Source organism: Cupressus sempervirens, chromosome 9, assembly GCF_028749045.1.
Source record: "Cupressus sempervirens isolate cs-2001-9-10 chromosome 9, ASM2874904v1, whole genome shotgun sequence".
Lineage (NCBI taxonomy): Eukaryota > Viridiplantae > Streptophyta > Pinopsida > Cupressales > Cupressaceae > Cupressus > Cupressus sempervirens.
Window position 1 is genome coordinate 516,127,915 of NC_143126.1, and position 72,089 is coordinate 516,200,003.

Here is a 72,089-nt window from a genome sequence, read left to right on the forward strand (position 1 = left end):
TATATTTTTCAACAAAAACCAAGAACAACTTTATTTTCACCCAGGGTTTGACCCTCTTAATCTTATCCATTTTTAAAAGACCTTAGTAGTTTAGAATTAGATTTAGATTGCTACAAATTTTGTGTTTTACACATTTTTTCATCTTGAGTGGATGCCCCTCAAATGGATCTTCCAAGACCAGGTTTACCTAATTTCAGAAAAAAGGTGTCCATTTATATCCCCCTTTTTTCACACCATCTTGGTGCACTTACCCTCTCACAAAGTAATTATTTCATTATAATTTAAATGAAGTAAGTCTCTAAAATGGTTCCAAAAATATTTTAATGGATTTACATAATTCTATTTAGGGAGATTAATCAAATCCCATTCTACTAAAACTTATGGACATTTAAAAGAAATTTTTATTGATCATAGGGGATCTAATCAAAGAAGTGAAGTATGTTGAATACAATTTTTTATTTGTATATTTTATTTTATGTTAAACAAATTTCAAGTCTTTACCGAGATATCAGTGTCAATTGAGCTCACTCAGGCATTAAAGAAAGTTTGCTGTAGATTTTGAGCATTCTAGGAAAGTTTACAAGTAAATAGTATTAACCGAGTTTACTCGATTACCAAAGAAAAGTTGGCATGGAACCAGTGTTACCTGAGCTCACTCAGTTACCCAAGGAAGTCTGAAGGAAAGTCTTTTTTGAGTTAGTGTTGACCGAGTTGGGTTGGCTAACAAAGAATTTTCCTATATCAACATATTGGATCTGACAGTTTTGTTGGTTAGTTCTAGCTGACTCAAGGGATGAATATTATTTTTTTGAAAGTGTATTCAAGCTCAATTGACAAGGTAAATCATATAAATATAAGGTTAAGTTGAGGATTGAATACAAAAGCATGGAAGAGAAGAAGATGAATAAAGAAAGCGAATTTGAATTGGGATAACAAGGTATCCAGAGTTTATCGAGCTATAAAGATAAATCTAATCAAGGAGGATCAAGTATTCAAGCTAGAACAAAGATCTAAAATCAGCAAAGATAGTTGCATTAGCAATTAGGTCAAGTCATTGTTACTCTCTAATAATTGTAGCAGTGAATCAAATATCTTAACATAGTTATCCCAACAACTATTTTCCAAATCCTCTAATAAGGTGGTATTTCTAGATTGAAGTGTCTGAAGACCTCTAACAAGGCCACTCCTAACAAGATAAACTAAATCCATTAATAGGGTCACACCTAATAGTGTGTTTTGTAACCTTTAACAGGGTTATCTCCTAATGGGGCTCACTTCAAAAGAGTGAAAAATAGTAACTAGTTGCAATTGGTAGTTTTTCCAAATTGGGTTTCCACGTTAAATCTTGGTATCTCTTATGTTCATGTTATTTTTTTAATGTTTCTGTAGCTAAGTTAATTAAGGTTAAACACACTAAACATCTTAAGAAGTGATTATATTAGTGTTTATCGAGTGATAATAATTCTTAGTGTAAATTGAGTCTTCCCGTGTTACTTGAGTTACAACAGTATTTCAGTTTCAATAGAGTTTTGGTTTTGTATTGTATTGACATCTTAAGAGATCTTTGATTTATTTTTGTGGTAGCTGATTCAACCTTCCCCTCTTAGTTACTCTTCTTATATTTCCAACAAAGTATTGACTCACATATGAAAGATGAGACTCAATCTTTAATTTCCACTCATATTGTTCTACAATTAGAACTTTTTATTTGTAACTATCAAATATAATTTTCAAGTTCCACTAAAATCTTATAAATCAACAATCCAAGTCTTGTTAATACACTATAATGTATTCTTCAAAAGTATCCTTAGATTTTAAAATCAAAATTTACTTATTTAGGAGAACTCGAGAAAAAAACTTTGGTTTTTAATACATGAAACAAAGATTCTACATATATCAAAACAAAGTTTACCTAGGTTCCAATAAAGTAGACAAATCTAAAAATCTACCTCTAACCCTCGATAATAATATTTTATTCAAAATGCATCAAATTCAATATTTTGCATGATATCAAAAATTAAAAGCCTATATTTGAACAAAGACACTTTTACTGTGATTTATTTATACTCCAAATACATTTCACAAATGTGACAATATCAAGGGAAAGTTGAATTTTCTCCTAAGCCTTATTCCTAACCTAACAATGAGAACTAGCAAAGAACATTTTGAATTTTCTCCTAACATTTTGTTCCAAACCTCCTAAGTGTAAGCTCAACAAAGAACATAGTTAATTTTCTCCTAATATATAATACCAAACCAAAGAGTAAATGCCTTATCAATTTTTTTATCTTCTCCAAACCTTTGAACCATTTAACCCCTCTAACCCCATGAGTCAAACCTAGTTGTACTATTCTTTTAGGACAATTCTATAACATGTTTTGGATTAAGGTAAAAATAGGTTTCAAGGGGACCTAAAACCACTTACATCAAGATCAAAATATTTTCACAACATACCAATGCAACCAAAAAAAGATGAAGACATGTGAGTTTTAAGGGGACTTGAAATCCCACACACCATCTCGACATCTGATAAGCATTAAAGAGTTTATCCCCACAAGGGTAAAAAATACCAAAAACATGAATGGAAAGAACAAAATATGATAAGGAACAACCAACGACTAGTGCACAAGAACAAAAAGAAACCTTAACAAAATAAAAAGACATCAATAGAGGAGGAACAATAAACTAGCTCGTTAATGGCAATAGCTAGACTCAAAATGTAAATCTAATATTAATGATGCCCATTAAATCCACAATCTATAAGACACTTTGAATGACAAGGGAGAGAAAGAATATAATGTAGTCACCATACATTATGCTTATAATAACATTTTTAGATCTCTATATATTACTTTATAGATACATCAAACCTTTATATTATTAAATATCTTTTTTTGAGTGATTATACCTAATAATTAGCACCATGCATACACAAATGACATTTTTAACACATCAAATAAAGAAATGGGATGTAAATTGTAGAACCAATGAACATAAAAGAGTGCATCTAGACAATTTTTAATTAATAGATTTATCGGACTTATATATTTCTATATTATTCAACTCTATTTTCTCTATTCAATGAAGACAATCATAATCAGGTAAGTTGTATGATTACCATCTTTCCTATTAATTTGAGATGTATGGTTCTCTCTTAGGATTAGTTTTATCTTTCTAACAAAACTAATTTATGATATGCTTTTTTTAATATTAAAATCGTTTACAAATATTGTGCTCATTCAAGAAACAACATGAGAATTACAAACTTATTCAAGCTCCTTTCGAGCAACCAAACTAGAAACAACATTTGGAAACCAAGAGTCACAACTTAGAATCCACCTTTTACAATGAAAAAAATACAACCAATAGAAGACCAAGAGTCGCAACTTAGAATTCCACAAAGATGTCCCTCTTGGGATTTGAACTAGGGTCTCCAAAATGAGAAATCGTTGCTTCAACCAACTCAGCTAAACCCCTTGGAAAATTGATGATATGCTTTTAACACTGAGATGCTAAAAAAATATTTTGATGCTATTTTTGTGAATATTAAAATGGAAGAATAAATCTAGCAACATGTGGATAGTCACTTAAAAGAAATATTAGAACTTGAATTGGGAAAGCTAGTGGGACAAACTACCTTATAAGATACAAATGATACCAAATGTATCATGTAGAGGAAAATAATTGAATGGAAGTCCACCTTAAATTAGAACCTCATAGAGAAGAACAAGTTGATAAAGAATGAAACCATATCAATAGTAATATCTAAAAGGAGATATCAAGCATTAAAAGTCATTCCAAGACATAAGATTAAATACTAGAACCATTGAAGGATTATTTAAGTGGTGATTGAAGAATTATTAAATGAGCAATCTCATAAGAGCCAATGTGCAAGAATATGAATCTCATAAGATAAACCTTAGAACACTAAATGATATATTAACTTGAAAATGAAAATTATTTTTAAAAAATATCAATTTAAAATGATAATAAGTATCCAAAAGAAATTATCAAACTCACATAAAGATAACATCAAGAATCTATTATTGCACACACAAAAAAGTATATCCAAAATTCTAAACATTTGATTTTGTTACAAGCTAGAGTTGTCATTGCACCAAAAGATCAACCTATCAATGCTCAATATATACAACTACTAGACTTATAGAACACAAGAGGCAATTAAGCCATGCCACAAATCTCAAAGGGGAACGTTGTTAGTTAGTCCAAAAATCCCCCCCTTAGTGTTACCCAAGGAGATTAAAAGTTGTGACCAAGCTTTGATACCACTTGTTACAAGCTAGAGTTGCCATTGCACCAAAAGATCAACCTATTAGTGCTTGATAAGACCACTAAACTTATAAAACATAGGAGGCGATTGAGCCATATCACGAATCTCAAATGAGAACATTGGCAGTTAGTCCAATAAATTTATTTGAGATGATACTTAATTTAAAAAAAAAATATTTGCCTTTAGTTGGATATCAAAATCATAATAGTCCTCCCTTCACAAAGTCACGTAAATACATATTTAAAACTTCAAAATGGTATTGAATAACTCAATCTTTTAAAAGAGTCATTTTAGAGAATTTAAGAAATTTACATTTCATAAATTTAAAATTTTTTTTATATTAATTGATTGAGAAAATAAATAAATTGCTTAGGTTGAGTGTTCATTTAATCGATATTGTTTCCTTGTCATTATAGTGGTTGGGTCAATGTAGTCTCTCAATGGCAAGGTCATTGTTGGTAACTCATTGTAATTTTCAAGGAATGATATACATTCTAGTCCCTTAATTTTTGGAGAGACCTTTTTTCTTTAATATGATTTGCATGTTGTTTTAGAATTTGATTGTGATTTTATTATTATTAATATTTCAAATGATTTTATGTGATCAAGATGATAGATGGAGAAAATTTGTATTTTACTTTTGGATCTTTTTCTTATGCTTTCTTTCATCTTGACAATGAATATCAAAATGCTAACCATAATAGTGAAGCAGAAAAAATTCTCACACAATTAAATATAAAAGCAACATAAAGATTTTAAAAATATTCTTATTTTAGACAATTCTATTTTTTTGTTGTTAAATCTTCAAGATAGTCATTACACTATATTAGATAAGAGTCAATTATAACTGTCTCAATGATGCTCTCTATCCAAACTGATTTCTTATTGAATAATTCCTCTATCTCCAGTGTAATCATTCTTCAATGGTTTTAGTGTTTCATCTTATGTATTGGAATGATTTTCAATGCTTGATATATCCTTTTGAATATTGTATCTGATTTGGCTACATTCTTTATCATTTTTTTCCTTCTCTACAAGGTTCAATTATAAGGTGGACTTCCATTCAATTATTTTCCTCCACATGATAGGTTTGATATTATTGGTACCTTATAAGGTATTCAATCCCACTAGCTTTCCCATTTTGAGTTCAAATATTTCTTTGAAATGACTCTCTGCATGTTGCTACAATGATTCTTCCATTTTAGTATTCACAAACTTAGCATTAAAATATTTACTTAGCATCTCAGTGTTATTAGCCAATGTGTTATTTATGAGGAGTTTCTTATGATGGGAAAGAGGGTGGGGGGGTGGGGTGTAAATCAATTATCCAACTATTAAATTAATTATCAACCTTATTAAACCTTAACCATATGAGCAATAATCAGCAACCATAAAAAGATACTCATACATAATAACACTAGATATGTTAACTAAGGAAACCCTTGATCAGAGGAAAAACCTTGGTGGGGATGGTACCTACAAGATGATGCACTAATATAAATATTCCTTGTTAGAGAATGGACCTTATTAAGAGTCTGCAAAAAAATTCAATACATATTAGTCCTTGTTAGGACACTTTGAATTCTAACCTTGTTATGAGTTGTGCCAACCCTATTAGGAGTTGTAGAAGGTAGATGGACCCATTGTCCAAACAACTTCAGGGGAAAGACCAATGAACCTACTATCTAACTAATCTCTATATTATTCCTTGTAGAATAATAGAAATGAATTGTACTTTTTTTTCCTCTTCCTTTGTCTTGTCAACCAAACTTCTACTCCTTTTGATCTCGATACCAAATCACCAACTTTGCATCCAGTAATCCCTTGGGTTGCTCATTAACATTTACAAAATACATTGGTCCTTGTTCACACACTTCACACTTAATTCACATCACAATCACACTTTACAATCAAGGAAAATACTTTCCTTTATACCAAGTCCTCAAAAAAATTCCTTGAGTTGGTCTTGAGGCTTTCCCAATTAATTATAATAGGACCATATTAAGATAAATAAATATTTTGCAATCACATAACACTCTTGGCTCACATTCTTAACAAATTATCACGTGTGTGACTTTGGGACTTGCGCACTCATTGACATCATCCTCAAACTGTCCTCTATCACTTTATAACTTCGTGTACCCTAATTATATAGCATACAATCCAATCATCCAAAACTACTTCTCAAGTACTCTGTCTCTATACTACTCTTTGTAAGTCATGTATATCTTTCACATTTCACTGACTTATGTTACATGTACTTAATCTCATCATTAGAAAATAGTGTGGAACATGTCCTTAACCATGCATCATCTAAACATGTCAAAACTCTATCCATACAATCATGATTTATGTCTATTACTTTATTAGTCTTTACATAAATCATACCATGTTGTCATCAATGACAAACACAGTCATGAATGCAATATGTCAATCATGTCACATGCTAATCAATGGTTAGGATACTCCCCCAAAGGAATACCGTCAAAATTCATGCTAAAGATCTCCCCCTTTAGCATTGATGGCAACATAGATGGAAAACATCTAGGTTCCAAGACAACAAAATAGTACTCTACTGTAACTATTGATGTTCTCATATTTTCAATTCTCTTCATCAATCAATTCTAAAATCCTTTGGAAGACTTCACTATTCTGCATCAATTAGGATTGGCATTAGGTGTTCACATGGTAAACAACTCTCAAATTCTCTCCCATACATCATAACTCTTCATGTTGTATATCTCCCTCATAGAGATATTCCTTCTCCTTACTCATATGAATCTTTCTAAATCTCCCTAATAAAGTTATGTTCATCTATCTCTCTTCCATTCATCTAGAGGATGTTTCTCATACGCACCACTCCCTCATTCATATTTAGGAGATGTCACACTTCTCTCCCCCCTATTGAGGAATTTTTTTCATGCATTCTCCCCCAATTGACATCAATGACAAAGGTTTCATTATGTTGATTTCTTGCTCCAAGTCTTCAACCAGCTCAAGTGTCCAAATATATTGTTTAAGACCAATCACCAAGAGTCCTTAGTGACTCTTCTCATAAAAGATACTCCCCCATATAGGAAGCATTAGCATTTAGTCTAGTCAAATAATAGTTCTTTGTACCATTGGACTGATGAAATATCTGCATCATCTACTCTGAAGTAGGCAGGGACATAACCCCAAGCATACCTCTCAAGTACTCAAATATATCTTTAGGAAAGGGCTCTGTAAAGATATCTACAATTTGATCTTTAGTACTGACATACTCTAATCTAATTTCTTTCTCTGCTACCTTCTCTCTCTCACAACATGACACTCAATAGATATATTCTTAGTCTTAGAATGCAATACTAGATTCTTATATATACTCACAGTACTTTTGTAATCACAATATACGTTAGTAGGTTCTAAAAATTCTATCCCAATATCCTTCAACATCTACTTCATCCACATGAACCAACTACAATTATTTTTTTTTGCTACATACTCTAGCTTATTTGTACTCTATGAAATACAATCTTGTTTCTTTCTTAGCTAAGAAACCAATCTTCCTCCAAGAAAAAATGCTCCACCATTGGTGCTTTTTCTGTCATCCATATTGTCATCCCAATTCGCATCAATATAAGAACATAAAATGAAATCACTCAATCTATCATACCATATCCCATAATCATATATTCCCTTCAAATATCTTAATATCCTCTTTACTATTGTATAATGGTACTCCTTAGGATTAGCTTGAAATCTAGCTACATTTCCAATTGCATTTTCTATATCTAGTATGGTTGGAGTCAGATATTGCAAACCTCCAATAATTGATCTATACTTCTTCTCAACTACAGGTGTCTCATCTTTGCTAGATAATGTGTGACCAGTTATCATTGGTGTACCAAAAAGCTTACAATTTTCTAGTAGAATCCTTTTGAACAAGTCTTTCAAATACTTAGCTTGTGAAATGAAAATGTCATCACTGTTTTGCACAATTTTTAAATCTAGAAAGAAATTCATCTCTCTTGTCATACTCATATCAAACTCATTTTTTATTTCTTCAGCAAACCTATCACTTGCTTAATCATTTCCTCCAAAAATTATGTCATCAACAAATATTATTATTATCAACAAACCGTTCTCAATTTCTTTCAAGTACAAATTACTATCTATCATACCTTTAGAAAATCTAAGTTTTGCCAAATACTTGTCCAACCTTGCATACCAAGTTCTAGATGCTTTCTTTAGACCATATAGATATTTCTTCAATCTTCATACAATATCCTTGTCTTCTGTTAGAGAGAAACCTTCAGGCTGTTCAATATAAATTTCTTCTTCAAGTTCTCCATTCAGAAAGGTTGATTTGACATCTATTTGATACACTTTAAACTTCTTATTTGATGCATAAGCCAAGAACATTATCATTTCTTCCATTCTGGCTATAGGGGCATATTTTTCCTCATAATCTTTCCCTTCTTTTTGTGAATAACCTTTACATACCAATCTAGCTTTTTTTCTTACAACTTCACCTTTTTCATTCATCTTATTTCTCGACACCCATGTAGTTCGTATAACATTCTTGTCTTTAGGCCTAGAAACCAATTCCCATGTGTCATTCTTCACAATATGGTCTAGTTATTCCTTCATTTCTTGAATCCAATGATAATCTATTCATGCCTCATCTACATTCTTTGGTTCAACTTGAGAAATCAAACACAATTCCTCATTTACTCTATTTCTTGTCATCACTCCTTTGTCTTTTCTTCTAATTATTTTCTTTGGAGGGTGATTCTTTGTCAAGTTGCTAGTAGAAGTAGGAGTTGCTAACTCAACTCTTATCTCACCTCTTGGTTCAAATCTTTGTTCTCCTCTTTTCTCAACAATTTGCACATCATTCTGCAAGGCATTGTTAGTCTTAAAGAAAACTTCCACATTCTCTCTAACAATTCCATTATTTTCCTCTTCTTCATCAAAATTGTAATCCACCATCTTTTCCTTAGTTCCAAACTTCTCATCAACTTTTACATTTTCTTAGTCAACTATCATCTTTATTCTATGGTTAAAACATTTGTAAGCTTTTCTTTTTAATGAATAACCAAGAAACATACCTTCATCACTTCTTGGATCGAACTTACCAACATCATCATCTCTCTTTATATAACACTTGCTTCCAAAGATTTTGAAATACTTTACTGAAGGTGTATGACCAAACCACAATTCATAAGGAGTCTTATTTGTATCTTTTCTGATATGTACTATGTTCATGGTGTACACTATTTTATTGACTGCTTCTCTCCAAAATGCCTTGGATACATCATTCTCAAACATCATTAATCTTGTTGTCTCTGATGATGATCTATTTCTTCTTTTTGCTATCTCATTTTGCTTAGGGGTCTTAGGTGATGATAACTCTCTTAATTTGATTCTTTTCACAAAACATGCTAAATCTCTAGAAGTAAACTCTCCTCCTCTATATGATCTCAAACATTTAATCTTAACACCAGATTCATTCTCAACTCTATTTTTAAATATCTTGAACTTCTCAAATGCTTCAGATTTCTCTTTGAGAAATACTACCCACATCAATCTAGTGAAATCATCAACAAAAATTATAAAATACCTTTCTCCATAGTATCCTTTTGTCCTGGTAGGGCCACTTAAATCTGTATGAACAATATCCAATTTCTTTGTAGTAGTGAGCCTTTTTCTCTGAAATTACACCTTCTTGTACTTAGCCATGGTATGCTCTTTGCAAACAACATTAGCAGGCTTCATTATCTTAGGAAAATCTCTAACTGAAAATGTGCTACTAACCTTTACCATGTTATCAAAGTTTATATGACAAAAACCTTCTATGCCATAACCAAATTTTATGCACTTTTGCAACCAAACATGTCATCTCAATAGGATTCAACTAAAATACATTACCTCTGGATCTTGTACCTATTCCAATCATCTTACAATCTTTATCTTTGATAATGAAAGTTTTTTTGTGAATTGCAACTAGTAAAATTTATCCATGAACTATCCAACACTCAACAAGCTATGTTGTAAACGATCGACAAAGTAAACATCATCAGTGTTAGTTTTTCCATTAAGAGTAATATATCCTATCCCTGTTATGTGATAGGCTTCATTGTTAATAACCCTAAAAATACCTCCATCATGATTCCTAAATTTAACAAATTTGTTCATATCACCAATCATGCGATGTAAACATCCACTATATACTATCTGATTAGATTTATTTTCTACCTACGAAACTAGAGCCTTCACTTCTCTAATTTCTATGTCAAGATCATCTTCTTTTATGGCAAAAAATCCTAGCTCATTATCACTTGCACTTTGAACTCTTTCCTCATATTCCTCATCTTTATTTGCATACAAACAATTTCTAGGTCTTTTAGGCTTAAAATTTCCTTTATACTTTTCTCTCGTTTAGGACACTTAGATGCCTAATGACCAAATTCATTACAAGTCCAACATTTAAATATTCTCTTACCATTTGGTTCTTTTCTTACAAGTAGGGGTATACCTTCTTCAATCTTTTTATCTTCTTTCGATCTGGTTCTGCTATTGCTAGCAAAATCTCCATGAGTGCTTGCACTTCTAGATAAGCATGGATGAATACTTAAGGCACTAAAAGTTGTCTCCACTCTTGTCAATTCTCTAGACTATCTCAAACTAGCCTCTGGTGGTTTCAATCTTCCAAGAAAAGTTTCCTTGGTGAACTTCTTAGTATAGGGTATTAATAATTCAATCACCTGAGCTACTAGTTTGAATGGTGGTGTCAAATTTTTCAAGATCTTCCATGCAATCTCATCTTCTTCCTTAGATCCATCATATGACTTGAATCCTAAAAAATTCTTAGATATCCTACCAACATAAATTCTTACAACTTTATCTTCCATCATTTTAGCATCTTGAAACAAGCATATCCAATTATGTAATCTTTATCATTTTTGTATGTGTGTCCCCTTCAAAAATAGATTCTAAATCTTTCCAAATCTTATGAGATGTTACAAGTGACTTTACTTTATTGTATTCATTCTCAAGAAGAATTGTTAGTAAGGTTTCTTTGGCTCTCATATTGCACATGAACAAATCTCTTTTTGCTTCACAACATTTGTCAAGATTTCTTTCTCCCATAATTATTTTCTCATCTTTTATCAAGAGCCAATATCCTGGACCCATACATAGTGGATGAGTCTTCATCTTTTCTTTCCAGCTATCATAGTTAACCCCACCAAACTTAGAACTATCTTTTCTAAAGTGACTCGCCATTGATCTCCCAAAGATGTTAAGCTTTCTCTTCAAGGACCTAAGGCTCTGATGTCAATTGTTAGAATATATAGTCCACCAATATAATTGAGAGGAGGGGGGGGATCAAACAATTATCAACCTTATTAAACCTTAACCATATGAACAATATAATAAACAACCATAACAAGATACTTATACACAATATAAAATTTATGTTAACTAATGAAACCCTTGATCAGAGGGAAAACCCTGGTGGATATGATACCCACAAGATGATGTGCTAATATAAATATTACTTGTTAAGGGATGGACCATGTTAGGAGTCTATGAAAAAATTTAGTACAGATCAGTCCCTGTTAGGAGATTCCAACCCTAGTAGGAGTTGTAGAAGGAAAATGGACTTATTGTCCAAATAACTTTAGGGGAAAGTGTTAGAAATAGGAATTATTGGGGGGGGGTGGGGGTGAATCCGTAATCTACAAAATTTTGTTGCCAACTAGATATTGTTTATTACTTTAAACCATACATAGCAAAGTAAACAAGTAATGTTGAATAGTAATAATAAGCATGCACAAAGATAACTCATAACATCATATTTTGTTAACTAGGGAAAACTCTAGTGGGGATGATACCCACTAGATATTATATATTGATATATAAGTTCCTTGTTAGAGGATGGACCCTGTTAGGAGTTAATGAGAAAATTTAGTAAAGAGAGTCCTTATTAGGAGACTTTGAATCCCTGTTAGGAGATTCCAACCCTATTAGGAGTTGTGCCAACCCTTTTAGGATTTGTAGTACAGTAGATGCAAGATGAGCCCACTGCCCAAACATTCACTTCCAATTAGAAGAAGAGCTCACTACCCAAACTAGTAATCAGACTTCTAGAATATAGTTACTATAACTTCTTTCTTAACTGATCTCTAATCTTCAGCTCGATCTCGGATCACAAAAATAGCTTCTCAAACTTCACATATATAACTTTCATAGAAAGTTTACATATCATAATACTTGCATAACTTACACATTACACGCTTTGAATTCGCAAGATGTCCTTTGCATAAATACCATGCCTTTTCACAAATTGTTGTTAGATCAGTTAAGACCACAATATACTTTTCCAACTTTGAGTAAACATCTAGGATGTTGGCCCTAATTGGTTAAGTAATTATTTTGTAAATAAAATAATTCCTTTCCTTTAATTCCACTATCCCGTTTCACTAGTAAAACATGAATATCTCTTTTCTTTATAGTTTGTACTAATTTCCAAGGTTATATACATCATCATAAACATGTATACAATCTCCATCTAACTTCGCTAGTCTTAATATGATGTCAATAGCAAGTTACATACAAAACAATACACTGTTGTAACCAAATTCATAGTTAGACAACTTTTTGAGTACTAAAAGCTCAGTATCTTTATTTCCAAGGTTTCCTATAAGCATGTACATCATGTGTTGCCACAAATGACAACAATTACATATCTTCATTAGCCAATTGTTAACAAGAAAGACCAATGAACCTACTATCCAAATGATCTCTATATTATTCCTTTCAAAATAATAGAATAGAATTGAGTTGTACTTTGTTTCCTCTTCCTTTGTCTAGTCAATCAGACTTTTGCTCCTTTTGATCTCGAAACTAGATCACCGACTTTGCATCCAATAATCCCTTGGATTTCTTAGTCGCATTTACCAAATACTTTGCTCCTTATTTGCACATTTCACACTTAATTCACATCACAATCACACTTTACAATCAAGGAAAATACTTTCCTTTATAACAAGTCCTCAAAAAAATTCCTTGAGTTAGCCTTGAGGCTTTCCCAATTCATTATAATAGGGCCATATTAAGAAAATAAATATTTCACAATCACATAACCTTTTTAGCTCACAATCTTAACAAATTATCACACGTGCGACTCCAGGACTTGTGCACTTGTTGACATCATCCTCAAACTATCCTCTATCACTTTATAACTTTGTGTACCTTGATTATAATAGCTCTATTAGGAGATACAATTCAATCATTAGAAATTACTTCTCAGGTACTCTATCTCTACACTGCTCTTTGTAACTCATGTATATATTCAATTTATGTTATACATACTTAACCTCATCATTATGAAATAGTTTGGAGCATGTTCTTAATTGCGTATCATCTAAACATCAAAACTATGTCCGTACAATTACAATTTATGTTTGATACTCTGCCAGTCTTTACAAAAACCATACTATGTTGTCATCAATGAAAAACATAGTCATGAATGCAACATGTCAATCATGCCACATGCTAACTAATGCTTAGGATAATCCCCCAAAGGAATACCATTAGCATTCATGCTAACAATTATTTTATTATAAATTATTTAGTGATAAGTTTGGAAAATATTCTTCTAAATATAAGCATCTCCTTGTAGTTCACAATTACTAGGGGGATCATTTGTGCATAAAGATTACTTTTATTTGATACCTCGTGGATCATTTTGTAACCTCTTTATGAATGGGTATTCTATGTGTACCAAAGGCTAGGATTTTATAGGTTTCTATTCTGTATATATTTTTGACATGTCAATTTGACGTGTTATTATGTTGTGATCCTAATAATGAAAGTGATGTCACACGAAGGTCCTATTTTTATGATTACTTTTATGTTGAATTTTTGATGAGTGTGGTTCTCGTGATATTCTTTAATTGATTATGTTTCTTACAGTGTTTTTAGAGCTAAAATATGCATTTGTAGTTAAAATGTGCATTTGTTAAATCAATGTTATTTTAGGCTTATGATGGGAAGGATCCATAAGGGGAATTAAGGATAAGATATGTCATATTAGAAATTATGTCTCTATTATGTATCCTAGAAAGACCCTATGTGATTCTTATTGTGAGGTTTATACATTTTTGATGATCTCTTGTTATACTTGTAGTGTGGATCATATTATTAATGTTGGGTAATATTCCAAGTTCTTATCTTGTATTTATTTTATTATGAATATTTATGAATATTTTCTTGTGGTTATTTCTTTGAGATTGAGTTTAGATCATAGGAGGGTTTTCTAGGGGCATTTCTAGGAGATTTGCTTGCAATGGGGCATGGGGCCCAAAGTGGTCAATCCTAGATAACCCATTGTGGAGTTTTAATCAAGTGGAAACATAATAAAATAAATTAGGTTGGAATGCACATTAAAAAAAAGATAATTGTGAAGTCTCTCCCATGGCCTTGTGTGCTTGCATAGACTAAGGATGGGTTGGAGAAGTACCAAGTGCTAGTTTGGATCCCTGTGTGATATAGAGTTTCCAGATCGACTTCCTTGTCTTCATGAAAGAAAAGTTGGTTCCACATGAGTCCTCGCCTAAGGGTTGGGGGTCTAGAGAGGGTGACCATTCCAGGATAACCCAAGATAGTGAGAGGACTATGTGATGGCACTCTCCTATTTGTGCCTTAGGATTCCCTTTATTGATCCTTATAGGTTGCCTATGGTATATGATGTATATTTTGTGATTATTCTTGGTATTGTGTCTACCCTTGTATTTTACTATGTCAATTCTTGGATGAGATTTCCTACCTTTTAGCTATCGATTAGTTTTCTAGAGTTGTTCGAGATCCTTGGATGGACCTACTTCATGCATGTATCCTTCTTGCAACTTCGTGTCTGAGTGGCCAGATGTATTCATTTGTTCTTCTTATCTCATTGTGCAACTTCATGTTGTTGTATTGGATGATTATGTTATCATATTGACATTGTATCCATTTTGATATTGATATCTCCTTGGAGGAACAAATGTAAAAATGCATATGTGAACATGGCATGTTGTATAGTACTTATTATTTATAAATGTTGACATGTAATATTCTTATGAAAGGATATAACTATAAAAGATTATGGTCTTGGATTATGAGATCATGTGATCTTTATGTTACTTGATTTTAATATTTTATTTAGATATTCCTAATGCAATCATGTTCACATATGTATGGCGGTCTTCATATATTTTTATGTATGTATGTGTTGCTAGAAGTGATGTTAGGGAACCTATGAGTATTTGGTTATCACTTAATGTTAAGCATTCATATTTCCATTTATTGAAATATATCAAATGATATTATTGCTAGAAGAATCAATAATGAAATGTATGTGTTGTAGTTTTATGTTTAAAAAAATATACTATGCTTTTTCCCTTAATAGTTATGTTATTCTCTTGGGTTCCTTGACAAGGCATTACACTCTCTCTCTCTCACTCACACACACACACTCTCTCTCTCTCATGATATTTTAAGATTACCTTTCCATCCTTAATTCCTTTCTCTAGCAATGGGTATGCATTTTCTCTTGCTCCTATCAATATTTCTCTCTATTTTTCAGCTTTTATGATTTTTAATGCCTTCATCCCCAAGTGAAAAACTGTACTCAGTATTCCAAACCATTCGCTATTTTTAATCCCTCTTTGTATACAGAAATATGAATTTCTAATATTAAACTTGTAAAATATTTTGTACTCCTAGACACTACTTAAACAGAGAAATCAGAAATAAAAGTCACTTCTAAGATTTTTTCCTCTAATTAATCAACATATATAGAAAATACAATTTACCATAACCCAATTTTATTTTTAACTTTCAATCAATTTTATAATTTATTGACTACTTACAATTTTCCCAAAACATAGAATTATCACAAAAGACACAAAAGGACACTTGAATAACGACAATTTCATAAGTATTCATTTGATTGCATGCAATAGCTAGATATTGTAAAAGATAAAATTAAACTCCTAATAAAATGCCCAATTGTTTATGCTCCACATCACTAAATTAATTAATAACATATTGTAGTCTACCTTAAACAACAAAGAGCCTTGACCATGCTACGATATTTTATTAATGTATTTTTCATTTCTTTTTTTATCCTCCCGAGTTGAACGTTGTATAGACACTGAGAACAATGTGAATAAATATCTTTGTTGCAATCATGCAAATTGGCTATTTGAGCTTTTGTTTTGTACTTAAAGAAAAGGCCAAAATGTTAGTGGGTAATAAATATATTAAACAAATAAGAAGCTTACAAGATTTATGGAACAAATGCTTAGCATTCCACTGACATCACGTCTGAGGGGACACATAGAATATATCATGCACGCATATTTTCCTACCAAATATTCTACCTCTACTCAAACTCCCTTCCTTTGCCCTTCAAAAGAAATACAATAATTATTATGTAAACTTCACATTTCCTTTCTAAAAGCTTCTACTTTTCCTCACTCTCCTTGGCTATTACATTGAAAATAATAATATGTATATTGTGTGCAACTATTTCACTTACTTCCATATTTTTCGAAGTTTATATAATAGACCGCACTAAGAAAGTTTATGCTCTATTTAACTTCTACGAATATGGACGTTGATGTTTTGAAAATTGGTCAACTATACAATTTGGATGGAGGATAGCCGTGTCTCTTTTTAAGAGTTAAAACTAATGTAGATACTTTCTTTCATTAGATTGTATAAGAAGGAACTGTTTAAACAATATATACATGTTTGATTCTTAGGTTGAAAGTATTAAATAATCAAAGTTGACTTACTTTTTGTAGGCTTATTTTTTTCCTTAGTATGTAATGTTTAAGGGTGACCGTATAAGAACACAAAGCAAACATTTAAGGGTGATATGATAAGATTTGATGTCAATGGTTGAGTGCTTTTCAACATATGATTAGGTCGTGGTCAAGGAATCTGAAAAACTTTAATTAATATTTATAATTTCTCGGGGCTAATTTGTTTATGTAAGGTTGCTAGTTGAGATGAAAAATGATAAAGCCACTTCCAAAAGGATAGTAGACACTTTTTGTTTGTTTGAGAAAAAAGGATATAGTGTTTTATCAAGATGACTTGATGTTCTATTTTAAGAATAGGAATGACTATTGCAAATAGCTTAAATTGATTTGCAAAATGTATTTTGTACATAGATTTTTCTTAAATTCAGTGTTTGGTATCGAGGAAGATATTTTTTGGGGGTATAGAATGTGAAAGGATGAGTGAATGGTAGATCTAGAAAGATTGAAGATAATATTCAGATATCATCCCTCATTTTAGAATAGTTAAAATATTTTAGTGCTTTAGAAATCAAACCCTTGAGATAGTTATTACTAACTTTGTTATGAAAACAAAGGTCATTTCAAAGGCACTCAAGAAGGGATTGAGCCTATTAGAATAAGAAGTCCACGAGTTCTTTCATAGAAATTAAAGAGACACTTAAAATATAATTGATAATGGAAAGCCTTGACTACTTAAAGTCTTTCGCTTGCTTTGTTTCATTTCATTTCTTTCTACATCATTCCTATTTTTTTCTATAGAAAAAAGGTGATGGATTGAGCCTATTAGAAAATAGGGATTGGGCCTTTTTTTCATTTATAGAAAATAGGGATTGAGCCTATTACAATAAGAAGTCCACGAGTTCTTTCATGCAAATCAAAGAGACACTTAAAATATAATTGATAATGGAAAGCCTTGACTACTTAAAGTCCTTTGCTTGCTTTTTTTCATTTCATTTCTTTCTACATCATTCCTATTTTTTTCTTATTTAGGAAGTTATTGCAAATATTGAGTTTGTTAAATTAACTATCTTTCACTTGTTTAATATAATTTCTTTCTACACCATTCCACTTTTTTATATACAAAAATGTTGATGGGTATACAAAACTTGATTCATTATTTAGAAGGTATGCATATATTGAGTTAAATGAATTTACTATCTACAAAATAGGATTATGCTCTTGTTAAGCCTATGAATTTTTTATACTATTCATTGGAGCTAGAATCATTTTCGCTCAATAAGAATCTTTTCAAAAAATGGTTTTAATTTTTCTTAAATTTGATATTTTTTAGTGGTCCTAGGTTTTCTTTTTATTTATTTTGGTTTCAACCTCAAATATAGATTGGTTCTTATTGTTCTTGTAAAAGACACATGTCTTTAATTAGAGTTAATGTTGGATTTTACTACACCATTTTATTTTATTTTATTTTGTTTATTTTGGTATTTCTTTTATTGTTTTAACTTATGCTATGCCATCATTGATCAATATTGTGAGAATTCTTGAATGGTCCCATTGGCCAAATCTTTTCTTGGTGTGAATTATGTTTCCCCTAATACTTCATTTATATGCCAAAATAATTTTTTATTTCTTCTAAACGTGACATTTGTCTTTATTGTTATTATTTTAAAGGTTTTTGAGTATATATCTAATAGCCCGGTCTTAGTCCATTCCCCATATCTTTGCATTTCTATATTTCTTCCAACTCCTTTATCCTTTCAAGGATTTAAACTTTCATATTATGACATCCCTTCCCTCCTTTCCATATGCCTATGAGATTAGTTCGCATCCATTGAGGAAATTTAGACTTCTTTTTTAATGGATGTTATTTCTTTATTTTCTTAATTTCTCTTTGTCTTGGGGCTTTAGTGTTTTTCATCATGTTTAAAAATCATAGAATATCTCATATTCTCACCATGCATAATTGATTATCTATTCTTAATCCTTCTTTGTATATCAATGTGTGAATATTTGATATTGGACTTGCACGCCATTTCTACTCTTGAACATTATTCAAATATGAGAAATGGAAAGTATGAGTCACTTTTATGATTTTTACATCTAACTAATTGACTTACATACAAACTACTATTTACTATAACCCAATTTTATTTTCGATTTTCAATAAGTTCAACAATGTAAGAAATACTTGACTAAAAATTAATCTAATTGAATGCATTAACTAGATATTATAAAAGTTAAAATTAAACTCTTAATAAAATTTATGATTGTTTATTCTTTTTATTGCTAAATTGATAGCTCATATTATATTCTACCTTAAAAATCTAAGAGTCTTGACTGTGTAATGATGGGGTTATTAATGCCTTTTTAGTTCTTTATTTGTCCTCCCGAGTTGAACGTTCTATAGACACTCGCCAATGTGAATATTCATCTTTATTATTATTGCAATAATGCATTTGTGCTATTAGAGTTTTTGTTTTGTACCTAAGAAAAGGCCAAAATATTAGTGGGCAATTGAGATTAGACAAATAGAAAGCTTACAAGATTTAAGGAACAATATAGAAAACAATACTAAACATTCCACTCACATCTTGTCAAAAGGACGTATAGATTCAATCATGCATACACGTTTCCCTAACAAATGTTCTCAGTGTTCTCACACTCACTCCCTTTGTTATTCATAAATATTAAAATTATATTTTAAAACTGCATATTCTCTTCAAATGACAAGGTTCTACATTTCCTCACTCTCCTTGGTCCTTACACTAAAAACAATAATACCTATCTTGTCTACAACTTTTTTACTTGCTTCCATAGTTTTCAAGTTTGTTTGGGAGCTTGACTTGCTTGTTAGTTTGATGTCATGAAGAACTAGACAAAGCTTAGAGAAACCCCCTTGCCAACTTAGATTATATGGGAAAAAAGGGACCCTCCTCTCACAAATTGCGCTCTAGTTAACACCATGTTTATTCTAATAATAATAGTATAAAGGTTTGGTTTAAACAATATTTCATAAGTACTCTGTTGATTTGTTTGAGTGGTTCATTTGAAATAATATTGGTAGATGGGTTCTATTTAAAAAGTGAAGGTGATTTCAAATGATTCACATAAATATATTTAAGTAAATGTGGTTAATGATGAATCACTTAAACAAATCAAAGTTTAAAGATTGCTGTTTAAATCTAATTTAAAATAAGAAAATAGAAACTTACAAAGTAGACTATAGTAGACATGTATATTAGCAATATTGATTGTTACAAAGATGGGTGTTGTTCAATAGTTAGTATAATTGAAGTTGACTATAATGTGCCTTGGATGCATAGTAAGGTAGCAAACAAAAGTTGGTTGAATACATATTAAGATCTAAAGCTTGTATGGATACATTCACTTGATTGTATTAGGAAATAATGGAAAGATTGAGAAAATTGAACATCAAATTCCTAAAAGATTACTAATTGCTACTAAATATAGATCATTGATATTAATGATTGATTTCTTTTTTAGATATAATTAGGCTATGGTCAAAGAGTCTAAGAAACATAAGATAAGAGTCATACCTTCTTGGATCCATTTGTTTCTTTAAGGTTGTTGGTTGAGCTAAAGATTGATGGAGCCACCTTCCAAAAGACAATGGACATTGCCTTTGTTGGTTTGAAAATACAAATAGTGGTGGTTTACCAAGATGACTGATGGCTTACTCTAACGATAGAAATTACTCTTGCAAATAATTGGAATTGATTTTCAAGAGGTATTTTGGGTATGAAATTAAATCAAATACTACATAGTGTGTTTAATGTCACAGAAGCTAATATTTTAAAGCATATCATATTAAAGGATGGGTAGCTGATAGATCTAGAAAGAATACAGGTGATAGATCTCACCCTTTATTCCAAAATACCTAAAGTATTGCAATCCACCTTTGGAAGAATCACCTTTTTAATGTAGTTATTACGAACTTCATTAATAAAACAAGGTCATTTGAAATGTGGTCATGAAGAAAGGATAACCAACCAATTGGAATAAGGAGTCAACTAACTCAATCATGGAACATTATGAGAGACTTAAATTGGAATTGGTATTGAATATTCATAGGACTATTTAATACCCTTCACTTGTTTTATTATATCTCACTTTCTTCTACATTATTTATATTATTTTCCTCTAGAGAAATATGAATGGATATTAAAAAATTCCTATTTCCTTCATTAGAAAATTATTACAAAATATTGAGTTGAATTACTTTATTATATAAATGTTTAGATAAAAAGAGTTAGAGAGTATTCACCTATTGCAATATTGGCTACAAGAAAGCCAATAACAACATCTCAAAACAAAATTCCCCCAGACCTATACACTATAAGACACCACATTTATAGCTCCAATGACGCATCTGAATAATGAAAACAAAATTCCCTGAGACAACCAAAAAATAAAGACCAACACATGCACATCATTCCTCCATGTCAATCTATTTAGAGTGCCACTGTTTACACCCTAAATGGGAGGAAGAATCATTATAAATGTAACCAACACTGTTGTGAGATATATCTTAGTTCAACATGAAGCCTTTAGAAAGAGATATTAGTTTTTCCTAGAGCCTTGTTTACATTATATTTATTTGGATTCTTGCCTCAAAGATATTTAGGATCTTGTTGTTCTTGTAAGAGACACATGTCTCTAATTAGAGTGATTGTTGGAATTCACTTCAACAATCCTTTTTTTTGTAAAGTTTGGTATTTCCTTTTTTGTTTTAGCCTAACCTATCCCACCACTTATTATCAATGTGAAAATTCTTCAATCATCTCCCTTGCCTAGATTTGTGCTCAATCAATTTGTGTCTTCCCTTTTATATATATAAAATACGTGATATTTTTTACTCCATTTTTATCCTTCAAACACACTTTTGAGTATCCATCTTGTAGCATTCTCTCACTCTGTAACCTAGATCTTTGCACTTCTATATTTCTTCCACCCCTTTTTATCCTTAAATAGATATAAACTCTCACATATGGTATCCCTTCCTTCCTTTCACAATGCCTCTAAGATTACTTTTTGTTTGTTGAGGAATTTTTGTTTCTTTTTCAATGGATGCCATTTCTTTATTTCCTCAATCTCTAATACACATATTTCTCCTTTCCTTTGGGCCTAAAATTTTGAGATTCTTATTATCATAATTGTTAAAAATAGTACATCTCACATTATTGATCCACACTTCCTTGGCTCTCATTTGCCTTTATGTTATTAGTCTAGGCCTTTAGAGATATTGATAACTTTGTATCCCATAAGTGAAAAAAGAGAGCTTTAAACCTTAAATGATTTCTTGCATGCTTTAATCTTCTTTATGGGTTTGAAGATAATCTCAAGCTTTGGTCCATCAAATAAATTCTTTTTTTCCTAGACTTTCTTCCATTTGTACTTTCACTATCCACTTTGTTAGATTGTTGACCCCACTTACAGGTCTAAAATCTCCCTTAACCATGCAAAATTTGACTCCTTGAATTCTTGTTCAAAGACGCAATGTATCTTGTATAATAATGAAATTCTATTGACTTCAGCACATGATTGAAATTCCCCCACTTCCTCACACTCTTTCATTATTGCATGTTCCAATTTCTTATTAAAATATAGAGGTCCCTTGTACTTTCAAAACTTAGTATATTCCTACATTTCCCCTCCTCCATCATCATTTATGGAGTTGAAAACTTTTTGTAGACTTCTACAATTTTCTTACTTCCTCTCAATCCTATAATTGTTTATTCTTCTCTTTTCCTTATGGAAATTTAGGTTTCTTACAGACTTCTACTATTTTGAGTTTTGCAAGTCCATGTATTCCCAACATTTGTAGCTTTCTCCTAAACTCAATTTCGGTATTTCTTAACTTCATCTTTATGGACTTTCTTTTTGGCAAGAACTTCTCATGTCCTTCTAGTTCCATTTTTCCACATATCTTGGATTCCTTTTAACTTATTCAATATGCAATTTCTTATTTCTCGTATGTCATACATAAACTCATGAACCCTAAACCTTGACATTTTCTCTATTTCATTTCTTCACTTACTTTTTCTCCAGTATTGAGTTTTCTTGAATTATTTTGATTCCCAACTATTTTCACTCCATTTGTGAGGTTTTATATTTCCCAATACCTTCCTCCAAAAGTGCATTTGACACTTGAATATTCAAAAAAATTGAGCCTGATAATTGTATTCATGCTTTCTTCAAGCATTTCTAGGGTTTTTCTTTCCATCATTCTCTTTCACATGTAGTATATAAGTATGATACCATTCTAATTCTTGATCCATACCATCTTACTCACACACTCTTCAGCCTTCATGATTCCCCTTCCCCTCACTTCTTTACTTCTTGTAGTACTACATATGTATTCTATATTAGGAAATAACACTGAGAGGGTGGGGGGAAGGGCGAAGGAGGGGGGGGTGCGGGGTGGGGGGGGGTGGGGGGTTGTGAATCAACATTCTTGCTCTTTTACTAACCTTAAAGTGATTTCACAAATATCATATAAAGCAAAACTAAATTGCAACACAACACAAAAGCAATCCAAGAACTCATAACAACATATGTGGGAGTTGTGACCCACATAATTAATCTACAGAAAGCTAATTATCCTAATTAAAGGATTTAGTACAATAGTGAGCCATGTTAAACATTTATGAAAATGAATAAAGCATTAGGCACTTGCCTAGAGCACACTAGTCTATTAAAATATTTTAGGCATACAACCCAAACTAATACAACAACAAGTGGGGAATAACCCAATAATGAATTACACAATAGCATCACCTATGCTTGATCAATTCTCATGAAGACTTGCTCTATATTTTGTTCTTTACATCAAAATATGATATGATCATCACACACATCTCATTTCATATCATATCATCAATCATATCTCACACCTCTCGCTTCACATGACAAAGATCAATCATATACATGTATCCATTCAAAACATTTCTTAGTCAGTTAGCTATGTCCCAAGCAAACATGTAAAGCAATCCTCTTTACTTGATCAAATTATCAATCCATGATATGCTAAACAAAAGATAAACACTCTATAGTTGACTCAAACACAATCATTGACCAAAATAATTCCTCTAGCCAAAATTCAAGTGTAATTGATGAAATCTTTTCATTTTTGTTATGTTCGCGACCACAACTGTAACTCCAACATTCACATGAATATCTTCTGGATTTCAAAACTCTAAGGCTTGCAATCATAGAATTAAATCCTTATAGTTGTCTAAAATTGATATGTTTAGAATCACACTACATAAATCGATTCCATTTTCTCGTATTGATTCATTCACTATACCTATATACTTCTATGTATTCTATACTTCGTTGACTTTAATCAACTTAGTATCAGTAAATCAAAATATATTGACATGACTATGAAAAATGTATGTAGTTTCCATTAATGACAACATACCATTCATTATAAGTGATCTCTTGCCAACATATTCCCATTTTCTCTCCTCTTATAGACTCCAAATGCTTTCCCTACCACCTTTCCTCTTGCAGAGCCTGGTAACTAGTGGGTTATGTATTTTTTCTTGATCCCCACTCCTCTTCATGTCTCTCTATTCTAGCTTTCAAGAAATATTGGTGCTTTTATTGCCATTTTCAAAATCGATACTCAACATTTCAAAACCTACATTCTTCATATCTTATTTGAATCCTTGATTTTAAACTTACAAGACATTTTCTACTCTAAGAAACTATAAAACCAAGAGAAATTGAACATGTAAGTCACTTCTATAATATATCTATCTAATTAATTGACTTTTACACAGAAAATGTGTCTTGCAATGATCCAATTTGATTTTTCACTTTTTATTGATTTTACAATGTATTAACCACATAAACTATAGATAAAAACAGCTACTTAACATAATTCTATTTAGAATTAATTAAATAAATACATTAACTTATATATATATCCCATGATCCTTAATAGATTACTAAATTAACAACAATTATTTTAGGAAGGAGCTTTGACCATGCAAAGATATGACATTAATGCTACTCTTTAAATTATCCTCATGAGCTAGACGCTCTATAGGCGCATAGAACAATGCGAATACATTTCTTTATTCTTGCAATCATGCAATTGGGCTATTTGAGTTTTTGTTCTGTCCTTGAAGAAAAGGCCAAAATGTAAGTGGGCAATTGAGATTAAACCAATTGGAAGCTTACAAAAGCATTCATTTGATTCATGGAAGAATATAAAAACAGCTACTTAACATTCCACTCACATCATGTCGAGTGGACGTAGAGAATCAATCATGCATGCGTGTCCCCCGCAACAAATATTCTAACTCGACCACGCTCACACTCTTCAAAATTATAAAACTATAATTTAAACCTGCAAATTCTTTCTTCACAGGCAACTACTTTTCCCCACTCTGCTTGGTCTCTACATTGAAAACAGAAACATCTATCTTGTTTGAAGCTGTTTCAGTTGCTTCCATGTTTTGAAGCTTGTTGTGTACTGCCTTGGTGGGAAGTATGAACTCTGAGGAGGCAGGGGCTGTGCTTTGGGAGATCTTGGCATCCTTCACTTTGCCCCACAGAACTGAGTAGAGCCCCACAACTATCATTACTCCTCCCAACACACTGCATTGCATCAAATGATCTTATTCAGACCTTCACTTGATTACAAGTTTCATGCCTCAAAAAACACTAAGAAACAGGTAGTGGCTATCCAACCACGAATTTCGTTTTGAAGAAAAATCTTTTATAACTTTTAAGAAAAAAAAAAGTTAACTGTCCCCTTTGTAAGACCAACGAAATCCATGGCTGCATAGCTGCTAACAAGAAAAAAGTTAAGAGAAACACACCTTCCAAGATAGATGCTCTGAGAAAGAATGGCAGAGTCCATGATTGCTACAATTATCATCATCAGTGGACTGAATGCAGTGGCAAATACAGGACCCTTCTCTCTCATGCATAGTCCTTGCACATAATAGGCTATTCCTGAAGCCACTATTCCCTGCAGATTACTCTCTTGTTAGCACCATGCCTCGAGTACTATTCGGAAAAAAAAGAAGAAGTTTGGCTTAAACAGCATACTCTTGGCATTGATTTGTTTGTTTGGGTCATCTTAAATCATACTAATAGATGGGTTCTATTGAAGAAGTGAGAGTGATGTCAGATAAGCCACGTAATAAGTCGCACCTTAGAGTACTGCTTAGGTGGCTTATCTGAAATCATACCAATAGATGGGGTTTTACTAGAGAAGCAGATTTGAGTAAAGATAAATTGCCAAAACAAGTAGCAAAGAGTGTGCTTATGTAGCTCATCTTAAGTGATAACAATAAGTGGGTTGTACTAGAGAAATTGAATGTGATTCTAGGTAAGCCGCTTAAACAAGTCAAATCATAAAGTATGCTTATGTGACTCATCCTAAATCACACTTTAGGTAAGCTTTAATGAATGAGATTTCAGATGAATCACCTAAGTAAGTCAGAACTAAGGGTGTGATGTTTAAGCCTGACTGAAAAAAAGAAAAAGCAAATCTATCTTACAGAGTAGACTGCGGTAAGCAGGTTCATGTCGAATCCAATTTGCCAAGCAGATGGGCGTCGTTCAACAGCCAGGGTGATTGCAGTTGATTGTAATGTGCCCAGGAAGCATATTAAGGTAGCAAGTGAAAGTTGTGCTGAATACTTCTTAAGAACAGAAGCCTGTACACCCATTAGAATTGCATTAGAACATAAGGCAACAATATGTACGGATAGATTTATATGGGGATGCATCATTGAACATTCAAGTGAACAATAGCTGTATCTGTTTCTTGTTTGTAGCATCCGAATAACAATTAATCAACCAGTTATTCTATTTTATCAACAAGGGGAATTTAGATATGCTTTTGATTACGTGAAAACAGATTTTGAAGGGACCCTGAAACCCTAATACAAAATATAGCTATAGCTAAAGATGTTGACAAAATGGAAGGATGTTTGTTACCTGAAGAACGAATAAACCTGCCCAAGCAAGGGTGGCAGCAATTAAACAGAAGCAACCTTTGAGCCAGTCACTATCATTGTCATGAGAGGCAGCAGAAGTTGAAGAGTGGCCATGCTGATGTGAAGTCCAAAGCATGGGAACAATGGGACCTTTATACAAAGTCATTAACATTGCTCCCCCAACGCACACCACAGTTCCTATAATCTTTGCTTGACTACGTATCTCTCGAATCTTTACCTTTTCCATCCTATAAAAATACAGTCATCCAATCATAAGCTGCACTATTGAAAACAGGGGAAATTTAGAGGAGTCCTAATTTGGTACTATGATATTACCTGAAGATGAGAGCTAATACAAAAGTCATAGCAGGGAGCAAGTTACTCATTGCACACCCAAATGTAGGGGAAGTATACTTCAGACCCAGGTAGTAAAAATTCTGATCAATTACAGGCCTGCCATTACATTACAAGCTCTAGGTTAAATACTTTTTATAAGCATCAATCTGTTCAAGCGTCACCGCATCGATTTTATTGTTAGCAAAACTCGGCTGATCTTAAACAGCATACTTAAAGCTTTGACTTGTTTAGGTGGTTCATCTGAAATAACATTTGCTTGTCCAATATCATTTACTTATTAATATGATTTACGATGAACCACCTAAACAAATCAAAGCGAGTGCATCATTATTAGCTGAAATGCGAAATCCTACTTTTTCCAAAATAGACTAATTACAGAGACAAGAGAATGAGAAAAATGTACACACCCCAATAAACCCAGTGCAAATATTTGACAAAATATGGAAAATGTGAGCTTTGGTCGCACCTTCCTGCAATTAAATACAATATGGTGAAACACAATTGAGTTACAGAAAATACCTTCTGAAACGTCAATATAAAAAACATACACAACGAATTCCAAGACAATTTTATCATATTCCAATATGGACCGTGAAAAGTCAATATCAAAACACAAATACCTTTGAAAATGTCAATATAAATATATACACAAAGAATTTCAAAACAAAAATATCATATTTCAACAAGAGACTCTGACAGACTAACACCAACTACACAAATACCTTCAAAAACATCAATCTAAAACACATAGAAAGTGAATCCAAAGTTCAAACACAATCTTTTCATATTTCAAGATGAAAAGTGGAAAGCTTATACAAAGTGAATCCAAAGACAATCTTATCATTTCAAGATTCAACATTGGAAAGCTTATACAAATTGAATCCACAGACAATCTTATCATTTTAAGATCAAAAGTGAAAAGCTTATACAAAGTGGATACAAAGACAATCTTATCACTTCAAGATGAACATTGGAAAGCTTATACAAAGTGAATCCAAAGACAATCTTATCATTTCAAGATTTTATAGCAACTATACAAATACCTTTCAAGGAAGTATGCAAATGGAGCAAGAACAACTGTGGCGACAGCATGCCTATAAACTACAAGGACAAAGTGGCTCATCCCATGATTGAGAGAAACCTTAGTTATTATATTCATCCCGGCATACCCAAATTGAAGGGAAGTCATTGCAATATAGGGCTTTGCTTTCTGAAACAACTCCATCCCCATTGATATTGCAAGAAACTAAGCAATTTGCAAAAGCTTCAGTTTTGGGATGCTCCCATTGATTCACAATTCCCCATTTTTTATAGACTCTGAAGATGAAGAGGAGGTAGACCCACCAATGCATACCAGACAACACGGCCACATATGAACTCCAATAGGATTTCTGAAAGGTGGTTAGCTTTTCTTGATTTAACATCACACAAGTTGAGTCACAGTGAAAAGGCAAAGGCCCCCCTCCCCTTACATTTCATAATTGATTTGGCAGTGATTTTATTCTTGGGCCCTGATTAACAAGGCAGGAATGTATACCCATTCGAACAAGATCAAAGCAAAACCAAGATTTATGCTATCTGACGATGGTAGTGGATATGAAAGATGTACACAAACAAGTTTAGATGAGTCAGGAAGCATTTGGGAGGTGGTGGGGAACAATTTTTTCATACGCGGAAAATTGCTGAAGCAATAAACCTCTCCGTTTGGTGCGTATAGCGGTGAAAATGACTCTGAATATTTTCTTGAATCTTCATGAATGACTCCCTCTGACAGGGACAAGACGAGGAAGCACTAAGTGCTCCACTCCCTTAAATTTCTATTCCCTTTTGCGCACTCAAATTCGATTTTGTTTGCTAATAATACACCAACACTTGTAAAAAATGTACGATTTTGTGCATAAAAGTTTGATTTTCATCCATCAAATTATGATCTTGTGCATAAATTTATCATCTTTATGCATAAAATTACGATCTTTATGCATAAAAATATGATTTTTATATGCCGGAGAATCAACAAACACTGAAATTTCACCGTGCGGATCGATTACGCCATGAAATTATTCCGTAATGGAAAGGGACCCCGAGTTTGTCTTTACCCAACAATGGCAGAAGCAGTGGTGATTGTAATCAATAATTCAGGGCTTAAAGTTTTGTGGGTGCCTGTGATTTTCAATCAAACAACCATTCATGTCCTTATTAGTACACAGTTTTGTTGATTATAAACGACCGATTGCGTGAATTTTGTGTGGTTTTTTAATTGGAAAGCTGGAAGAAATCCTGTTATTCCTGCTTAAAGAAATATATTCGGTTGTACAATTAGAAAGTGGTAATCATGTTGTAGGTGCCTGTCACAGAGAGGCAACTATGAGAACAGAGTTTTTTCATGGCTGAATTTTATATTTGTTGTTTATTATTTACGTGAACTGTTTTTAACTTCCAAACTATATATGTTTGTTTATTATTGTAGAACTTTTTGCATTCAACGGTCTCAGTTCTGATGAAAAAAATAAAAATAAAAAATAAAAAACAAAACACTGGAAGGGTTTGAAAGTGCTCCACAATACAAAACATAAACTATTAGGGTTTGGAAGCGTTCTAAAATACAAAACACAAACTATTAAGAATTGAAAGTGCTCTAAAATATCTTTATGGACTGTTAAAAATTTACATTGGGAATTATTAATTTTTTTAAAAATAGAAAATTATTAATTAAATCTTCAATTACGAATTATTAATTAAATATGATGTTAATTTTGTTATTTTGTGTATATGAGAAAATTTGACAATTAATTAAATATTATAAATTTAGATTTACAATATTTTTGAGACCTTCATTAATGAGATGAATCTTTTGAATTTATTTTTATTGGAGTAAAAGAAAAAAGAATTTTTTTTTTTATAATACCAAGCGATTAATATATGAGTCTATAGATGATTTCTAGTAATAAGTGACTACCTTGTACTCCTCTAGTAGGATGGTACAAATACAAACAAAACATAGAAGCACTATAAAGTTAAATGCGACATTAATGTTAGATTCTGTGTAGAATATTAATTCACATAGATAAGAAGTTACAAGTAAAAGCTTACACTAAAAAGTATTAGTCAAATGTGGCATTAATGTTATGATTTTGCATTCAATAAATTTTAAAAATTGATTGCATGTCATGAATAGTTATAATGTCTTCTCCCACCATCAAAATATCCTTCTACAATTATCTTTACATGAGTAAAGGATGTCTCATGAAGATTATAGTGGTGAGTGTAAGTATTCTAGTTTATGTGTCCTACATATTACTAATATAAATTTCTCAAATGCATAAGCTTAAAAGACTTAGAAAAATAATGAGCAAACATTTATAGGTCAACAAATGACTTAAAGTAAAATGAGACTATTGTGTACTTCTTGTAGAAGACACCTAATTTAGCTATGAACAAGAACTATATACCTTAGCTCTTGTGAAGGTAGTTTATATAGATGAAATTTTCCTCCACAAAATTGGGTAACATTATTGGACATAAATATGAGATTACATTTTGTATAAGCTTAAGGAACTTTGCAAAGAAAAAAACCAGCAAACACTACAAAAAAGAGAGATAAAAAAAAAGATATGACACTAGTGCCAAGGAAGCCAAAAAATGCTTTCAAAGGAAAAACAACACACTAAGAAAGGGAAGATAGCCTAACAAACAAAAAATGATTAAGAAAAATAGAGAAGTGAGAACAAAGGATCACGAAAGGTTATGCAAAGAGAGTGTTTTTTCCCCCCAAATATGAGTCCTCTACACATTCCATGATTCCTCATATATCCATAGTCAAATGTAGTCCTTCTGTTGAAAGAGTGTTTGCCACCATATTATGCTCTTTAGAAACATGACGAAAAGATGTTTGGACAAAATAAAAGCATGCCCCACCAATCATGTATCTTTAATAGGTGAGAAAAAAAGGTTTTCTAGCTGATAGATCCCCTTTATCCATTTGATGATGATTTTGAATCGCTGAAAACTTGATTTTTTCTAAAACAATTCCACAAACAAAGCCAATAAAAGCCTCAAAGCTATAATAGTCTATTGGTATTTCTTTATCTTGATGATGGGCCATGTAGTATGATTTGAATTGTTGACAATAAAAATTGTACACAATTTAATCCATATATGCAACAATCTAACATAATAATCTCAAAAAAGTTATTTGTACCACTACCCAAACCTGCACAAATATATATATATATATATATATATATAGGGATTGAAAAATAAGATACATGTTGCTCCACAACAACCAGGATTACCTTGGCAAACCCCATAAAAAAAAATCACATAGATCTATCAAGCATAAAAGGGGTCAAGGATCTATATTTTCACCGAGGGATAATTTGAAAATGGGCAAAGATAGATAGGATTTAAGAGGAGCATTGGAAGGAAAGAATCAATTTATTTTAGAAAGTTGTAGCATTTTTGGCCAATCGAATACCCCAAGAAACAAGAAGAGGTAGAGTCATGTAGTTGTTTAGAAGCTCATTATGATACCTTTTCTCAAGACTTAACAATAGTGTACCTCTATCCCAAACATTCCTCTAGCCAATCAATTGTTACATACTAGACTCAACCTTTCCAGTATATGGGAAAGTGACTAAAATGTGATCAATAGATTCTAAATCCATCAAACATATAAAGTGAAACATCTAGGGCCTTGATAACCTCATTTATGTAGCACACACCAAGTCAAGAGTTTATTATGGAGTGCAATCCACATAAATTGTTTAGTCTTATGGGGAGCATGGATCACCCGTATTTTCTTCCACCACCAAACTACAATCCTATTGGTCCATAAAAGGAAATAAGGTCTTATATCCCAAATAGATAGTGTACATTATTACAAGCTAGGGTTGTCGTTGCACCAAAAGATCGACCTATCAATGTTTGATACAACCACTAGACTTATAAAATATGGGAGGTGATTACACCATGTCACAAATCCTAAAGGGGAACATTTGGTAATTAGTCCAACAGTTTCCCCTCAGTGTTACCTAAGAAGATTCAAACCTATGACCAAGCTTTGATACCACTTGTCACAAGCTAGGGTTGCCATTGCACCAAAATATCAACATAAAAAAAATCAACCTATCAATGCCTAGTACAACCACTAGAACTATAGAACATAGGAAGTGGTTAAGCCATGTCAGAAATCCTGAAGGTGAATGCTAACAGTTAGTCCAATGTATACAACTTTTCTCTTATTCTTTGACCAAATCAAAATATCTTCCTCATTTTTGACTCTCACATGAATCCACTTTCGTCTATTGATAGTCTTGTCAAATATCACTATTTATTCCAATCAAAACAATCTTTTCCATAGTTCTTCAACCTTGCTTCCATATATTGCTTATATTTGGACCAGCAACATGGACAAGAGTAATAATACATTACTCAGAAAAAGTTTTATAAAATTCACGGGGAGAAGATGGCTATCCCCATTATTAGTTAAATCTTACATTATAAATTATTTGTTAAATATGGCATTGATGTGAAGAATTTGCGTAGAATACTTTTAACAATTGCTTAAATGCAATGATTGGTTTTAATGTCTTCACCCTCGACCAAACTATCCTTCTAAATCTATCTTCACACGAGGGAAGGATAACTCATGAAAGTTATAGTAGTGAGTGTTAAGATTCTATTTGTAGATTCTCTATATTACTAATATAGATTTCTTAGATACATGTCTAGCAGATATAAAAAAACATTTTAAAATTAAATATCTTCAAATTAAAAATATTTTAAGATATATAACTAAATATATTTTAAAATATATAATTTTAAAAAGATCTATACCTAAAAGTTGTGCTTGCATATAAAATAATTGATTAATTTCTTTTAGACAATTTAAAAAATATATTAATACATTAAATGTAATTAAATCAAAATTAAAATATGTTTATTTAACTTTAACATAATAAAATAATAAATAAAATATTAAAGAAAATTTATAAATTTAAGTCTAAATACATTTAATTTAATTCAAAAGGAGATGCATGATTACTAAGAGATGCACGCTCATAAGTTCTAATTAATTATCAAGATATTTATAAAGTGACACCTTTATTAATAAAGACAAATCCTTGTTAAGGTGATAACTTCTTTAGTAAGAAAGACAAAAACATAATGCACACACGAAACAAAGAATATAATGAATTATAAGACCGTGGAATAACATTTATTAACAATTCTATGATTAATTTAAAATTTATATTAGTCAACATCAAAGGTGCTATTAAGAATAAGTAATTTAACATAATGGATTCATCTCTTTATGAATGTTAAGATATTAATCTTGAGATGTATATAACATATATTGTGACATTTTGAGTTAGACATATTCAAGATCTATATCCTTGTTTAAAAAAATCATATCTAAAGAGTTGTACTTCAACTAGTTGAGTACAATCAGTGAGGGTGATGGTATATTTCTTTATTACACAGCCTACCAAGTTTCAAACCTATTGAAATGTAGAAATGTGATAAAAGAGATGAGGCTACAATGTGGTAGAGTCAAAAATAGAGGGATCTTAAAGAGATTTGTTTAAGCATGCATCAAGAGAAAACACAATAGAAACAACAAGGAATTAGAGAGAACAATGTGAGATTAACCTTTATTCAATTAGAAATTCAATGTACATTGAGTTCACAACATGCCTTCTTACTTCTTAGGATTAAAGATGCTTGCTTAATTAGGAATATTCAGTCTAAGACCTCTAGATCACTATCTAGTTCTAACTCCTAGATTGTACAAGTGACAAAAAAGAAAAAATTGGGAACAAATTAGTTTTGGTGATGCAAGATTTATCTAAACCCAAGATGCTCCTACATCTGACACCTGAGGTTATTAATAAAGAGAGTCTCCAATTTTGGTACTTGAGAAGAATAAAAATGTTCCAACTAAACTTAATAAATTTGTGAAGAATCCTCAATTGGCATATCTCTTAATTTCACTAAATACTCCATATAATCCCTAACTCAGATAATTTTTGCAACTCTACTTTCCAAGATCCTTTGTATTCCTTCCAATTTCTTCGATGGTATTATTCCTTCATAATCAAACCATCCTCTAAAATCAAATTAGTTTCATGATACTCATACAAATCTACAACATTGATCATGGTGATATGTCCATGTGTTGATAAATGATTGAAAAGATCATTTAAGTAGAAAGATTGTTGAAGAAGTGTTTCAATCATTGTTTTGTCACTGATCTCAAACATGCTACATGCTGGTAAGACAATTGCTTATATGTTTCAAGCACTATCACTTAGTTGATTGATGAGGAGGATTTGATCAACAAGATGTAACAAAAGTACCTAGAGGAAAGGTTGAGTTATGATTATGTATTGAATTGCAAGAATTAGTTAAGATAGTGATAACATAATGTATTGATGATCTACTTGAGGTTACAAAATGATTGGATTCACTTGAAAAGTTTAGAAGAACAAGGTTGAACAAAGTTCATTTGCTAAGCTTGACCAAGTTGATAGAAGGTGCCAAGAAAAGTTAGTGCAAGTTGAGAAAAAAGTCAATTGGAGTTGAGTGAAAGCAATTTCTAGTGGATGCCAAGCAAGTTAGTAGATGCCGAGTGATTTTCAGTTGATGCCAAGCACTAGTAAAATCTAGTTGATGTTGAGTGATTTTACAATAGATGTCAAGTAACATAGTATGTGTTGAGCATTAGTAAATTGATAATGCCGAGCTACTGCATTATGAAAAAGATGAAATATTTTCCAATTAAAAGCCGACAAGTTTGTTTTCTTGGAACTTGTCAATCCGAAGGAAGATAAGATTGATGAACTGGAGGCATAGAATCTTATGTAAACCATTTTGGAGGTGAATTCAAATGGATTCTAGGAGAGGTTTCTAAAGAAGACAAGGTATGGGGTAGATACATTATATCCTACCTAATCCATTGAAAACCCTAATTTTGGTGATGGATGATGAGCAAAAAAAGAGTTCTAATTTCCTATATGTAGGGTTGTCTAGTCATGAAGCAAATAAGGTTAGAGAGTTTTGGATGCAAAAATCTGACAAGGAGAAGGAATAAGGTTTGCTTCATCAAGTTACCTAAGAGAAGAAGTCTGCAATGGCGAACTAAGAAAGAAGGCTTAAAGAGGATGAATGCTCGAAGGGTGAACAAGCTATCAGAGCTATAAAGATTGGAAGCCAAGTAGAGTTGAGGACTAAATAGTGATCTGTAATCTACAAGCAAGGTTGTAAGTTGTATCAGATCAAAGCTCTACTATTAATTTCTAACAATTGTATCAACATAGGGTAAATCCTTTGGAGAAAGGTTGACTTAATAGTCATTGAAAAATCCTTTAATAGGGTGGCATTCCAAGTGAATGGCCTAAAGTCCTCTAACAAGGCTCACTTATAACAACGTGATTGAAATCCCTTAACTAGGTCATATTTAACAGCGTGTGTTGTAACCTTTAACAGGGTTGGCCTTTAATAGGGCATCACTTTAGAAGAGTGGAAAATGAGTAGCATGTTACTGGTGGTTTTTTCCAAATTGGGTTTCCGTGTTAAATCATTGTGTCAAATGTGCTGATGGATATGTTATGTTTTATACTTTACATTTTTGCATTTTGATTTTATAGTAACATATCAGTTTTGGTTAACACACAATGAATGCATGGATGGTTAAGAATGTTTTATGGGTTCATTGATTTGTGAAATGTTTTATTTGTACATTTGGACCTTAAATAACTGATTCACCCCCCTCTCAGTTATTCTAAAAGACTTCCAACACCACGTCCTTTAGTAATTCAACTTCATAATAATTTCTTGAGCCAAATTTCATCAAGATGCTATAAGGTCCAAATTTCTTCAACTTCAATTTTATATAATTCCCACTAAGAAATCTCTCTTTCTTTAAATGAATCATAATTGTATCTCCCACTTGATGATACTTATATCTCCTAGCCATATCAACCTTCTACTTATACTTTTAGTTTTTATATATTCCAAATGATTCTTAGCTTTCTCATGCAACAACTTTATAATATTTGAAAATTCATCTGCATCAACACTCATTTTAACCTCTTGACCAATATCCCTTAGTTTTGAAACTATTTTAGGAATCATAACTATAACTACTTCAAATTTTTTTCTTCTCTTGATCCTATTTAATAAAATAAATGCATGAAAAATCCACTTGTACTAAAAGAACATCCAAATTACTAGGCTTATCTCTAACCAAAATCCTTAGAACATTCCCTAAAATCCTCTTCACCACCTCTATCTCACCATCAATTTATGAATAAAAATTAGAAAACAAATTTAAATTATTAGCTATCTTATTCTAAAAAGTCCTACAAAAATATCCTACATTTTTTCTATCTATAATTGAAACAATAATCCTTGGTAATCTATGCAATCTCACAATCTCCTTAAATAATAAGCCTTCTACATGTAATGCACATGAAGTCTTCTTATAAGGAATGAAATGTGGCATCTTCAAAGATCTATCTACCATTGCAAATATAGAATCATTATCTCATTGTGTCTAAGGATATCCCAAAAAAGATTCATGCTAATATCCTCCAAAGCTTTACTATGTACATGTAAAGGTGTATACAATCCCACATTTTGTCTATTACCCTTAGCAACTTGAGAAACTCTACAACTTAGAACAGAGTTCTTTACGTCCTTATAAATCTATGGCCAATAATACCTCACGGTTTTTAATCTCACCATCTTTTCAATACCAAAGTATCCTTATGCAAGTGCTCCACTATGCTTCTTCTTAATTAGATTCTCCTGCATTGATTATCCTAGTATGCATAATTAAACTAATCTAAATACCATATCATCTTAAATAAAATAATACAACCACTTACCTCTATCTATCATAACATGCTCCTTATAAGATTTCCATGGTGATGCAAAATTAGGGTCAACTTCATACAAAGTCTTCAATTCAAACCCAAGTACTTTCACTATTATTTATGTGAGAAGATTTATTGTCATACTTAATACATCAAACACCTTATTTGAATATACACTCTTATGCTTCAACATAAAGTTATAACTTTGCAAGAATCCAACTCAACTCAAACAAACTCCTTCAGCAATAGATAGTGTTTCATTTTCTTCAAAGCTTGAGCTACAACATATAATTCCTCGTCATAAATTTAATATCTATGTTTGGAATCATTCAATTTCTCACTATAAAAATAAATACATTTACCTTCTCAAATCAATACTACTCTAATTTCATTCTCACTTGCATCATAGTCAACTTGAAACACCTTGTGAAATCTAATAATGCCAACACTAGTTGCTCAATAACTTTCCACTTCAATAATTTAGAGCTCTTATCAGCTTCAGGCATCCACTTTAAATCATTATGATTCCCTCTCATAGAATCTTTCATAGGGTTACAAAAAGAACTAAAATTCTTGATAAAATTCTAGAAAAAAATAGCCAATCTATGAAATGATTTGAATTCTCCAACACTCTTAGGCATAGCCACTCAATAATTGATTTAACATTCTCAAGATGCATCTTCAATATTTTATCTATCAAAACTCCAAGATACACAATCTCCTCCTTCATGAAAGTACACTTTTTAATGTTAATAAAAAACTTCTTCCTTCAATATCTAGAATATTTGTCTCAAATTCATAAAATTTTTCTCCCTACTCTTACTAAAAATTAGAACAATCTAGATAAACAATCAAAAACTTACTTTGGAATGTATTTAATACCTCATTCATTAGCCTCATGAAAGAACTAGGTGTGTTAGTTAGACCAAAATGCATAACCAAGTATTCACACAAACCGTCATTAGTTTTGAAAGTGGTATTACATTCATCCCCTTCTCCATTTCTAATATGGTAATAATTGCTCTTCAAATCAATCTAGGTAAAATACTTAGATCCACTCATATAATCCATTATGTCATCCATCCTAGGAAAAGGAAATATATACTTCACCATGATATTGATAATGGACATGGAATTAGTATAGATGCTCCCTTCTCTATTCTTCTTAGGTTCCAATACTATAGGTACTATACATGGGCTCAAAATATCTCTAATCAAACCATTTTGCAACAATTCTTGCACTTTCTTTCTCAGTTCTTCATTTTCCATAGGTGTTTGCATTCTATGTAATGCTTTATTTGGTAAAATTTCTCAAAGGGTTAAATCCATATAATGACTAATAATCCTAAAAAATGTTAATCCATCAAGTACATTATTACAAATGATGTCCTCAAATTATGTCAGTAAATCCTTTATTTCCTTAGATTGATAGTACACCATTCTCACATTATCTTCTTAGGAATCAACACATAACACATACTTTCCTTCAAACCATCCAAGAAATTCCTACCTTTGATCAAACAAATCCTTACTATAATAGAATTCTCCTTCTTAGGATCCTCTATTTATAGTAACAATATGTTTGCATTGTCCCATCTTCTACTATAGTATACATATTCAGTATAATATCATCCATTGCTTGTCTACCATACTAGCATAGTTTACCCAAAAAGATATGAAAATAATCCATTAAAATAATATCACAAGAAACTCATCATGATCAGATCTAATTTTCAATTTCACAAGATAAAGTTCACTTACCAAAAATTTATGATCATCCTTGATCCATGGAAATTGATATGACTTAGGGTTCTTCTTGTATACCAAAAATATGGGGTACTTCTATAAACCTTGTTTGCAAGATATTGAATAGATTTGGAGTCTTGAAGGTGGCTTATAGATTTCTATTGATGACATACAAGAATCAAGCAAATGATGATAGTGACTCATAAATGAACCCAATAAGCAATATCTGCAAGGTGCACCATGGTATGGAAGATACAAAGACATAAAATGCAATAAGTGTGCAAGTATCCAAAGATCTCCATGAATGCAAATGAAAATTAAGCTAGATGATGTGAAAAAGTGCAAGATAAACAAACCTAAACTATAAGGTGAAGGATTACTATTCCATACTAATCAATCTAGATTTCCTATGCTAAATGTAATAAAGTAAATAACAAGCTAGGATGGGAGAATGCAAGAAATATCAAGATAGAAAATGAAAAAGAGAAAATATAATGAGGAAGCATGATTTTGGGGTACAAAGTTGATGCAAGGGTATACCAGCCAATGATCTACCTTAACAAGGGGTAATTTTTTGAGTTGATGTTGATTATATATGTTGAATTAAATGTGTAGATTGAAAGAAATAGTTCTGGAAAATGAACTCTAGACATCTATCAAGAATGAGGAGAGAGCCTCCTTTTAAAGAGGTTAGGAAATGATCTAACAATCAAGATTAAGAGGCAAAAGAATGAGCAATGGTGGAGATTAAATCTTGATTGATCCATGTGCTCATGTCTTAAGAGGCAAAAGAAATTCTATAACTAAGAGGCAATAGAGTGAATGGTTGAGATAAAGAGGAAAACAAGCCTTTTGCGAAGTCAAATTAAAAGTCAAAAGATTCCACTCATTGGAAATTACACTCTAAGTGGGTGGACATTTTTCTAATAAATATTTTCTTTAGAAAATCCTTTTCATGTGCACTTAGGATAAAGGGGATTTTTATTTGATTGAAATGAGACATGTTCTTTTAATCAAATAAAACATAAGATAAAGTGGTCAAACTTTAGGATATACTCAAATAAATGATTATGTGATGATTTGATCAAGGATTAATGATTAACTAATTATGTAAAACTCATTTAGTACAAATTAATGGTCTAGTATTTGAATTTTATTTTATTGAAAGGGGAAATATAGTTTTCTAGACCAAAAACGGGTGGTTATATTTACCACTCTTTGAGTTAGTGTGCAAGCAAGCACATTGAGTCAAAGAATGATAGTGATATCAAATAGTTGATATGAAGCGATGAACTATCCTGAGATGATCTGACTCAAAAATTGATTGGATAAAACATAGTGATCTGATTTGATAAGATAAATAAATCTAAAATTGATCAAATGAACATTAACAAGATTGATTCTAAACTTGATTGATCCTAAATCAAGAAGATGGTCTTGAATGAATAGTTTAATGTGAAGTAATGAAACTAAACATTTGGATTGATTTGGTTAATCAAACAATGTCAAAATTGATGTGGTGTAATGAGAATCAATATGCCCCTCATCAAATTGAGTGTCCTCCATGAGAAATTTTATGTAAGGGCATAAAATCACTCGTGTGAAAAATTGAAGAATCTCAACTTGATGTGAAGTAATGAAGCTAAGATGCCCCTAGTGATGACACCAAAACCAATTTATAGTTTCAATGAGATATTCTTGCCCCCTCAGAATTGAAATTGAAATTATGTTGAGAAGATGCATAGATGGGATGAATATTATTAGACTAAGATTAGATAAGGTACAAGATGATTGATAATTGATTCAGAGAAGTTTGAAGATCATTCAACCCAAGTTTTGCCACTAAGAAATGAAAATTTGCCCTAATTTAACCAAGGTTGACTACAATTATGTAGCATTGATATTATGTCAAATTAGGTGATTTGGCGAAATTCAAATAACTTTGTCTCATTTTGACGAAAGGGTATACCTCAAAAGAGTAGTCAACTATGTTGAAGAAGAAGAAATTTAGATCAATTTTGACTAGAAATATGAATCTAGATTTCAATTTCAATCCCAAAAATCAATCCAGGATGTCAAAATTAGGTAAAGGTATAATTTTTGTAGAAATATGAGATATATGAAAATTGGTTTAAAATGTATATGAGGGGCCCAAAAGGGGAGATTAGATAGGATGATATGATAACTAACACCTTGATCACATGATAGAAGAAAATAATGAAAAGTGATGATACAAATCAAGAAATAATAAAGGGAAATAGAATAAATGAAGATGAAGATCAATGCAATTGAATGCAAAAGGATGATGAAAAATGTTTTCTAATAGGAAGACTCTTTTCCTCACTCAATGTAAGATGCAAAGGCTAAAATATGACCTAGGGAAAAATGAAAGTGCAGAGTGTAGGGATCTTACTCAGTCCCTATTTTCACCATTGAGCCTTATTAAGGGACATCACAAGATCATACAACCGTCACTAGTGCCAGTGTGACTATGAAGATATGAATATGATCTTATATTAAATAAGATGTAGGAAAATAACATATGCATCAAAGACATAGATATCAAGATAGCTTAAGTTAATTTTCTACTTAATGCAACAAGATTACACTAGCATAAAGGCATAAACACCAAAATAACCATGAGTATAGTCTAGTATTAAAAAAAATGATGTAGACATTCAATGATACAGTTCAAACTCACCTGAGTTTTCAAATGAATTAGGTCAAGGTATATGTAGATTTCTAATCATGATGTATTAAACACACAAGATCATCAAAACTGCCCCAACAAGAAGAAGACATATAAAATATGCCCCATGCTTGCAGTCCTCTAGTCAAGTGACATCCCAAAGAGACCAAGAAGGGAGCATCAATAAAAATCATAAATGTGAAAATAAATCTTATCAAGAAAATTTCATTAAGCATGGATCATTCATTTTAGTTTAAGTATGGTGTTAAGTTTGGTGTTGATATTTCTAAGACTTCTACTTGTGAGAGGTATATAAGTGTATTACTTAGAAAACACACAAAATGTTAGCTTGAGATAGGCTATACAATAAGTGTTGAGAAATATTGGTTGAGATAGCATTGAGAAATATCGACCTATCCTAAAGACAATGATGACACAAAAGTACTCCCTAGTTAGACTTAGATAGAAACTAGTTGTAGACCATAGAGATGTGTTGTGAAAATCAACTAGTTCATAGACAAATCCACAAGCTCATAGATGGAGCACAAAGGTCACATATGGCACCTATTTCTAGGATTTCACCACTTGGTAGGACTTCTATTTTTACTACCATGACACCTATTTACTAGGTTTTGGCCAAGGCACTTTTTTTGTTTTTAATTTTTTTAATACATTTTTTCCATTTTTTTCAAAAATTTTGATCTTTTTTTTTTTGATAGAAAGGTGTATGTTGAGGGATGAGCACCAAGATGCTCATTTTTTTAGGATCATATGCTAATTTTTAAAAAAAAATTCAAGATCATATATTATATTATATTATTTATTTTTTAGGATCATAGATCATATATAATCATGTAGAAAATGTCATGCATAGAACTTCTTTAGATGGATGGTATTGATAGGTTCTAAGAGAAATTGTCCTTTTAGTGTAGATACTTGGTAAGCACTTGATCCAAATGAAGTTGTAATGATGTATGGAACAAGCAAATTAGGCTCAAACTTCCCTTTCTATGCATGATTTTATTTGATTCTTAGGATTTTCTCTCAAAATTAGATCACCAACCTCAAAATAAAAATGGTGTAATATAATCTTATATCTCTTGGACATTATCTTCTAATAGACTCTAAGGTGATCAAATGTGGCTTGTCAGCATTCATTCGACAATTCATGTTCTTGGATATGAGATATTCTATAGTCTTCATTTATTGAAATCCCTTTAAGGGAGATTCTAATAAAGGGCATTTCTACCTCGATAGGTAAGATTACTTTAGCCCCATAGACAAGGATGAAAGGAGTAGCTCTTGTTAGTGTGTGAATGTTTGTTCTATAATTCCATAAAGAAGAATTGATTTTAGGATGTCAATCTTTGCCAAATTTTTAATTATTTTATGTAAGATCTTCAAGATTTCCTTTTTTTGATGCTTTAGCTTGTCCATTTCCTTGAGGACAGATGGATGACCAATGTTTCTTAAACATAAACCTCTTACATAACTTCTTAAGATCCTTTTTCTTAAACTATCCTTGATTATCAGTAGCTATAGAGGAAGGCACCTCATCATGATAAACATGGACACCTATTTCCCTATAGTAGCAAAAATTGGTACAACTTCAACCCACTTAGTGAAATAATCAGTAGATGTGATGATGAATTTATGTCCTAATGAGTTAGGATGTATCTATCTTACTAAGTCAAAGGCTCACTACTCAAAAAGCCAATGTGTGATAGATGGAATAGCCTCCCTACCTAGAGCATGTATTAGATTGCCATGTATTTGACATTTCTTATATGATTTAGCATATCTAACACCATTGGATTTTATAGAATAGTAGGCTTGTAGTATCCATCCCTAAGCATTTTCTAAGATAGTACAAGTCCATTAGAGTGAGACCCACACACGCCCTCATAGGATTGAACTAATGTGCACTTAGATTATTCTCTCTCTAGACATCTGGGAAGAGGACCATCTAGAACCCTCCTAAAGAAGTCACCATATATAATGGTATAATGAGAGGCATTGAGGATAAGATGATATTTTTATTTATGAATTAGATAATCATGGATGAATTGGTCATTCAAGAAGGAATAAATCTTGTCATAACAGGATGAGTCATGGAAAAAGATGGTGCAAATGACACAGAAATTAGGAGAATCATAGGCTGTGAAACATAGTTCTTCCACAAAAAAATCATATTTAGATTCATACTCTTGAAGTTGAAGTATTGAAGAAAGAGTAGCCATAGAATCAATAAATTTACTTTCAACTCTTGGAATTTGTTAAAAAGTCATGAAGACAAAGTAGTTCTTAAGATCATCAACTATTTTATTATAGGGCATCAATTTTTCATCCTTAGTTTGATAGTCATTATTAGTCTGGTTGATGATGAACTATGAATCTCCAAAGGTACGAAGCTAATGTAGGAGCATTCTAGGTGTAAGAGAAATCTTGCATCAACCAAAAATATTTCATTTTAGTTGTTTTAATAAGGGTTGTCTTAATGTAGAGTTGTTGTAGTTGGAGGCTTTCTACTTAGTAAGTCTGTCATATAAGCTCAAAATGTCCTAATTTCAAAGGTGGATGTTCATCTTGGATATATTGGCCTACCAGTTGAGGCTCAGTGCCATCTCATGTGTATTCATGGATTTATTATGGATTTTTTGGTTTGTAATTTTGGTATATAAACTTTAGGCTCATCATTGAAGGCCTAAATGTGCCTAGATGAGTCCCAAAAACTCAATGGATGGGCGCTTATGCAGATCCAAGCCTGTAGATCTAAAGCTAAGGTTTCTAAAAAGTGGTTATAATAGCCAATCAAAGAAACAGTTTGAGAGTTATGGTTGAGTTGACCAAAAATTCCAAAATTAATGTCAAAAAGTATTTAGCTGACTCTATATGTATTTTTGGGGTCTTTCAGCCCCAGGTATTAAGTTTGAGTGTCTAGAACCTTCTCGAGCGACATAAAATTTCCTATTCAAGAAATGCCCAAATATCATGTAGGACAACTCTGGGTGAAAGTTCATAGCTTTATCTTGTAGATTACTATAATGAAAGCACCCATGTTGGTTAGCATATTATAATTCTGAATTCATAATTCCACATTTGTGGTGATAATAAGAAGCCCATATTTTGTTCTTGCCAATTGTTGTTATTTCTTTTTTTCTATTATGTGATTGTGGTATCAAGGGGAGCACCCTCAATTAAATGGTATCAGAGTCAAGTTTCCTAAGTGTGTTGATAGATCACTGACTATAAGATAGTTTGCACTAGGACCATGGTTTGGGTTGAGCATGTAGATAGATCATCAATTGTGAGGCAGTTTGTGCTAGGGTTTCATTGAAAGCACAAAGATGCCTCTATGAAGAGAGCATGGTGGAAGAGTCATAGGTGTTACACCTAAGGGTTTTAGATCCCTTTAGAGGAAGATGCAAGTGTTAAAAGAAACATTGCATAGAGGAATGAATCTTGTTGTAGGTAGTCATGACAAAAGTGAGGATGAAAGGGAAGAAGAAGGGAACACTAATCAAGTAGTAGAAGATGAATTTTTAAACTCAGAGGAGGAAAATCTTTTCAAGGCAATTTCTAAGATTGGAAAAAGACCTAATTTTGATGTTCTCACATTTTTGGAAAATATTAACCCAAAGGAATTGATTGATTGGATCAATGAATTGGAAGAGTACTTTGAAAATGAAGATATTGAAGACCTAGATAAGGTCAAGTTTACAAAGGCCAAACTTAAGGGTCATGCAAAGATTTGGTGGCAAGAGATCCAATTGAAGTGAAATAGAAAAAGGAAAGACAAAATCACTAGATGGGATTAAATGATAGCTAAAATGAAGTGACAGTTCATTCCCATGGATTATGAGCTTGATTTCATAAAGAAGATACAAGGGTTGAAGAAAGTGGGAAGATCTGTTCAAGATTATATCGAAGAGTTCTATCAATTTTTCATAAGAACCAACTATGCAAAAAATTGATAAGGAGAAAGTTTCCTATTATCTTAATGGGTGAAGGCCAAGTATTCAAGATGAGCTAATTTGGTTTCGAATGACCAGTATTGAGGAGGAGTACAAGTTTTTTCTAAGAGTTGAGGAGTAGTTGAGCAAAAATTTTGACAACAAGAATAGTAGAAGAGGTCACAGTGGAAGATCTAGCAGATGGTCTTATGGAGGCCAAAATGATGATCAAAAGAACAAGGATGAGGCAAGAAGTAGCAGTCAGAACCAAAGGGAAAGAATTCCAACCATTTCCAAGATCAAAACAATAGAGATCGGAGAGGAAGAGGAATAGGTCAAGGATCTGGAAGAGGAGGTTTTCATGGAAAATGCTTCCATAGTGGAGAAGAAGGGCATATAGAATTTGAATGTTCCCAACACCAAGGAAGAACAAATTGAAGAACAAAAGCCTAGGCTAGAGTTGCACATATTGATGAAGATGCCTGATCATCACATTCTAAAGATTACGAAAGAGGAGAAGTCCTAGTTAATAGAAGAGTCCTATTGAGTGGTAAGAATGAACCTAATCAAAGGAGGAGTTTTTTTTGCACTAGGTACAAATGTTAAGATAAGTCTTGTGATTTTATCATTAATGGTGGAAGTACTAACAATCTGGTGTCAGAAAAGATGGCCATAAATTTGAATATGGAGAGACAAAAACACCCACATCCATACCGTATTGCCTACGTGAAAGATGAAAAAAAGGTCATGGTTAGTGAGAAATGCTCGGTGAAGTTCAAGATTAGAAGCTACTAGGATGAAGTGTTGTGTGATATCATACCTATGGACATATGTCATGTGTTGCTAGGTAGACCATGATAGTTTGATAGGCATATTGTACATGATGGGTGAGAAAATACCTACACTTTGATAAAGGATGGAGTGAAGCATAAGTTAAAGTCATTAAAGGAGAAAGAAGAAAAGGTATGTTGTGCTGCCAGAATATGTTTTTTTGATGAAAAGGAGTTTCTCCAAGGTATGAAGCATGAACATATATATTTTGTTGTAATTCCAAAAGATGGTAAAGAAGAAGTAGAGGAGATACCTGCACAAGTTGTAGATTTATTGGGGGAGTTTTCTGATATTGTGTCTGCTAATGTACCTGGTGGATTACCCCCAGTGAGGAAGGCTAGTTACCAGATGGATTTGATTCCAAGAGCTAGTTTTCCAAACAAGGTAGTGCAAAAAATGATACCAGCAAAAAGTGAAGAGTTGAATAGACAAGTTCATGAGTTGTTGTAGAAGGGGTCAATTTGAGAGAGTTTGAGTCCATGCAATGTACCAATAATATTAGCACCAAAGAAGAATGGAGAATGGAGCATGTGCAAAGATTCATGGGCTATCAACAAGATCACAATAAAGTATAGATTTCCATTGCCAAGGATGGATGATATTATGGATTGTTTGAGTGGACCTATGTATTTCACAAAGATAGATATGAAGAGTGGGTACCATCAGATTCACATCAGAGATGGATATGAGTGGAAGACTTCCTTCAAGACAAAGGAAAGGTTGTACAAGTGGTTATTCATGCCTTTTGGGCTAACAAATGCACCAAGCCCTCTCATAAGGCTGAGGTACCAAAGGAGTTTCTAGGTAAGTTTATCATTGTTTACCTAGATGATATATTGATCTTTAGAAAGACATTAGAGGAGCATTTGATGTACATTCAAAAGGTGTTTGATAAGTTGAGGGAAGAAAAATTGCTAATAAACCTAAAGAATTGTAGTTTTGTGAAGGAGTTAGTGTACTTGGCATTTGTAGACTCACCAGAAGGTCTAAAAATAGACTTGGAGAAAGAGAAGGCCATCCTTGAATGGCCTACTCCAAAGACTGCTACAGAGGTAAGATCCTTTCATGGACTAGCTAGCTTTTATAGAAAGTTCATAAGAGGTTTTAGCAGTATTTGTGGACCCTTGACTGAAACAATGAGAGGGGATAGGAAAGAATTTAAGTGGGAGGTTTGTACAAAGTTGTAGAGAATGTCAGATGGTGAAAGGAGTGAATCAAAATATAGGATTGTATTAGTTATTACCTGTACTAGAAAAGCCATGGGAGGATTTCAACATGGATTTTGTTTTTGGATTACTAAGGACATAATGTGGGCATGATTCTATTTTTGTGGTGGTTGACAGGTTTTCAAAGATGGCACATTTAATTCCTTGCAAGAAGACTAGTGATGCTATTCATGTAGTAGAATTTTTTTTTAGAGAAGAGGTGAGACTACATGGTTTGCCAAGAGTATAGTTTCAGAGCAAGATACCAAATGTTTTGAGTATTTTTGGCATGCATTGTGGAAGAAGTTGAAGATAGATTTGAAGTTTAGTTCATCACATCATCCACAGACTGATGGACAAATAGAAGTTGTGCATCATAGTTTGGGAAACTTGCTGAGATGTTTGGTTGAACTATAGCATAAAATTCTTGATCATAAACAAAATATTTTCTTTTTGCATCATTCAACTTCTCACTAAAATAAGCAATAGGTCTACCTTCTTGGCTCATAACAGCTCTGATTGAAGTACTACTAGCATCACAGTCTACTTGAAACACCATAGGTAGAATTTGCATATAATATTTTTTTCCAATAGGAGTACTAGTAAATCACCATTCCATATTGTATATAGGAGCAATGGATCTAATTTGAGGAAATTGGATAAAGGAGAGATAAGTAGTGCTAAAGTAGAAGAATTTGTTGAACATTTGAAGAATATTCATGAGGAAGTGAGGAGACACATTGCAAAGATGAATACATAGTACAAAGCTAAGGAACATGTGAAATATAGGTATAAGGAATTTCAAATTGGAGATGAAGCCATGGTTCATTTGAGAAAAGATCATTTTCCAATGGATATATATAATATGTTAAAAATGAAGAATTTTGGACCATGCAAGATAGTGAAAAGGCATGATTTTGGAAATGCCTATGAAGTGGAATTACCTACTAAATTGAATATTTCACTAGTATTTAACATTTAGGATTTGACAAAGTATTATGAAGGAGGTGATGAGGATGAAGTTGTAGAAGCATGGTAGAGTATTCTAGCAGCTAGTTTGGCTACAAAGGAGATTGAGGAGATACTAGACAATCGTGTCAGAAAAAGTACAAGGAACAAAACTTATGAAGAGTGCCTGGTCAAATGGAAACGGAGGCCAATAAAATTTTCATCATGGATAGCAAGGGAGGAGGTTAACTATCTTGGTTTTCCTCTAATTACCTTAGACATAACGGGGTCACTTCTCAAATTACCCTGGGTGTCTGATACAAGAGCATTCAAGGTGTAAGAGAAATCTTGCATCAACCAAAAATATTTCATTTCAGTTGTTTGAATAAGGGTTGTCTTAATCCAAAGTTGTTTCCTGTAGAGGCTTTCTACTTTGTAAGTCAGTCATATGCACTCATAATTTCCTAATTTTAGAGGTGTATGTTCATCTTAGATATATCAACCTACCAATTGAGGTTCAGTGCCATATCATGTGTATTCATGGATTTATTGTGAATTTTTGGTTTGTAATTTTGGTATATAAACTTGAAGCTCACCTTTGAAGGCCTAAACATGCCTGGATGAGGCCCAAAAACCTTATGGATGGGCACTAGCACACATCCAAGCCTATAGATCAGAAGCCAAGGCTTTTGAAAAGGGGTTATTATGGCCAATTGAAGAAATAGTTTGAGAGTTACAATTGGGCCAACCAAAAATTCCAAAATAAATGTCAAAAATGTATTTGGCTGACTCTATATGTATTTTAAGGTTTATTGGCCATAAGTATTAAGTTTGAGTGTCTAGAACCTTCATGGGCAACATAAATTGGCTATTTAAGAAATGCCCAAAAATTGTCTAAGACAGCTCTAGGTGAAAACCCATAGCTTTGTCTTGCAAATTACTATAATGAAGGCACCCATGTGGGTTAACATATTATAATTTTATATTCTATAATTTTGCATTTGTAGCAGTAATAAGAAACCCATATTTTATTCTCTCCAATTGTTGTTATTTCTTTGTTTCAGTTATGTGATTGTGGTATTAAGGGGAGCACCTTTCATCAAAAGCTCAATGTGTAATCACCCAATTTTGGTATAGTAAATTATAAGCCCCATTTCTAAGTATTTTTAATCTATGTACTAGACCACTATTGTGCATTAAATTAATTTTGCATGATAATTTAATCAATAACTCTTTATCAAATCATATAATCATTTATTTTATTATTTCCTAAAGTTTGACCACTTTATTGCAAGTTTATTTGATTAAAAGAACATGTCCCCTTTTAATTAAATACAAATCCCCTTTATTCTTGTGTGCAAATGGAAAACACTTTTTCTAATAGATCAAAAATTCCACCTTGAGTGTGCACTTTCCAATTAGATGAAATATTTTGACTTTTGCAAAGGCTTTTGCCTCTTTATCTCAACCACTCATGGTTTTGTATCTTAATCTTAGCCACTCCTTTTTCCTCTTAAGACATGAGCATGTGGATCAACCAAGAATTAATCTCCACCACTTCTCTTTTTTTTGCCTCTCAATATTAATCATCCACCCTTTCCCAAATCTCTTTTAAAGGAGGTTCATTCCTCACTCTTCATACATGTAGAGTTCATGCTATTGTTATGCTATTACATTATCATTTTCTTTCTTCATACATCATCATTCTATCTTAGCATTGCTATTTACTTTCTTGAATTTAGCTTAGATAATCTTGTCTAATTAGTATGGAATATTAATCTTTCATCTTGTTAGCTTAGATTTTCTTTACTTGAATCCTCACATCTCATTTTAGCCTAGATTTTCATTTTCATTCATCTTTAAGATCATGGATCTTAACACTCTAATTTTTTGATATCTTTAAATCTTCCATTCTATGGTGCACCTTACAAGGGTCTCTTTTATTGGGTTCATTTGAGAGCAACTATTCACAACAATGTGATTCTTGCAAGTCATATGTAGGAAGCTATAAGCCACCATTTTATACTCCATGTTCATTGGATCTCTCTAATAGAAGGGTTTATAGAAGTGGTCACATTTTCAACACCCACCATGAGGCTAAAACTAGTTTTTAGCTTCACATTTTCACAATTTTTAGAAATTTCTATTGCAAGACTATTGTTTTTGCACATGGGTATGACATATTGTATGAAAGAACTGTAGTCTGTGTGAAATATTTCTCTGTTCTATAGGAAACAACCTGTCATTTGGTTCCATCATTCTATTTCTTTCTATCATCTCCCTTTTGAAGGTTTTTTGTCTAGTTCATAGATTTTTGTCATTTCTATGAGTTTTATTCCATGACTTCTCAAATTCTATTGTATGATATCCTGGTGAAGTCTATTACATTGCACAACTTTTCCACCTTGTTTTTTCTGGTTTGAGAAACTTTTTTTCCTTCATTTGAGTTGCATTTGATATTTCTATTTATCACAATAGCTTATATTGTCTAATGAAGTGGTTTTGTAGGGTTATGTGCTTCTATTTATGATATTATACTTCTTAACCTACAATTTTTCTTATCAACAGTTACATTGCTAGACTACTAGTGCCATTGTTTTGTAGGTTACCTTGGAGACTCAACTAAACATTGTGATTGTTAGTAGGTTTCATTTTATTTTATTAGGAAAATTAAAAGCTCATTAGTAGGGGTCTCTCCATTGGTAGGGGATTATTCTCTTGTCTATTTAAGACAATTAGAAATTTAGACCCTTTAGATTAATCATAGAAAGTGACTTGGGAGAAAGTTTCTCTTTAGTGACCTTAATGAATCACATTTTTAGTATGTTTGGGAGAAGCATGCGAAGTAGGAAAGAAAGTTATTTTCCTCCTAAGGAAAATAAAAAACCTCGACCTTCACTTGTCATCCATCAAATTGTTTAGATACTTTTAAGGGTCTGTCATTGAGGGAAAAATCTCATGGGAATGACCCAAGTGGGAACAAGGGGATATGACATCTATTCCAACCCATTGTAAAAAAGAAGCCTCCCATTGAGACCCAAGTCTCAAAGGATGTATTTACTTCTATCAATTGGTGGGGCACTTGAGGTCTTAAAATTTCTTGCGAGACTACTAATTTGGTTATGCTTATTAGTGGGTGGGGTCCTTTATGTCTTAATCTTTCTTGTGAGACCACCATATCTAAGGACTCCTAGGGTTATAAGGTCTTAATCCTATATTAAGACTAGGGGGTGCCACGAATGGAACCCACACTAAGAACCTTGGTTTAGACACCACCCTTTTATTCCTAAAAATATCCTAACCTTTGTGCAAAGATTGATCAAAGTGGACTACTTGGATTTCCTAGAGATTTTACCCTCATCATTTTTGATTCATGATATGCACACACAAATGGGAAATCTTTGGACCTAAGGGTCACACTCTTCCAACACATTATTACTCATGAGATACTTAGTGAGGGAAAAGGTTTTGATACTAGTCATGTCCTTTAGGTAAAAAGTACTTGATGTGTCTTCAAATTAGACTAGACCCATGGAAATCTTTGGACATACACATTGATGGTAGTATAGGGCTTACACCTTTCATACCTCACAAGTTTCTGTATCTTGCAAGGTTCATTTGTCCCTTGTGATATTATTTTAAGACTAATTTCATCACATCTATTCTTGAGTGAGTGATCTTTAACAATAACTTGTTGAAATTAAGTCTACAACATTGTCAAAACTATTACACATTGTCAAGCATTTAAAATAGAAAACCCAAACACATGGTTTTGATTCAAAATTTTGAGCAAATTATATTTCCAAATTGTTTGGTTGCTTCAATTTTGATATTTATATTATGATATAGGGTTTTGTATTCTAGTGATTTATCATACTCTATTTTTTCACTTGTTTTTTAGAGTTTCATCATATGAATATTGTTCTAAGTCTCTTCTTCTCAAAACTTGATCATATTTGCTTAGGGCCGCCCATACTTGGTGTTTCCTAACTTTTGGTCTACCACAAGAAGTTTGAGTATCCTTTAGCTGAAAAGAGAGTTTGAATTACTTGACTACAACTCTTAGTTGGTAGATTGTATTACTTGTCCACATATTTTTCTCATCATCTCTTTTGGATATTTTTATCTTATTTTTCTTGTTCACAAGTGTCATACCTTAGGCATTCAAGTCCTCAGCTTGGACATTTTGTGGAAAGTTATCATATTTCTTTTTACATCTTCACTTTGGACAAGTGTACACTTTTCTTACCTAGTTTGGAAATCAATTACATTCTAGTTCTCATATTAGTTTCTTGCATCTTCTTTCATGTTGGTACAAACTAGCTATCGATTTCACCAAGGAAAGCAACCCGAGGCTATCTTTGACAAGAAATCTTTAGAAGAACTATAATCTTGGGGTTTTAATACATTTTCTAATAAATTTAGTGAGTCATCCTCCTCTTTAGATAGGTTTGAAGTTTCATCTCTTTAACTATACCAATGGTGGAGAGAAATAGAAATATGGATGAACTTTTGAAATTATTAGGAGACCAACATTTTGGACAAGACAATCAAGAATTTTTGGAAGATAGAGTTAGACATTTGAACCAATACTTTAATAGTGACACTTCTAGAAATGTATCAAAATATGCATCCCAAGATCATGATTCCAACATAGAGATCACTAAGGAAGATATTTTACACTTTCAACAAGACAAGATGATGCAAAAACTCATGAATTTGACTTTGAATCAAGACAAGGACAAATACTTTATGCATCTAGTCTCTCAAAGAGTAAAACTTCCACACAAATTTGATGTTTAAGACTTGATTCAATAAAAGAGGAGCCCTCACCCCCTGACATCTTAAACAAGAAAGTGGAATAAGTGAGAAAGAAGATGATCCAACTTGAGAAGGAGAAGGAATAGCCTAAAATATTATTTTATTTTGAGACTATATGTCTACTTCATTTTTAAAAGGACCTATATATTCCTCCTTTTCCTCCTAAGGTTGAATTTCCTAATTATAAAAAGTATGATGGTAATAGTGATAGTCAAGACTACGTTAGAGAGCTTTACGCACTAGTATGGAATTTTTGCATGATCCTACATATCTTATGAGACTTTTCCCTTGGAGTATTAGTGGGTAAGAAATGGAGTGGTTTACTAAACTATCTCTTTCACTTAAATTCTTTGATCAAATGGTGCAACGATTCATTTAAAAATATTCATATAACATTCAACATGTGGTCACTATGCTAGATCTTTGTAACATCAAACAATGTCATAATATGGCTTTTATTACCTTTATTTAATGATGGAGGAAGCTTGATTCACTCTATGCTTGACAAATAACTAAGTTAAGGAAGATTGACATCTTTGTCAATAATCTTGGTCCTAAATTAAACTTTGGACTTATAAAACAAATCTTTGCAATATTTTGCATGATGATAGAAATTACCCTTCACATTCAGGAAGTTTTAGTTATAAGGGTGAGATTACCATGAACAAGGATAAATCCAAAAATAACAATCACAATTTTTAGAAAGTAAATTCCACCAAGATAACTGAGAGAGGTGTGGGGGGTAGATTTAAGTAGGGAAACCCTTGATCAAAGGGAAAACCCTAGTGGGAATGATGCCCACAAAATGATGTGCTAATATAAAAATTCATTGTGAATGGATGCAACCCTATTAGTGAAATGTAATCAATACATAAGAGTCCCTTTTAGTAGAATTTGAATCCATGTCAAGAGATTCCAATCATGTTAGGAGTTGTGCCAACCCTACTAGGATTTGAAAAGAGGATAAGTGAACCCACTTTTCAAATAGCCTTAGATTGTCTTCACTATACAATATTCAAGACAACATATCTAAGTTATTAAGCTGACTAAAAAATAACTCATTTTACAATATAGATCTTTTATATCTCATAGTACATCCTCAACATCAATCTCTACTATGATCATACATATTTCACATCCAAAGCTTGTATAAAGAGCATAATGATCTCAGTAATGATTACAAACAAGGAAAAATATTTTTTTTACCAAGTCCTAATAACTAATTGAACCATCCTTACGGATTTCTCAATTTACAATGAGTAATATAGGACCTCAAAAAGATGTTACATTACCCATTACATTACAAATTACACTTCCCATAAAGATATTAGAAGAAGTCAACTTCCTTGGAATCACATGTTGAAAAGACTTCACAAAATCTCACAGACTGAACATATAATTCTTCCATGTTAGCCATAGCACCCTAAACATGTCTTCTACCATAATACAACCTTGTTGAATGATCCTCATCATCACTAAAAAGATATTATGCAATTACCAAAAATTATCATCCAAAAACTCTCTGAGAACAATTTCCACAAAAAATTTTGTAATCACACAAATATTTATAAATCTTTTCACGAACATAGAAATATTGTTAGGATAGGTTCCTAAATATACCTTCAAGAGTGCATAATATAACTCATTAACCAAGAAATTCACCAAATGAATCTTCCTTTGTGACTTTGGTTGAACTATCTAGAAAGTGATAGGTTGACATCAATGACAAGTATTATCATGAATGCAGCACATAAGTACTCAATCATCTTTATGACATTGATGGGAACATAAGATGTAAAACATAAAAGTACCATGAATACTAGAAAAGAAGATTTCTTCCTCATCTGCCTTTACTCTCCCATTCATGCTTCCCATTAATGTAAACACACATCTCTCTCTTAGACATGTTGTAAATATTTTTTCATGTTCAAATCACAACCATAAAGTACATCTCTCATATGCACAAAGAAGGTTTTGATCTACCCCATACATATACATTAGTAAATAAAAAAGAAAGGTTGCATGTGCTACTCCCCCTCATTCCTAAAGAATGTTTCATGTATACTTCTCTCTGCTATGAAGTCTAGGAATTTTTCATGCATTTATTTCCCCCATTGACATAAATGACAAAGGTTCCATATGCTAAGCTCAAGTTTCTAGAGACATTATTACCAAGAGTCCTTAATGATTCAACTCAAACATTAATACTCCCCCATAGGAGAAGCATCAAGCATCTAGTCCAAACAAAATAATAGTGCTTAGATTCATACTAGACCGATGCAATATCTACATCAATGATTATGAAGAAGATTAAGGGATAACCTAAAGCATACCTTTAAAATACTCAAATTTCTCCTTAGCCAAAGGTTTAGTAAATATATTTTCTATTTGCTCCTTTTTGCTAACATACTCTATCTGATCTCTTTCTCTGCTACTGTCTCTCTCAAAAAGTGATAATTAAAATGTGTTTTATCTTTGAATGTAAAACTTGATTCTTTGACATGGTAACTGTACTTTTGTTATCACAATGTATGACAAAAAGCTTAGTAAACTCGAATCCAATATCCTTCAACATTTGCTTCATCCAAATTATCTAATTACAATTATTTGTTATGCTATTTATTCCACCTTTGTTATACTCTATGAAATACGATATGTTTCTTTCTTACCCAAGAAACTAATCTTCCTCCCAAAAAGAATGCTACACTATTGGTGTTCTTTCCATCATCTACACTTCCCACCCAATCAACATTAGTATATGCACCCAATGTGAAATCATGTGATTTTTCATACCATAGCCTATAATCTGGAGTTCCTTTCAAATATCTTTTTTTTAAAACTTCTGCAAGATGTGTCTGTTTAGGATTTGTTTGAAATATTTCTATAATTTTAACTACATTAGCTATGTTAGGTCTAGTATGTGACAAATACTACAATCCACCAATTATAGATTTGTATCTTGTTTGTTCTACACTAGGGTATTCATCTTTTCTTGATAACTTACATCAAATCATTATAGGTGTTATAATGAGTTTACAAATTTCCAATCAAAATCTTTTTAGTAAGTTCTTAAGATACTTAGCTTGTGATATGAAGATGTGACATAGGGAGGGATGAGATAACAAGGGCCAAAGGCACATCAAGCTATTCAAAACTACCTATGAGAGTAAACATAGTGGAAAACAACACAATAACAACAAACACAGGAGATAGAGGAGAAAATTCTTTTATAGATTTGTCAAAATAGAAAATACTTGCCTAGTTGTAAGGCCTTCTAGATTACGACCAACATTACAATTCAATTTTGATCCACAATGATCAAACTTCAGAATTCAACTTTTCTTTTGCTCTTCTTACTCTACTTCCTCTAACTTTCTTGCTAAAACTCTACAAAAGATCCCTTTAAATACATGCATGGACACAAGTCAGCCTGTTGCAAATATAGAAAAATAAACCCTTATATTAAATGCTAAAACAAGCCACAAGTCAGCTCTCAACAAATACTTATCAAAAAATTAAATGCAAAGGTTAGCTCCAACTAGAAACTGCAAACAAACAACTCAAAAAATGAAGGATGAAACAAAATGATGCAACTCGGCGATCTTGGCAATTGAAAAAACTTGGCAACCAAAGGAACTTGGAAACCACTTTGAACTCAGTGATCAAAGAGAACTCGAAAACCAAAGGAACTTGACAACCAAAGGAACTCAACAATGTAAGGAATTACAACTTGCAAACAACTAAGGAAAACAACAAACATGAAGGATAACAATGCAAACTAGGATGCTCCTACATCAGACAATTGGGGTTGAAAGAAATGATTCTCCTAAATCATTGAGATGTCACAAGCCTTGTTGAATCCAACTCAAATTGGGAAATCCATGTAGCATCTTCAATTGGTCTATTCTTCCACTTTACCAATTAATACTCATAGTAATCTTTTCCTCTTGTACTCTTACCAACTTTCTAATCCAATACCTATTCAACATCTTCAATCTACTTCTTAGGATAATTATCTAATACAATAACTTCAATATCTGACTCATGATATTTGTACAAATTAGCAACATTGAATATAAGAGATATATCCATGTCATTAGGTAACTCAACTTCATAAGAATTACCATTGGCATACTTCTTCAAGATATTACAAGGTCCAAACTTCTTCATCTTTAGCTTACTATATGTTCCAATAGGAAATCTTCCTTTATTCAAATGAACCATCACCTCATCACCAACTTCAAAATAATGGTGTCTTCTAGACTTATCAGCACTCTCCTTGTACTTCAGATTACTTTGTTCCAATCTTAACTTTACTTCCTCATTCACAGACTTCATAAAATTAGAAAAATCTTCTCCTACAACACTTCTCTTCTCTTCACTAACAACATCTCTTAAATATGATATCCCTTTAGGCTCTATTCTGGTGACAATCTCAAAAGGTGTTTTTCTTGTACTCCTATTCATAGAATTGTTATATGAAAACTCAGCCTGTCCTAATACCAACTACCACTTACTTGGCTTATCTCCAATTAAACATCTCAGCAAATTACCCAAGCTTCTATTCACAACCTTTGTTTGTCCATATGCTTGTGGATGGAATGTAGAACTAAATTTCAACTCGGTACCCATCTTCTTCCAAAAATTCTTCCAAAAGTAACCAACAAACTTACTATCTCTGTCAAAAATAATACTTCTTGGTAATCCATGCAATCTAACAATCTCTTTCAAGAAAATCTCAGCAACATGCTCAACATCTGATGTCTTCTTACAAGGTATGAAATGAGCCATCTTAGACAAGCTATACACAACAAAAAATATAGAATCATATCCCTTCACTGTTTTAGTCAATCCAAGAACAAAATCCATACTAATGTCACTCCAAGGTTTCTCAGGAACATAAATAGGCATGCATATACAATTCAGTATTTTGACTTACCCCTTTTGTAACTTGACAAAATCCACAACTCTTTACAATCTTCTAAATGTCCTTATACATTTGAGGCCAATAATATTTATCCTTCAATAGACTCAATGTTTTATCAATTCCACCACTATGCTTTTCATTAATCAAATTAAACCTCATATAACTCTTAGGAATACACAATTGAATACCCTTAAACAACATACCTTTTTGAATAAAATATTCATCAAACTTACTTGGTTGTTCTATCAAACTAGGTGCTCTACACTCTCTCCACATCTTAGAAAAATTAGGATCAATAGCATACAACTCCTTCATCTCTGTTAACAAAGAATGTCTTCTACTCAATGCATCAACAACTTGATTAGTGACTCCACTCTTATGCTTAATCAAAAATGTAAAACTCTGAAAGTACTCAACTCACTTCATATGTCTTTGATTCAACTTATGTTGAATTCCCAAGTACTGTAAGGCTTTATGATCAATATACAACACAAACTTCGTAGGAATCAAATAATGTCTCCACTTCTTCAATGCTTGAACAATAACATAAAACTCTTGATCATACACAAAATACTTCCTTTTAGAATAATTCAACTTCTCACTAAAGAAAGCAATAGGTTTACCTTCTTGACTTAATACAACTCCTATTTCAATACCACCTACGTCACATTCAACTTTAAATGCCTTATTGAAACTAGGCAAGGCTAATATAGGTAACTCAAAAACCTTTTGTTTCAAAGTCTCAAAACTATTATTAGCTCCATATGTCCACTTGAATTCCTCTTTATCTCCTCTCATTGTCTCATTCATAGAATTATAAACAAAACTGAAATTCCTTATAAACATCTTGTAAAATCTAGCCAAACCATGAAATGATCTTACCTCACCCACATTCTTAGGTGTAGGTCATTCCAAAATTTATTTTACCTTCTCAAGGTCAATCTTAAAACCATCAGCTAGAATCACAAATCCCAAATACACAATCTCCTCTTGCATAAAAGAATATTTCTTCAAATTAATCATCAATTTCTCCTCTTTCAATCTCTGCAGTACTTTTCTAACATGCTCAAGATGTTCTTCCTTATTCTTACTAAACATTAGAATATTCCAAATAAAAAATCTCAAGCTTACCCAAGAATCTTTTGAGAACTTCATTCATCAACCTCATGAAAGTACTAGGTGGACTAGTCAAACCAAAAGGCATTACCAACCATTTATACAAACCATCATTTGTCTTGAAAGTAGTCTTCCATTCATCACCTTCTCTGATTCTAATATGACGATATTCACTCTTCAAATCAATCCATTATGTCATCTATCCTTGGCACAGGAAACCTGTATTTTGATGTGATCTTGTTAGTAGCTCTAGAATCAATACACACTCTCCATTCTCCATTCTTCTTAGGTGCTAATATAGCTAGTACAGCACATGGACTCAAACTTTCTATGATCAAACCTTTCTATAGTAACTCATACTTGTTTGTTAAGTTCTTTATTTTAGTAGGTGTCAATCTATATGAGGCTTTATTCAAAAAAATAGCTCCAAGAATCAAATCCATACAATGACTTATACTTCTCATTGGAGGTAAACCATCAAGTATATCCTCTACAACAATAGTCTTATACTCATTCAACAATTTTGTAATCTCCACTAGCACTCGGTGAATACTACCAATTTCTACTCTCACTCGGTTACCACTACCTTCTGTCACTTGGTCATTATTGACTAACACTTAGTTAGCACTAGTTTATGATACTTGGTTGCTATAGCACAAATTGGTCTCGTAGGAATTATGGAAAAACATATTTGATTCTTCTTCATTTCATTTTTCAAATTTCTTTCCATTAACCATAAAAATTTTCATAGTGGTACAGTTAACCTCATCTGGACTTTCAATTAAAGGCAACAATATTTATTTTTCCCATTCACCCAAAGAGTATATTGATTCAATCTTCCATCAAGTATATCATATGTATCATATTGCCAAGGTCTACCTAATAGAATATGACAACAATCCATAGGCATAGTATCACACATAACTTCATCAAAATAATGTCCAATCTTGAACTTCACAATACATTATTCACTTACCAATATCTTATGCTCATCTTTGATTCATGAAACATGATAAGGTTTAGGATGCTCCAACCTCTACACTACAACTTTGTAACCAATTCTTCTAATGCCAAATTTGTAGAACTTCCACCATCGATGATCACCTTATAACATTTTCCAACCATCTTACATCTGGTCTTGAAAAGAATTCTCCTTAGGACAGGTTTCTCATCACTTCCCTTATTACGTAAGGTTCTTCTCACTATCAAATTTTCTCCAGCTTCAAGTCCACTTGGTGAACCCTCAGTGTCTCCTTGAACCACAATATTTATGTTACCTTTCTGAGTTTCAGAGGATCTACACTCAAAAGATCTATGCCCTTCTTTACCACATCTGAAATAATTACCATAGAAAATATCTTCAGGATAAGAATTACCTCTTCCTTGGTAAGAACCAATACCTCCTCAGTAAGAACCACCACCTTTCCACACAGTCTTGCCTCTATCATCATTCTTCCATTCAAATTTCCCCTTATCTTACATATAATTTTTAGATTTGCCACCTTCTCCATAAGATCTACCTCTGCCTCTTTGAAATCTACCACCTCTACCTCTTTGTCTTTTTTCATGCTTCTTTGTCAAGATCTCCTCATCTTTCAAGGCATATTGCTATGCTTCTTCCATACTTTCCAATTTCACAAAACTTATCTCATATTGAATCCTAGATCTCAATCTATTTAGATATCTAGCAATTTTCTCAACATCATCATCCACATATCTAGTTTTGATGTCCAATCTATAGAATTATGTAGTATACTCCTTCATAATCATGTTTGTTTGTCTCAAATTTTGCATCTTTCTCAATAGGCTAACTTGGTAATCAACAGGAAGGAACTTGTTCTTTACCTTGTTCACCATCTTTAGCCAAGTCCTAATCTTCTCCTTTCCTCTCCTTTGTCTATTATTTTGTAAATTCTCCCACCATAGTGAGACATGTTCTTTAAATATTGTAACTACAATATTCACCATCCTATTATTAGGAGTGTTTTCATAGTCAAAGAACTTCTCCATTTCAAAGATCCAATTCATCACAATATTGTTATCCAATTTTCCCTCATAAGGAACAACTTCTACAACATGTTTTGAAATTTTTTGAGACAACACTCTCAAAAATCTTGCCACATCTTGATCTTCTCTAGGTTTTGGATTAGGGTTTGGTGTGGCTACTTCATCATCACTCACATCATCAAGATGCCCTCCTCTCCTCTGGGCTATCTCTACAACATCTAATCTAGCTGCAATTTGTCTCAATGTATCCAATACAACATTGTCAACATTTCCTCTACCTTGGATCATCTTTACTATCAGGTTCATAAAAGATCATAATCCCCTACAAGTTATAGGTCAAATCCGCAGAGCTACAACCCTACAACCAAATTCACTTAGGGTTCTACATGATCTAATCTCCATAAGGATGAACCTTCTACTCTAATACCACCTAACATAGGAAGGGAAGAGATAACAAGGGCCAAAGACACACCCAACTATTCCAAACTACCTGGGAGAGTAAACACAATAGAAAACAAAACAATAAAAGAAAATGCAGGAGATAGAGTAGAAAATGCTTTTATAGATTCTTCAAAATAGAAAATACATGCCCAGCTGTAAGGCCTTTTGGGTTATGACCAACATTACAATTCAACTTTGATCCACAGTGATCAAACTTTGAAATTCATCTTTTCTTCTTCTCTTCTCACTTTACTTCCTCTAACTTCCTTGCTAAAACTCTACAAAATAACCCTTTAAATACATGCATGGCCACAAGTCAACCTATTAAAAATACAACAAAATAAAGCCTTATATTAAATGCTAAAACAAGCCACAATTTGTCTTTCAACAAATAGTTATCATAAAATTAAATGCAAAGGATAGCTCCAACTAGAAATCGCATAGACAACTCGACAAATGAAGGACCAAACAAAATGTTGCAACTTGAAAAACTCAACAATCAAACAAACTCGACAACCAAAGGAACTCAACAACCACTTCAAACTCAACGACAAAAGAGAACTCGACAAAAAAAGGAATTTGACAACTAAACAAACTTGGGAAACAAAGGAACTCGACATCAACTATGAACTCGGCATCAACTGCGAACTCGAAAAACAAGTAACTAAACAATGTAAGGCATTGTATATCAGCAACAACTAAGGAATGTGAAAAGCATGCATGATAAAAATGCAACCCAGGATGCTCCTACATCAAGATGCCATCACTATTCTAAAAAAATTGCAATCCCAATAAGTATCTCATCTCACCAATCATACTCATCTCAAATTATTTCTTCATCTTTTCAAGAAGTGTCTTGATAGCTTCATCATTACCTCCAAAAATAATGTTATCCACAAATACTGAAAAAATCCACAAACTATCTTCATTATTCCTTAAGTACAAATTACTATTTGAATTACCTTTCACAAATCCCAAACTAATCAAATGTGTACCCAATCTTGCATACCAGGCTCTACGTGCTTATTTAATTCCATATAATGATTTCTTCATTATGAAAGCCATATCCTTTTCTTCTATCAAAGGAAAGCTATTCAATTGTTCAATGTATACTTCCTCTCCAAATTCTTCATTCAAAAAAGATGACTTAACATCCATTTGATAAACTTTGAGTTTCTGTTTAGCTGCATATGTCAAAAATATTCTAACTACATCTAATATAGAAACAAGTGCAAAAGTTTTCTCAAAATCAATTCCATCTTACTATGAATAACCTTTACAAACTAATCTTGCTTTTTTTCTCACCACTTCACCTCGTTCATTTATTTGCTTTCTAAATACCCATTTAGTTCCAATAACATCCCTTTCTTTATGTTTAAGAACCAATTCTGAAGTTTTTCTTTTCTTTTCAATCTTCTCTAATTCCTCTTTCATAGCTTTTATCCAAAAATCATCTTTACAAGTTGCATTGACATTCTTAGGCTCAACTTGAGATATCAAATATAATTCTTCACTAACCTTGTTCTTATTATAACCACTTTGTTTACACTCCAAATAATTTTATTCATAGAGTAATTGAATTCTTTTCAATATTCTTATTAGGTGTTCTGTGTTCAACTTTGATTTCTTCTTTAGGTTGAGTTCTTGGCTCTTCTCTCTATTCCTCTCTTTGTATTTTAACTAAAAATCAATGTTAGATTCATAAAATATTTTCCTCTCAAAATTTTGATTATTAGTCATTTGATTAGTCTCTTCGTCATAATCACAATCATGTATCCTTTCTTGAATTCAAAACTTTTCATCAAATCCTACATTAGCACTTTCAATAATAGTCTTTAATCTTTAATTAAAACATCTATATGCTTTACTCTTCAATGAATATCCAACAAACATTCCTTCATTACTTCTATAATCAAACTTTCTAATATTATCTATTAGAATATTTAGAATAATTGAGAGGTGGGGGGAGTGAATTAGTTATCCAAGGTCCAGATATTCAATTGAACAAACAATCACTTAATCAACTTTAGATCTTATCATTCCATTTCTCGGTCTCTATTGTCAACTATTAGCAACATCAACTAGTTGTGCACTATTCTAAATATAACATACTTGCAGAATGTAAAAATTAATCAATAAAGCACCATAATAACATCCACACATGTTTAACACTAGGATTTAATGTGGAAACCCAATTTGGTTAAAACCACTAGCAACATGTCACTAATTTTAACTCTTCTAAAGTGAGCCAACCTTGTTAAAGGTTAAAAACATACTGTTAAATGTGACCTTGTTAAAGGATTTAATTTTCCTATTAGGAGTGGCCTTATTAAAGAACTTTAGAACATTCTATTAGAATGTCACCATGTTAAAGGATTTACATATGACTATTAGGTCAACCTTGACTAAAGGATTTCAAATAATATTTACAATAGTTATAAAGTAACAATAAGGTTTTGATCTATTAAGTACAACTCACTTTGCATGTATAGATCTTTGTTATGTTCATAAACTGATTCACTATTTAGCCTCCATTGTCATTTTATTTTTTATTTGCTTGGAAGCCCTTCAAGTAATCATCCTTCACTTCTTCTCAACTCAATTCAACCTTCTTCTTAGATTCACTAGTCAATAACATCAGCATCAGCTCCAACTTTATAAGAATCCACATACATGCACACATACAAACACTCTATAAGTTCACTTCTATACCTCCTTAGATAGGTAATTCTAATATTTTTCTGCTTAAACAACACCATAGATCATAGGGTTTATGATTAGATCCATCAAATATAATGTATTTGATCACCATTTTGTTTATCTCTTCTTTTCTAGAAACTTCTCTTGTAATCCATCTCTTAGGTCATTTATCTAATCCTCTCCTGGAATTAAATGATCTAACTCATCGATTCTTATCTTCAACATGCTTTCCATGTTCCAAGAAATCAACTTATTTGGCTGGAAATTATGATTTCTCATAAATAGTTAAAATGTTATTTCCATGACCAACATTTTGTTCTTACACTTAGTCATCACTGGTTTACTTGGTTGCTATTAAATTTCTTGCTTGGTACATGCACTACCACTCAATCAATATTGATGCTTGGTCAACACTGATTTTTCTCAGAACTTACTATGGCTCAGTTATCACTAGCATCACTCGGCATGTACATCAAAATTATTTAGTCTTTTTCTCTATTGCTCAGTCAATCCTATTCATTTGATTTGTCTTTGTTCACACTTTCAAGTCTTGAACATTGTTGTCTTCTCAACTTGTAACCGTATATGAACAATTAGTCTATCTTGTCAAAGTCCAACTAATCAAATGCCCAGCTGTAGTTTCCTCTTCATAACTCAACCTATCCTCTAGATACTTTTGTAATGAACAATCTTATCAAATCCTCTTCATCAATCAAATAGATATGACACTTATATTAGATAGAAAACTATCTCACCAATAGGTTTGACATCAATGACAACATAAAAATTATTCCAATTTTAGTTTCCAATAGTCTCCCTCTTTAGCATTGATGACAACACCTCTGAAATACTTGAAGTTACCATAAAATCTAAAACTTGTACATTCTCGAGAAACACCCTCAATGTATCAAATCTATATGAATATCCTTAGTTTCATTTTGATTCATATCTTAGGTCTAGCAACACCTCAATTAATTATTATGAACTCCCTCTACCTTAGATATATGTGCCATCTTTCATTATCTCCCTCTATCATCTTGATCTTTTTAAGTTTAATCTCTCTCTCTCTCTCTCTCTCTCTCTCTCTCTCTCTCTCTCTCTCTCTCTCTCTCTCTCTCTCTCCATGCTAACTAAATAATCTCTTTGATAATCTCTCCTCCACGATCTCTCTTTCTTTGTGATAACTTAGACAATATCTCTCTCTTGGTGTCTTTAGATATTATCTCCCTCTTTGACAAAAATGTCAAAGAAATATTTAATTTTATCTCATGCATCTTTCTCATGTAGATACTTTCATGTCAGTTCTTAATTCAACATCATCTGCCATCTTTGTATGACTAATCTATCATTTTTTTCTTTACCCTTACTACTACCTTAGGCAACTCCTAAAGTAGAACTATATGCATCAATGTGTAAGATAATCTAATCAACATGTTTGATGCATAGCACCATCTTTTCTTAAGTTTCTTTTTCTAGGGGAATCACCCCTAATTTACCTCTAAGATATTCATGAGCATCCTTAGGTAAAGATTTATTGAATATGTTAGCAATTTTTTCTTTAGTATTCACATATTCCAATTTCACTTCTTCGTCTTGAACTAGCTCTCTCAAGTAATGATACTTGATAGAAATGTGCTTTATCTTTGTGTGCATTACATGATTCTTTGATATGTTAATAGTACTAGTGTTATTTTTGTCACAGATGTTTGCACCCTTGTCCAAAGCCTATGCATGAGGACAACCTAGTGAAACATGGAAAAAACCTCCAAGTTGTGGGACTTGAACTGTGAGGTTGAGTCTTCGGAGAAGGGAAGCTTCCTCTTACTATTAGGGTGCACCTAACTATTCTTGGAAGGGAAAAGGGAGAAGGAGATGCAAGAAAGAAAATCTACCTATTCTAATCTAGGGAGGTGATGCACCAAAATAGAGTGTTTGGAGCAATCTCTGCCCATACATGCACTGTAGAACTAGAATGAAACTAAGGATATACACATTTAGACTTGCTTTAATCCAATAATCACATACAGATCAGAAGATCAAGATGAATGACACAAGGAAAGAGAAGATTCACTTATATTATCATTCATAGGCCAGAAGAGATACAGTCATGCAGATTGCAGATATCCACAAAACACCAATGAGAGGCAAATAGTTCTTGCACTTTCACACCAATGGCTGAAAGAGATAAGGTAGAAAATAATGTAGTTCAGAGGCACAGGGGAATTTACACTAAAAATTGTAGAGTAATAACAGAGAAAATAGGGAATTTACACTAAAAATAGAGTAATAATACCATGGCAACTTCCTCATCTGATTCTTGAGATGATAAAATTTGATCGCACAATCCTTTCCCTCTTACCAGCTTGGTGACCTAGATGTCAATATCATATTCCATTACCTTTTTAATCCAACCAACTCTTTTCTCACTAACGTCTTTTCTCAAAAGGAACTCCTTCACACTGGGATGAGGTACTAACAAATTAATCCTATTATGGGATAGGAGGTGTCTAAATTTCTTTAAAGCTTTGATGACTGCAAGGGCTTGCTTCTCAACATAACTGTACTTATCTTCATACTCCTTGAGCCCTTCACTAAAGAAGGCTATGGGTTGCTCTTCATTCTTGTCATTTGTATGAGTCAAGACAGCAGAGATACTTGACTCACCACCTAAGGTATAAAGAATGAAATCCTTCTCAAAGTTTGGATTAATGAGAGTAGGGGCTAAGGCTATGGCTAACTTGATCTCTTCAAAACTTTCTCTCCCTTTCTTGGTCCATGCAAATAACATACTTTTCTTGAGCATAGTTGTAAGGGGTTTCACCATAGTAGCAAGATTAGGGATGAATCTTCTCACAAAATTTATCCTACCAAGGAAACCTTGTAGCCCTTTCTTGTGTTTATGAAGAGGAAGAGAAAGTATTGCTTTTGTTCTCTTTGGATTAATGGTTAAGCCATCTTTAGATACAATGTGTCCTAATAATTTTCCTTGATTGGTAGCAAAGACACACTTTCTTGGGTTAAGAGAAACCCCAAACTCTCTACACCTTAAGAATACCTGTCTTAAATGATCAAAATGATCTTCTACATTCTTTGAATATACTGTGATATCATCAAGGTAAACTAATACAAACTTTTCAATCATATTCTTGAAAGCCATTTCCATTGCCTTTTAGAATGTGGCACCTACATTAGTGATTCCAAATGGCATTTTACAATAAGCATAGGTACCCCACTTGGTAGTGAATGTAGTCTTCTATCTATCAGACTCCTTGACCGACACTTGATTATAACCAGAGAACCCATCAAGAAATGAAAATCTCTCTAAATCACTAACCTTGGATAAAATCTGCTCCATGGAAGGAAGATGATGGTGATCTTTAAGGGAAGCTTGATTAAGGTCCCTAAAGTCCACACACAATCTAATTTCTCCATTCTTCTTCCTAATAGGGACAAGGTTTGCTACCCATGATGAGTGCTTGATAGGGAAAATTATATTGCCTCAATCAATTTGGATAGCTCCTTTCTCATTAAGGGTTCAATTTTAGGATTCATTGGTCTTTGTTTTTGTCTTACTAGTTTTACATCATCAATTAAATCTATGGTATGCTGAAACAACCTTGGGTCAAAGCCCTTTAAGTCATCATATGTCCAAGAAAATACATTATTAAATTCTTGACATAGATGAATAAAATTTTCTTGTTCAATTTCAGAACATACCTTCCCCATGTTTAAGGACTTTCCATCAGCAACCATGACTGGAGTGTAGTCATCTTCGTCAGTAGCTAGGTTCATGACTCTACCTCTTGCTTGATCATCAGGATTAAAAACACTCTCTAGAGTAATGAGACCTTTAGGAAGCTTGTTGGAGTTGAGATTAATGATTTGGTCACCATACTGATCTTGCAGTCTTGACTAATTTCTCTCTAAAATTTTTGCCTCATTCTGCAAGAAGCTCACAATTTTCTCATCAGACTCAAACACTTGGGAATGGGTGTTATTGTTAGGGATGGTAGGCCTTACTACCACTCTGATTTGTTGCTCTTTCCTCTCCCCAAAATTCCTTGGCACATCATGAGATGCACCTATTGCTGCAAGTCTATCAACATGTCATTTTTTTTTTCTAGGGATGCTTTGGATGTTAAATGCATTGAAACCTTCAAGAAAATCCCAAACTCTATGTTTATAAGACTTGAGCAAACCATTTTTGTTGATATTCTGATTTCTCACTTGATTCGCCACCAAATCACTATCTCCATAAATGCTTAAAGCTTGGATTCCTCTTTTTTGAGCAAGTAGGAGACCTTGAATCAAGGATTCATACTCGGCCACATTATTAGTGCAACTAAATTGGAGCCTAAAGGAGAAGTAGTACCTTATTTTTTTAGGAGAAATCAACATCACACCAGCCCTTGATCCATTCTTATTTCTTAAGCCATCAAAGTACATATTCCATGTCTTATTCATATCTTCTTTAGTCTCCACAAGGTTGGGGACTAGAGCATCCTTTACTAATATACAATATGTATTGAGGCCTGTCTCAAGGGTTTCTGGCATAGGATCAAACTGATATGCATTAGCCCATTCATCTAAGAGGAAATCAAGTACCTGTGCTAGGGAAGTGGTAGGCTCATTTACTATGTCATCCTCTCCTGCTTCTAAGATAGTGCAATTCATGTTGATGAGGTTAAGGGTGTAGGGCTCGGTATGATGGAGGGCTAGAGGCTCTACTCTAATTGAAGCTTTGGCTCCATATCTTGTTCTAAAAGACATATATGACCAATCAGAAGATATGTAACCACCTATTTGGGTAGTGAAGTCCCTTGACAAACAAATGGAAAAATGTGCCTTGACTTCAGCCAGTGATATATCTTGAGTTATAGTACAACCAGGGCATGCATGTAGGGCCATCTCTACATTTCTAAGGATCCCTATAGTCTTGATAGTACTACCATTTAACTATAATACATCCTTAACAATGGGCTCATATTTCATTTCCAAAGCATTGGCAACACACCTAGGCATCACTGATCTACTAGCCCCTGAATCAATCATACAATTGTGGACTAGTTTATCCCCTATAATTAGAGAAACATAGAATGGGGGAGGTCTAACCTTTTTTCTTGTTTTTGCCATGTCTAATGGTTGTACTAGGCTTGTGGCACTTTCCATGTTTGGTGGCTGATCTTTTGGTTCAATACTTTCCAATTCTTGCTACAACAACCTCTTCTGCATGGGTATAGTAGCAACAACATCCTACATGGAAATATTCACATTTGTCTTCTTCATTTGCTCTACCACACTGAATAGAATAGTAGGCACTTTGGTAGAAGCCTTGGGAGCCGTCCTTGTAGGAGGTTGAGGTGGAATGACTAGAGGATCACTTGCATCCTTTCTGACATTATTTTACCTTTGCTGCTAAGAAACATTTGATTTCTCATTGATTTCTTGTTCATGAGGTATTGCACTTGAAGTTGAGGCCTGATTAGGAGGAGGGACATCATCTTCAATAGCTCTTCACTTGCTCCTGGTGTTGTGAGCAATAGAATCTTGGTTTACATTGCAAGGTTCCTCCATCTGATGGTTCATAAAAGAACAATCACCTTTCCCTTGCACATATGAGGCATCCTTAAATTGTCCTTCCTGGTATGATGGTTGTATTGCAGGCTCTTAGATGGTGAAAGCCAAATAAGGTTCAACCTTTTGACACATGCAACGAGCATAGGAGTAATTGCAAGACGGACAAAAATCTTGATCTTGGGCCATGTTGTTTTGTGGGACTATGGCCCTACTTTGATTTACATTTGAGGTTGAAGCATGACTACTCTGCCTATTCTGATCAAAAGAATTGTTCCCATAATTTTGATTTGGAGGCCTACCACTATTTAGAGTTTGGCCTTGCGACTGATGAGCTTTATTACCTTGAGCTTGTCTTTCTAAAGTCACCACCTTATTGCTCATTTTTTGCATCACAGAGAAGTTGTCCTCTAACTTCTTCTCTTAGCCTTGCAATCTCTTATCTATGTTAAGCATCATAGATTGCATCATCTCCTTAATCTCATCTATTCCATTTTAAGATGTGGAGGCTTGAGGGGCTGGGGTAAGGGATTGTGATGTGAAAGTTGTGGGAAGAGGAGCCATTGCTGGTTGGTGGTTTGAGACATCAGGGAAGAAAGGCATAGGAGGCCTTGGAGCTAACTTCCCTCCTTGTATCAATATATTTTCTGCCCTTATTGCTATGTCATAAGCATTAGGTAAGGTATCCCCTCCCATAGTTTGGATTGTAGTGGCAATGTCACTATTAAAGGCTCTAAGGTAATGCAAGAAGGCATTACCAGGGGTAGGCTTCATTGAAATGGGTATTCTATCCCATGTTTTTTGAAATCTATAATTGAAATCAGTCATACATTCATGGGGGGCTCTTTTTATGGTAGTCAACTGCTCTAAAAGTGACAAATGATCACTTTTGTCCTCAAAATGTTTGCATAGTCCTACTCCTAATCCATCCCAATCAGTTATAGAACCATGAGCCAAACTTCTATACCACTATAGTGATTTTCCTTTTAGGGATGAGGCTAGAAGCCTAATTGCAACATCATCTTCTGTAATACCATAGATATTACAAACATTTTCAACCTCTTGAATGTGCTCTAAGGGAGAGATAGAAGTTTCACCAGTAAACTCTGGTATACTTTTAAGTGTAGCTATTGGTATGTCATGTCTTTGGGCTAATAAAAGAGGACTTCCACCATTAAAAGTGGAAAAAGTATGGGCTCTAGGCAATGCCATATAGACAAGTGATCTATTGATATGTGTTGATGGAAATCTAGGCTGAGATCTAACAATAGGAGTAGAGATAGATCTTGCAGGGGTATTTGTTACTATTGCACTCATAATTGGTGATAAAGATACGCTAGTCCTTCTTCTTCTAGGATATGAAAATGAAAGCTCTTGGTACTGAAATTTACCTCTAGAAAATGCCCTTGTTTTAGCTTTGGGCATGAATTACTACAACTTTGGTCTAGAACTAGATGTGTTTGAAGCTCAGAGTCACCAAGTACTTTGAAGAATGAAGCTCTTGAAGGCTTGAACACTGAAGCTAGTACTATCTCTTCAGTATTAATCTTGAAATATTTATTCTTGACACTAGTAGACTTAAAATATTCTGATATGAGTCCCACTAGGCATGCCAAAAATTGTTGTCATAGAGGTTTGCACCCTTGTCCAAAGCCTATGCATGAGGACAACCTAGTGAAACATGGAAACAACCTCCAAGCTGTGGGACTTGAACTGTGAGGTTGAGTCTCTAAAGAAGGTTGGCTTCCTCTTACTATCAAGGTGCACCTAACTATTCTTGGAAGGGAAAATGGAGAAGGAGATGCAAGAAAGAAAATCTACCTAT

The 72,089-nt window shown here is 32.7% G+C and overlaps 1 protein-coding gene across 1 annotated transcript; it reads right to left on the reverse strand.

Moving 5' to 3' along the window:
* Window positions 1–25,114: 25,114 nt before the first annotated feature.
* On the reverse strand, window positions 25,115–28,710 carry LOC149539622 (WAT1-related protein At5g07050-like). Its single transcript, XM_089800851.1, has 7 exons — window positions 28,472–28,710; window positions 27,836–27,898; window positions 27,408–27,524; window positions 27,073–27,319; window positions 26,631–26,789; window positions 25,944–26,095; window positions 25,115–25,719 (listed from the first exon to the last, which is right to left on the reverse strand). The coding sequence occupies exons 1-7, from the start codon at window positions 28,657–28,659 to the stop codon at window positions 25,494–25,496; spliced, it is 1,152 nt and encodes a 383-aa protein (XP_089656977.1). The 5' UTR covers window positions 28,660–28,710; the 3' UTR covers window positions 25,115–25,493.
* Window positions 28,711–72,089: the final 43,379 nt, after the last annotated feature.

Excerpts from the sequence above, each read along its gene's own strand:
- LOC149539622 (XM_089800851.1), bottom strand. The coding sequence starts at position 28,659 with ATGGGGATGGAGTTGTTTCAGAAAGCAAAGCCCTATATTGCAATGACT. Across the intron at positions 27,525-27,835 it reads TTTGCACTGGGTTTATTGGG|GCCTGTAATTGATCAGAATT; the intron begins GTGTGTACATTT and ends ATGTAATGGCAG. Across the intron at positions 25,720-25,943 it reads CAGAGCATCTATCTTGGAAG|TGTGTTGGGAGGAGTAATGA; the intron begins GTGTGTTTCTCT and ends GATGCAATGCAG.